We start from the raw sequence: 59,230 nt of genomic DNA, 5'->3' as shown, positions 1-59,230 counted from the left end.
TCTTTAGCGTGCGCCCAAACCTGAGCACACGGGCCTACGACATTTCCGCCTCCATCGGAAATGCAGCCACCACATCCGGGATTCAATTCCGCGACCTGCGGGTTAGCAGCTGAGTACCTTAGCCACTAGACCACCGTGGCGGGGCAGCATCCTGTTATTTAGCCTCACGACAAGAATCTTCAATCTACAGCCAAGTATGGCGACACCTAAAGCAATATATCATTCACTTTATAAACTTTGGGCGTGGTAAAAGAGAGAAACAAGAATAGATGGTAGAGAGAGCATGAGCACAGGTCAATGAAAGTGCAGATGCACCCGTAGTGTGGCTTCACAGGTTACTTATTAAAGGGGTAGCTTCAGCTTAATACCTTGATCAATTATGACACTTCACTTTTAGAACGGCAGAATGAACAGTATTGCCTTCATGGCTTATGAGCTATGGTGCCGGCTCTAAAGCCGTGTTCTGCTGTAGCAGGGCAATCGTCAAGTTGACTAAGACAAACCGCTGAGTGTGTCAATATTTCTCAAATCGGAAACAGTGGACTGAATCGTGACAGCTCGAAGTGAAAGCCAGTTTTGTCATTTCCAAAAAGGGTTAAATGGTTTCTGCTGCGTTATGTCGTGAAGAACAATGAATTATTTACGACTATGTAAGATGCTATATTGGAACCTAAGTACAACTTCTGGAAGGTTGTTGCATTCATCACGTCTATTGATTTAAGAATCTCTGTCGTGTTCTAACCTGCACTCACATTCGAGTAACCTAAGATCTGGTTGTTATGCAAGCAAGTACAATCGTCAAAATTATTCAGATACACATTAGAACTGGATTACAAAAAAAAACATGGCACCTCAAAAAGGACCGACTGGAAAGAAGCAACTTGGTGCTGATTCATGAATATTTAGTGGCATAAACCGAGCTGTTGTTCACTAAGAGCCAGTCACATGAACAGAAGCTCTCATGCTTCTATCGGCAGGGGAGTCTTCCATCATAAGTTCCGCATGTTTGTGCCTTGCCTCTAATGGAAGCTTTTGCTATCGGGAAGTTTTGCGAAATCGTAGAACTGATTTATGCACCACCACTTTCTATGACAGATGGGAAATTTCTCTTCAAATATCAATGTAACAGCTGCAGATATGCACCTTAGTCCAACCCACCATAAGATTCGCAGCAAAGCTCCTACCTAGTTCAATCAATAGGAGGTCGAGAAGCAAGTTTGTCACATCAGCCGACGTATTTGATAGCGCTTGCATGAGACTACCAGACAGTGCAATGAAGACGGGCATAGAAACGCATTGGTGAACACAACTGGGAAAATCCTTTTCATGAAGAATTGTAAGCAGTGATAATCTTAACTTTGAGTAATGTGAAGCATCAAATTGCAAATATTTGCACTAGTGGATTCACCTCTAGTTTTGACTTTTTAGGACCTGCTACTGACCACATTTTCACCAACAGATGTCACCGTAACTTTCTACACCACCTGCATTTGAAACTCGAATGAAGAAAGTCATGACGATCGGCATGAATTCTTTTTATATGGATACCCTTAAATCGGGGAAAACATGTTTCGCTCCTTAGAAATGTAAAATTTTGACGTACCAACACCCCAAAGCTACCGGGTAGTTACTTGCGCTGGTTGGTAAACATTATTCTTAGATTAAATTTTTTCCCTTTTGTTTGTGCGCAAAACGTTTCAAAAGGTGACGTATAGGACAAAGAGTGCTGTTTGTAGTTTTCCTTAAACGTCTGGCGCGCAAAAAGTATTTTGTCTTTGGGAATGTACTAAAGCTACCACGTCATAGTATTTGCAGTAACAACACATCGCGCTAAGCAAACGTCTGCGATGGCAGCTCGGACATGAAGCTTTTTTGTTCGTACCATACAGTCGAGGTAAATACCGTGCAAAGCTACGACAAGCTACCGATACATAAACACGCGGAGAATGAATTCAGGGGATTTGATATGAGGCTGAGCTGGAAACGCACAATAACATGATCAGCGAAGTCGGTCGCATGAATTACTCAAATAAGAAAGAAATCAACCACCATGTTCCTGTTGGCGCGTTTCGGAAGCCACTCTGGCACGTAATCCCCATTTGTATCCCTTCTGAGACGCGTTTCAGCATTGAGTGTCGCTGAAGAATTTGTAATTAATGTGACATTTCTCGCGTACTGTATTTGTTTGTTGTAAATGCAGAGCATTTTTTAGTCGTACCGTACCGCGGATCGAACGGTGGTGCCGCTGTCCACACCCGTCCACACCCCCATTGAGCATGCTGCCGTCTGATGCCAACTGTCACTGTGGCCCTATAGGCACACCCGGGTAATCCAAATATTTTCGTTAGAGTGATAAATCTGTAAAATTGGTTATCAATACATCAACTTTTTACTGTTTAAAAATTACCTCACCACAAAGCTATCTTCATTAGGTTCAATAAATAGGAAAACGATAGTATTTCTCTCTCTTCCTTAAAAACAGCGAAGCTTGCATGATATTGCGCAAGGCTTGAAAGGGTGATACTGAAGAAATTCTAAGTAGAATGTCGCTGCTTGGGCATTGTTGTAGGGCTCTAATTAAGCTTCATTATTTCTAGTTTCTTTCTGGGTAGCTTTCGGGTTTTTCCAAGAATTTAGCCAAGTGATCTAAGGTTGTTTCTAGGTTGCATCTCAGCCCAAAGTAGACACCTAGACAGTCGCAGGCATGGCCAGTATGTCCGAACTACAGAGAGAAAAACATGCACTATAAGGCCGAGCGTTCGTGTGACTCACAGAACAACGACCACGTCGTCAGTCACCTTGTCGTTCCATCGCAACCTGCTGCGATGGAACGATACTGTAGCTTATCAGCGAGTAAGGTTTCTTAACCTATCCTAACTTTTCAACATGAGGCGATGGCGTCAACATGGGAGGCAGACGCAACCGGCTGTTATTCTTTCCTGCTACCCACCGCCTACCTAGCAAACGTCAGCAACTGATATTAATCACCAACCAAGCACTGTAGCTGATCAGGGAGTGAGGTTCCGTGCCCTAACATTTCTCAACCTAACTTAACTTTTGCACATGAGGCGATGGCGCAAACAAGGGAGGCAGAGGCCACCGGCTGTTATTCTTTCCAGCTACCCACCGCCTACCTAGCGACCTAGCGAACGTTAGACACTCATATTAATCACCAACCAAGCACTGTAGCTTATCAGCGAGTGATGTTCCGTGCCTTAACGGTTCTTAACCGAACCTAACTTTTCGACATGAGGCGATGACATCAACATAGGAGGCAGACGCCACCGGCTGTTATTCTTTCCTGCTGCCCACCACCTAACTAGCAAAGGCCAGTCATGGCGGAGAGCTAATCGGTTCTCTCCGCCATGACTCTGGTGAGAGGGACGGCGCGTGAGGCTTCCGGCTTCTGCAATGTCGGCCAACGAATATGCTCGTGATGCCGAAACTCGCACCGACCACGAGCAGTACCGAGCATTCAATTGAAAACAACAGCCAATGAAACTGTTTCTACGACTTCGGCTCACCAATAAATAAGCCACCTTCAGTAGCATCTGCAGCAATGCTGCTATTGTTTAGGCGGACGGCGGCTGTAGGTAAAAATAACTTTTATGTCAACCTGCTTGTCAGTGAGCTACCAGGCAATCATCCTTTACCTTTGGAAACATTAATTGAAGTTTATTTGTGAAAATATGTTTTATTTTACGAACGAATAAGCAAAACTAACTTGCTTGTTGTTGGGGACACTCTCAGTGCCTGTATGCTCCCCGTGGGTGTCTCGAAAACACAGCTTGTCTCTGGCAGATGTAGGGGACACAAACTTCATTTGGTAATAATCAAACTGATGAAACAATCCCTTTAAAAAGACACCTATAAAGTATGGGCGCTCGCTTGAACAATGTCACTACTTATGACATCATACTGACTAAAGAGATGTCGTGTTTTGTTTTTAGATGTGCAACATATAATGCCTTCCTTGAGCGATGCTAAAGAAGTGCTTCTGTGGCTTGTGCTCTACAAGGACAGCGCGAAAGCTTGAGCGAGGACAGTAAGCTGTAACTTCAGCTGAGCGAAAGCGAAACTTTCTTTCGATGTATGCTACATCTTATGGATCGTTTTACGAAAACGTCTACTGATTATGCGAGTGATAAGCAGATTTACATGGTGCTGTTTATCAAACGTGTCGTATGATTATGTACCAGTATGTGCGAGAAATCTGGTACAGTTCTAGATCAATTCATTTGTGCAGCTGTCCTTAATAATTGAGCATCTATCTTATCAGTTATTATCGATTGAAATATATTTCACTGGATGTGTATTTATCGCAATTACAAGGAAAATTAAAACTTGGCAATTAAAAAAATAAAAATTTGCTAAATAACAGTATGATACACCTATTGTAATGAATATCTTTTTAATGCATATATATATATATATATATATATATATATATATATATATATATATATATATATATATATTGAAATACCACGGTTCAGCTGACGCCTTATTGAAGCAACAGCAAGATGGCGCCGATGATGAAGGGGGCCCAAGCGAAGTCTGATGATGGTTATCGACAAATGAGGGAGATGATGTCCAATGAATTCTTACAATATATATATATATATATATATATATATATATATATATTGTAGGGAACTATGCGAACGACGACGCCATTGGCCGGCCCACGGCGTCGACTGGAGGGGGATCTCGGCGACAGTGGCGGGCGACGTGTCCAGCGATACCACAGGCGAAACAGATGGGCCTATTATCTGGCGTCCTCCAAGCGTCTGAGCGACGGTAAAATGGAGCTGAAGATCTCGCGTAGGGATATGGCGCCGCAATTGGGGTTGAAGGCACGACATAGGGTGGCGTGGCAGGTTGAGCATACGGCATACGCTGTTGCGTAGGCCGAGCAGCGACGGCGGCGTACGTGAGAGGCGTTGTGACTGGTGGTTGCTGATGCACCGGCGGAAGGGCTTCAGCGACTTGGGTCCGAATGACGTGTTGGAGGTCCGGTGCCAAAGCTTGCGTGGGCTCATGTGTCAGTGGCAGCAGTGACAGCTGGCGCGCTACCTCTTCGCGGACGAAGTCCTTGATTGCCGAAAGCAGCGGCTGCTGGTCGGTAGGATGGGCAGCTAGGTGCAAGCTTGCGAGCGTGTCTGGCGTCGTGAGGGCTTGACGAGCAATTGCGCGCTGCCTACGCAATTCATCGAAGCTTTGACAGAGGGAAACGAGAACAGCAATGGTGGGGGGATTTCTCGCGAGCAACATCTGAAAGGCGCCGTCGTCAATGCCTTTCAATATGTGCCTGATTTTTTCTTCCTCAGGCATGGTAGAGTTGATGCGGTTGCATAGATGCAACACATCTTCAATGTAGCCCGTGTAGGTCTCGCCTGGTTGCTGCGCACGGTGACGTAAACGGTGCTCGGCTTGAAGCTTGCGTGCCGCAGGTCGTCCAAAGACGTCCGTAATAGCCGTCTTGAATGCAGACCACGTAGTAATGTCAGCTGCGTGGTTATTAAACCACAGTTGCGCGGTGTCCGCAAGGTAGAATGTGACGTAGCCAAGCTTACTTGGGTCGTCCCATTTGTTACTTGCGCCGACTTTGTCGTACCTCGCCAACCAACCTTCGACGTCCGACTCAGTGGAGCCCGTGAAGATAAAAGGGTCTCGTTGAGGATACACGGCACCGCAAGTGACATGGACGGTCGAAGGTCCCACCTGGAGAGGCGTCTCGGTGGCCATGTTCGTTTCACGTAGAGGGGGAAGCTTACGGGAGCGAATTTCCAGGTTTGTACGGGAGTCCACAAACCTTTGCGTTGTTCTGATGCCATGTCTGTGAAGTCGATTGGTGTAATGACAGCTGAAGAAGGTGACGAGGAGGCTCGGTCAGCCGGTAGCGGTGAGCGGGATAGCGCATCAGCGTCGGGGTGCTTGCGGCCGGATCGGTATACAACACGAATGTCGTATTCCTGTAGGCGAAGCGCCCAACGACCAAGGCACCCCGACGGGTCTTTGAGCGATGATAGCCAGCATAGAGCGTGGTGGTCCGTGACGACTTCGAAAGGGCGGCCATAAAGGTATGGGCGGAACTTCGTCAAAGCCCAGACAATTGCGAAGCACTCTTTCTCCGTGACGGAATAATTACACTCGGCTTTCTTGAGGGTTCGACTCGCGTAAGCGACCACGTATTTTTGGTACCCTGGTTTTCGTTGAGCCAATACAGCACCAAGACCGACACCACTGGCGTCGGTGTGGACCTCCGTAGGCGCATCAGGGTCAAAATGACGTAGTATTGGAGGTGATAATAATAACCGCCGAAGCGCGGTGAAGGATTCGTCGCACTCTTTTGACCAAGCAGAAATGGGGGGATTTGCAGCCAAAGCCTCAAGCTAATAACGTGCTGTTTTCTAGGTCATCGGACGCAGTTGCCACCGGACGCAGTTGCCACCGGACACGTGGCGTCCCCCTTTACCTTGCACCGTGACTGGCAATCACCACTTCATCTGAGGCAATCAGCACCACACCGGCGCTGCCATTGCTTACCGCTTCGACTGCTCATCGCTTCAAGCACCCTCAGTTCAGCCCCGCCGTAAAAAGGATCGCTCACGCCGACCGAGTGGGGATTTGCAGCCAAAGCCTCAAGCTAATAACGTGCTGTTTTCTAGGTCATCGGACGCAGTTGCCACCGGACGCAGTTGCCACCGGACACGTGGCGTCCCCCTTTACCTTGCACCGTGACTGGCAATCACCACTTCATCTGAGGCAATCAGCACCACACCGGCGCTGCCATTGCTTACCGCTTCGACTGCTCATCGCTTCAAGCACCCTCAGTTCAGCCCCGCCGTAAAAAGGATCGCTCACGCCGACCGAGTGGGGATTTGCAGCCAAAGCCTCAAGCTAATAACGTGCTGTTTTCTAGGTCATCGGACGCAGTTGCCACCGGACGCAGTTGCCACCGGACACGTGGCGTCCCCCTTTACCTTGCACCGTGACTGGCAATCACCACTTCATCTGAGGCAATCAGCACCACACCGGCGCTGCCATTGCTTACCGCTTCGACTGCTCATCGCTTCAAGCACCCTCAGTTCAGCCCCGCCGTAAAAAGGATCGCTCACGCCGACCGAGTGGGGATTTGCAGCCAAAGCCTCAAGCTAATAACGTGCTGTTTTCTAGGTCATCGGACGCAGTTGCCACCGGACGCAGTTGCCACCGGACACGTGGCGTCCCCCTTTACCTTGCACCGTGACTGGCAATCACCACTTCATCTGAGGCAATCAGCACCACACCGGCGCTGCCATTGCTTACCGCTTCGACTGCTCATCGCTTCAAGCACCCTCAGTTCAGCCCCGCCGTAAAAAGGATCGCTCACGCCGACCGAGTGGGGATTTGCAGCCAAAGCCTCAAGCTAATAACGTGCTGTTTTCTAGGTGAGTGTGTAGCTACTTGCTTGCCCTTGCTGAACTTCTAACTGGCTGCATATCCCCCAATTGCACACTGTCTATGTATGACTAAGTATGGGTATTGATTTGTGCACTTACCGCGCCCGCATCGGCTGTTTCACCCAGCCGAGAAAAAATACGGGATCATGTAATCTTTTGTGGCTCCGTCCGTGTTCATTAGGTCGCCGTCACTTGCTGGGTGGACGCCTAGTGCTTGTGTTTTTTTCGCTTGCTCATTTGCTCATTTGTGCGGGCGACGTTGAGCGTAATCCAGGTCCTGACAAGGTTGACCAAGTGGTGGCACTGGTAAAGGAATTCACTGCTTCAAATGAACGTTTTCAAAAGGAAGTGACGAACAAGCTAAAAGACATTCACACTACTGTAACAGACCTCAAAAGGCGGCTCTCCAAAATAGAGGAGCGTCTTGAGAGCGTTGACAACTTAAGTGAAAGAGTCAAGGCTGTCGGCTCTGTTGTGCAAGAGTCTCAGGAACAGTTGAAAACCATTGAGCAAAAACAGACCCATCAAGCCAACCTTGTTGTAGATGACCTGAACAATCGAATGAGGCGCAATAATCTCGTGTTCAAGGGTGTTCCTGAGCAAGCCGCTGAAAAATGGAGCGATACAGAAAAACTCATTCATGAATTCGTCACGGAAAACTTGGGAATTCAACCAGGTGAAATTGAGCGAGCCCATCGGGTCGGGCAACGCAAACCCGATCGCACTCGACCTGTTGTTGTCAAATTCCTAAACTTCAAGGACAAAAGCAATATTCTGAAAAATGCGTTCAAGCTGAAAGACCTGGCAACCCCGCGAGTGTGGATCGAGGAGGATTTTTCACCTCGTGTGCAGCTAATTAGAAAAACGCTTCGTGATTTCGCGCGTGCGAAGCGACAGAAAAATGAGAAGTATAAGTTGCAGTTTGACAAGCTTATAATGGGCAACGTAATTTTCACCGTCGATTCCTCGAGCAATAAAGTGGTCCCCATCCCGAGACAAGACGCTCCCGCGATTTATGAATGACGCCCCATTGAAACCGAAGTTAAAAAGCTATCTATTATTATAGCTAATTTTAGAAGTATTTTTCGAAAACAAGATCACCTTTGTGCGTTTGTCGAATCCTGCTCGGCAGACATCATAGTGGGAACTGAAACATGGCTGACAAGTGACGTGTGTAACCATGAATTGTCTTTTACTAAAAACTTTATCCTGTTTCGAAAGGACAGAACGGAAACACGAGGAGGTGGTGTTATGATTGCAGTAAAAAAAGAACTTCAAGCGCGTCTGCTTGATACGGGTTCCTGTATTGAAATTTTGTGGGTATTGGTCCAGCTTTCATGTGTAACTTGTGCCGTTGGGGTTTGTTACCGTCCGCCTGACTCAAAAGAAACCTTCGTTAATTGCCTAAACGAATCATTGAGCCTCGTATATGACAGATTTCCTGGCTCTCCTGTGATTCTCGCGGGCGACTTTAACTATCCTGGAATAAACTGGCGGACGGGCACAGCCGATAGCGGCGCAAGGATAGCTGAATGTAAGGACTTTCTTGACGTGATTTCGTCTTACGGTTTAAGCCAAATAGTTTCTATGCCAACACGGGGGGATGCTATCTTGGATCTTGTGCTTACCACCGAACCGTCAAACATGTCTGTTAATGTGTTAGACTGCATCAGTGACCATAATGTCATCCATTGTGAATTCGAGTTAACGCGTAAAGAAAGCGTGAATGAAAAGAAAACAATTTATGATTACGCACGTGCAGATGTTGAAATGATCTATAGCGAACTCTCGTCCTTTTGCGTAGAATTTTTCAACGGCATGCAGCATCGCGACAGCAATGAGAACTGGATGATCGTCTGTCACAAGCTAATCGAACTCAAAGAAAAATACATTCCAAAAATACACATATCTGTGTCTACAGGGAGCGCTTGGTTTACCTCCCACGTGAAGCGATGCATTAACAAGAAGAAGCGCTTTTATTCAAGAGCTAAAACCTTGCAATCTGACGATGCCTGGAAGGCTTATCGCGAACAGTCGCAGTTATGCAAAACCGAAATTGAGGCAGCAAAAGACAAATTTTTCAACCATGACATCTCCAACATGTTAACTGTCAACACAAAAAAATTCTGGAAAGTAATAAACCCCAAGCCGTCGTCTTCATGTTTCATATCGATAATGCAAGGCAACGAGTTCCTCCCGCCCTCTGAAGTCGCTACTGCGTTCAATTCCTTCTTTTGTTCTGTTTTTTCTCGTGAGCTTCCTATTACCGACAATATTCACCTCGGCTCCGTTACCTCCATCATGGAGGACATCGTGATCACTGAAAAGGGAATCGAAGCTGCTATTGATCGTCTTTCTAGCAGCTCTGCTCCTGGTCCAGATGGTATTTGTCCTAAACTGCTAAAGTTAACTAAACCTGTTATTTCTCCCATTTTTGCATGCCTTTTCCAGCAATCGATTCAGTCAGGATGCGTTCCTGACGGATGGAAAGTTTCTAAAATAGTGCCAATTTTTAAATCCGGAGACCCGTCATCTGTCACCAACTACAGACCAATCTCGCTGACCAGTATACCATGTAAATTATTAGAGCATATCATATCATCGGCAATCATGAAGTACCTAACAAAGCACAACCATCTTTTCAGCAACCAGCACGGCTTTCAACAGGGTCGCTCCTGCGAGACGCAGTTATTCGAGCTGGTCTCTGACATTTACGAAGCTGTTAATGACTCATCGCAAATAGATGCCATATTTATCGACTTCGCCAAGGCGTTCGATAAGGTTGCTCATAACCGTTTATTACAAAAACTTCGCTATTTTAATATACATAGTCAGGTTGTGAATTGGATAAGGAATTTCTTAACCGACAGGTACCAATTTGTAACTGCCAATAAATTTTCTTCCTCACGATCACTGGTCAAGTCAGGGGTGCCTCAGGGCTCTGTATTGGGGCCTATTTTATTCCTGTTGTATGTAAATGACATCAGCAATAGCATTTCATCTACAGTTCGATTATTCGCAGATGACTGCGTAATTTATAGACGAATAACTACCACCTCTGATAGTGACGCTTTGCAATCTGACCTTGCGAAAATAGCAGATTGGTGTGAACAGTGGCAAATGGAGATAAATACTTCGAAAACTAAGGCTGTAGCCTTCACTAGAGTGTCTAATCCTAAGCTTACTCATTATTTGATAAATGACTCAGTCATCGCGCGTGCGCATACAATAAAATACTTGGGAGTTCATTTATCTTCTAACATTTCATGGAGTGACCACATCGAAGCAATCTGTAGCAGTGCATGCAAAACTCTTGGTTTTATCAGGCGTAACCTTTATTTGGCAAACAAGTCTACTAAATTATTGGCCTATGCGACGTTGGTTCGCGCAAAACTAGAATATGCATCTTTTATTTGGAACCCGCACCAGTCTTATCTCATCAACAAACTCGAAGCAATTCAAAATAAAGCAACCCGCTTCATTACCAAAGATTATTCACGAACATCAAGCATAACTAACCTAAAAAAATCTCTGAATCTAAGCACCCTAGAGAATAGAAGAATCATAGCACTTCTATCTCATTTCCACAAACTTTATCACTCATCATCATCGTTCTGCGTACGCCACATCACGGCCGCCCATCGTATCTTTCCGCGCCTGGATCACCCCTTTAAAGTACAACCCGTTTTTGCTCGAACAAACTTCTTAAGTAAATCCCCCCTCTTTCTCGCAATATATCACTGGAACAAGCTACCTGCCGACGTCGTTTCTTCCCAAAATCATGAAGATTTCATGAATAAACTTAAAAGTTATTTTAATGAAAGTTAATATTGTTCCTGTGCATATCTGTTTTGTTGTAATTGTTGTCGTTGTTCTTGTACGCGGTATTTCAATGAACGTGAATTATCCTTTCTTTGCATCCTTTTGTTGTTTTGAACACTGCGAAAATTTTCCTTAGAGTTTTGTTGTCCTTTTTTTTTTTTTTTTTGTAGTACTTTCTTTATTTTTCCACGTAGCATCTCTGTACTGTTAAGTAATAATATCTCTACATATGTATGTGCATATTTATATCAATCGTTTGTATTTGTTATTCAAATTATACACTGTAATTGTAACAGCTTTATTGTGCTACAACTCCCCTATGTAATGCCTACCCAGGCCTTTAGGGTACTTGAATAAAAAAAAAAAAAATGCCTTTGGAAGTTGTCAACGGGTTGGTAAGAGGCGCGATGATGGAAGAGAAGTTACGCACAAATCGACGAAAGTATGAGCACAGGCCGATAAAACTTCGAAGCGTCTTGATGGAATTGGGCTTCGGATAGTCGGCCACGGCGCGGAGTTTCGCCGGATCCGGGAGAACACCCTCTTTGCAGACGACGTGACCCAGTATGGTGAGCTGACGTGCGGCAAAATGGCACTTCTTGATGTTAAGTTAAAGGGCAGCAGAGGTGAGACACGTGAGAATAGCACGAAGACGAACAAGGTGAGTGCAAAAGTCGCGAGAAAAAACGACGATATCGTCTAGGTAGCAAAGGCACGTGTTCCACTTGTAGCCGCGAAGGATGGTGTCCATCATCCGTTCGAAGGTAGCTGGGGCGTTGCAGAGTCCAAACGGCATGACGTTAAACTCATACACCCCATCAGGTGTTACAAATGCAGTCTTCGATCGGTCAGGATCAGCCATTGGAACTTGCCAATATCCTGAGCGTAAATCTAAGGAGGAGAAATATTCTGCCCCTTGCAAGCAATCGAGAGCGTCGTCGATGCGTGGCAACGGGTACACATCCTTCCGAGTTATCTTATTGAGCCGGCGGTAGTCGACACAGAATCGGATAGACCCATCCTTTTTGCGCACAAGTACAACAGGGGACGACCAAGGGCTCTGCGATGGCTGGATGACACCACGCTTGAGCATATCGTCGACTTGTTCGTTGATAATACGGCGCTCTTCCGCTGAAACTCGATATGGTCGTTGGCGTAGGGGAGCATGAGTACCGGTGTCAATGTGGTGCGTGATGTTCGCTGTGCGACCCAAAGATGGTTGAGCGCAATCGAAGACAGAACGGAACTCTCGAAGAAGGGACAAGAGTTCGCTTCTTTGTGTCGGCGATAGCTCAGCGGCAACAGAGGGCTGGAATGAGTCTGGCGCGGGCACTGTGGCCACAGGTGGCGTCATAGCATTGAGCTGGAGGTGAGGTGCGTGTTCGGCGAACTCTAGAGGGCGCAAGAGGTCAACGTCTTGTATGTTACCCAAACATTCTCCGCGAAGTAAGGTAACTGGCGACGATAGCGAGTTCGCGACGAGCATGGCGGTAGCACTGGATTCCACGGTGAGTATGGCAAAGGGCAGGTGTAGGCTACGGCGGCGGGTAAATACGTCAGACGGAGTGAACAAAACAGTTCCGGCAGGAGCGGCCGTACAGGTGAGGGCTACAAGGGCGGATGTTCTCGGTGCTATTTCCGTGTCTGCAACAACGACAAGTTTGTAAGGTTCAGGAAGAGAATCCACAAAACAAGAGGTTGGCAGCGGTGTAAGGGCAACTTCTGCACGTGAGCAATCTATGATGGCCCGATGACGCGAAAGAAAGTCCCATCCAAGAATGACTTCGTGGGAGCAGGATGCCAGCACAAAAAATTCAATGGCATAAAGTTCCCCTTGGATAATGACACGTGTTAGTGCACACAGCTGTAGGTTCTATGCACTGCGAGTTGGCCGTGTGGAGCATCAGGCTCGAAAGAGGCGTCGTCACCTTTTTCAACTTGCGGCATAAGGGCTCACAGATTATGGAAACGGCGGCCCCTGTGTCGATAAGCACTTGTGCGGCGGTCCCCTCAACATTGACGTCAATAACGTTTTGCGGCGAGAAAGATGGAGGCCTTAAGCAGTTCTAATTGTATGCAGCTGTTGCCTCCGAAGCTGCAGCGATCAGTTTCCCTCTTCCGTAGCAGGTTGGCGACGCATAGGTGACTGGGAGCGTCGTCGTGGCGATGGTGACCGATGGTTTGCGTAGGGTCGGTACACTTCAGCCTCTGCCTTGTCCAGCGCGTCCGTTTGACCGCGTCGGTATCGACTTATACGGACCACTTCCCACGTCGTCTTCTGGAAAAAGGTGGATAATTGTCGGTGTGGACCACCTCACGCGTTACGCGGAGACAGCAGCACTACCCGCAGCAACCGCGAGGGAAGTTGCGTTTTTCATCTTGCGCAACTTTGTTCTTCGCCATGGTGCTCCTCGCGAACTTTTGAGCGACCGGGGGCGTGTTTTCTTGTCTGACGCCATTCAAGCGTTGCTCGCTCAGTGCAACATGGTTCATCGCCTGACGACAGCATATCACCCGCAGACGAATGGCCTCACAGAACGATTTAATCGCACTCTCGGTGATATGTTGACGATGTACACAGCTTCAGACCAGACTAATTGGGACACTGTCCTTCCATTCGTCACGTATGCGTATAACACCGCTACGCACGCGACAACAGGATTCTCCCCTTTCTTTTTGTTGTACGGACGCGAACCATCGTGCACGCTGGACACTATCCTCCCATACACGCCCGACTCCTCTGAGTACACTGCAATTTCTGATGTTGCCAGGTACGCAGAAGATTGCAGACGATTGGCCCGTTCTCTGACAACCGAGGACCAAGACCACCAGAAGCTACGGCTTGACACCGGCCGACATCTCTCTACTTTCACGACTGGGGCTCTCGTTTGGCTCTGGGTTCCACCGAGCACTCCTGGCCTTTCGTCGAAATTACTGGCACGATACCACGGGCCCTACCGCATTCTCGCCCGTACGTCACCCGTCAATTATGAGATTGAGCCATTGACACAGTCTCATGACTTACGCCGTCGTGGCTGAGAAATTGTGCATGTGAGTCGCCTGAAGCCGTATTACGACCCCGCTATAGTGACTGCGCCTTAAGTCGCCAGGTTGGCTACGCTATTCACCGGGGGCCAATGTAGGGAACTATGCGAACGACGACGAAGCAGCATGAAACGGCAAGCCACAGCGTTGGTGCACGCGCGACCCGAGCTTGCGTTTGTTTTGTATTTTCGGCCTGTTGGCGTTCCTCGCTCTTCTGGCGTTCCTATATATATATATATATATATATATATATATATATATATATATATATATATATATATATATATATATATATATATATATATATATATATATATATATATATAAATATATATATATAAATATATATATATATAAATATATATATATATAAATATATATATATATATATATATATATATATATATATATATATATATATATATATATATATATATGTGTGTGTGTGTGTGTGTGTGTTAGAAACAAACACTTCTTGTCTGCCTTATAACCATAACACACATATAGTGACTGGTGTGGCTCAATCGCCATGCTGTAGTCGTAACAAAGCTGGATCGTGTGTGATTCTATAGCCAGCTTCACCTTGCTGTCATCACTTTCGAACTACATTCGCAACACTTCCCTGTTTTTTTATATTTTAAGACCGACAAATTTGAAGTTCCTAATTTGGTTTAAACTCCTTGAGGCCGAAACAATTCCAGCAGTGTCCACACTATTATACATCAGTTGCTCCATGATAGACGCTTCTACGGCAGCTGATCGTCATTTCACATGAAGAAAAAAACATTTCTTCTTGTTTCGGAAGTTTTCAGAATAATGTGGTAATAATAATGTTGCAAGTGCCGTTACCCATGACCGCGGCATTGTTGGAAGTTCTTTTGTGACCAGTCGCTCGAACCGACATGCCCATTTCACAAGTGGTAAAGGCCCACGCAAGCATTGAAGTTCTTTTCCCCCTAAGAAAGAGTCTGGCAATCTGCTCATTCGCTAACACAATCGCAAACAAGGAAGGAAGGAAGGAAAGAAAATAGGAGCAAAAGAATGGCAGGGAAGTCAACTGGCCTATAGGCAAGGAGCTATGCTTGTCAATACGTGTGTTTCGCATGTATCTTTCTGCTTCTGCTTGTAATGCCGCGTGTGTTTATTTTATCGCAATTCACACAAACGTGGAAGGACTGTTAGCAGCTCTCGGCGTAGGCCACATTGTCGGTCTTGCTAGCTTTACGAACGCCTTCGTCACTGCCGCGCTCATCTGCCTTTGTCAGTGTCACGACCCCTTGGCAAAATCTGCCACCTTACAAACGCTTTTATTTTGGTCGCGTTGCGTCATATCTCAACTGCAACACTGTAAATAGCATTTTAATTATTCGGCATTGCGGCCATGTTCGACCACCCCATCATGTTTCTCGTGTCAAAGCAACAACATTTCCCAACATGACGTATGTGCAAAAACGCACGCTTTAATGACGTTTCATTTTTGCTGTAGCTCGTGTACACAAATGAATAGCTCCCAATCACTGCGGGAATGCTTGGGGCCTGTGTACTTATATTTAGATAAAGGTCAAAGAACCCCAGGGGGTCGACTTTTCTGGAGCACTTCACTAAGACTTCCCTTGTCATTATATTTTTGTTTGCAGACCGGCCAGACCCGACTCGCCGACGCAGGTGTCGTGGTAACCAGAGAAGTGAACTTCGTATATTAGCTCAAAAAATTCATTTTTTTGCTCTTATTCTGGAAAGAATACGCCCACACGGGTACGACGTACATAGCTGCAATACAGTTCGGAATGCTCTCGCCGAACACAGAGCGAACATGCACAGTCGCATAAACATTGACCCGAGGCGGGTCATCAAAACGGAAGGCAACCGCACAATGCCTGGAATCATGCTACGTAGAAACGACAACTGGAAACATTGACAGCTCGATAGAGGTTCGGCCTACTGTGTATTTACACGGTCTCGAGAACTGTTGGAGCCGACAACGGTTTGAAATAATAGCGAGAAAGATGGTGGATATGAAGACAAACGATAGAAAGCACTATACGCAGCCAGCCTTACGGTCACTCTCTAAAAAAAAGACCAAATGCGTCTCGAAACGTAGGGCCAGTTTAAAATCAAAAACAAACCTAAACGTGGCCGGAAACTCTGTTTCTTCCGACATTTGCATTGTTCTTATGTTGGCAGCCGTACTGCACTTGTATATAGCATAGCCCCAATTCACTCATTTGCACTGTGTTCAGACATCGTTGTCCCTCCAAAGCTGGACCAACAAGGCAGCTGCCGCACATGAATCACGTTTATAGGTATTCCGGCCATCAGGAAGATATTACGTACAAAGAGTTGACGTTTACTCATTTTTAACTACTTTTGTAAACGTCTGTGTTATCGTTGACAATGTAATGCAGAATGAAGGAAACCTTGCGAGTATCTCAAATAATTAAAACGTTAAAAGAGTCATGCGCGAAAATCTGAACGTTGATTATAGTGCAATGAACTGCTCGTCTGGGAGTGCTGTAATAATGTTCGGGAAGCTATGTAGGTGTACTTGATGTACAGTCGTTTTTATACGACAACCAACTTGAACAATCACCTCGAGCTGCGCAGCCGACGGCAGATTGTTGCCGCATAAAATAATTTTGTAGATAATCCTAGCCCCCTGTAAGTGCTACAAAGCTATGCCTCACGAGGAGATTTCACCCGAACCACACTATAACGGAAATGTGCTCAAACCAATGAAACAGCGCCCGCCATAATTAGTCAAAGGGCTCATAGCAGCACTCGCGGTTGTCTTCGTATAAAGGCACATCATTACGCGCTTATGTCGTTCGTAGTGAGTGTGCTAAACCTGTCGGCTATGGCGTGGAGCAGCTGTCGATGAACTCAATCCCGTCGAGGTAGTTAAAATTAGCTTTTATTGGCTCTGCATGAGGCCATTAATACCACGATGATACTATGAGGACCCCATTTTTTTTCCTCCTGCTTGCTGGTGCTTCTTCTTTCTCATCTGGTGGTCCGCCAGTGCTCGCGATAGAATCAACAAAACCATCACACTCACACGGCAGCTTAGGCAAACTTTCGTTAAGGAAAGCCGTCAGCCAGGTGAGCAGCAGCATCCTGTTTCTAGAGCGTTCTTCAAACACTTTGTGCATGAAGCCTCTTCGAACTTGCTATGCACCTACTACGTGACCTTAACGTTAATAGGTGCAATAGCGTGTGTGCCTTTTGTAGTCCGTGACCGGCTTAAAACCACGAAGTCATTACGATAATCATATTTTCTAACGCCCACTGGCAACGGGTGCTTGTACCACGCATTATGACTGGAATATTTTATTTTGCAGTGTAAAAAATGTATACAGGGCGCATGTTTTTGTAAAGCGTGAAAGCTATTTCACGGCATTTCCAAGCGAGAAGGTTCTTTTCACGGTCTTCACAAGCATATACGTGGTTGTGTGATAGAAAATCCTCGTGGCACGCAAATGAGCCGTGTTCAATCCCCACTCTGACCCAAACAAACTTGGCTCTGTCCGCACTCTGACCCAGCATGTCTTTATCATTCATTTTATTGGCGAAATAACATCGAACTACGAAATAACAATTAGGTATTCTGAAACCATATCAACTACGCAACATTAATGCGGTACCCTTACCACTCTGTGACGAATTTACAAAGTTCTCCATGTGGGAAGAGGCAGGCGGCATTTTTTAACTAGCAGACACTGCCTGCGCCGGCCTTGCGAGGCGAGATAGAGTGAAGGGAGCGACAGTTTCGCGGCTGTCTTCCTGGGTCGGCACGAAGCGTGATTATACACATTAATAGTGTGGACGGCGCCTCCGCTGACACTGAAGCGCGATCTGGTGCCACTAAGAAGTGCTCCACCTTTAAAAAAAGCTTCGTTATTATTTTTTGTCATTATGGTAGATTTGGCCAATATACTAATAGAAGGGTCTGTGTATAGAAGAGCCGATGGTTGTCACAAAGGAGCTCTATCACCTCTTTTGTTGTGACCTTGTTCAGCAATATTTGGCCAAACAGTTCATGAATTCTCCTCAGTGAACTTGCCTTTTTTTTCTTTTTTTCAAGTACGAAGCTACAGGCAAGGAAAGACTGCTTATATTTAATGTGCTCTTTTTGTTTTGTTCGCAAACATTCAATTCAACTGCTTTACAGTTATTTTTTTCAGGGTCATTTGCTCTCTAACCGATCTAAAATAGTGGGTTAGCGCTACTCCCGACAGCACCATCATTAAAATCGGGGCAGATGAGGAAGTTGATGAAACCAATAGGTTGACTAATTAACCAGTTTCATTATCCTAACATGCTCACATAGTTATATACGTATAAAATCAAATCTATTCTATTAATAAATTCGTTTATGTAAATATTTGTATGCATTACATTAAGCATAAAACTTTCCTAGGCTATCGGTAATCTTTCTGTTATACCTCAATTATTCCAAATCTGAACGGTGATCTTCAAAACCACTCGATTCTTGGCCAATCTCCCATAGTGGGTATGCGCCACTAACAATAGGTGAACAACAACAACAACAACAAGTTGTCATGCAATACCTAGGTCTTCGACGAATGTGTCACATTTGTATTGCCGCGTCAGAGTAGACCCGTGAGCGCTGTTCCGGATTCCACGCGAACCATCCGCGCGTTATCAAGTCGCCACCTTCTGGACTTGCTCTGAAGTGGTCGCATAAAATACTGTTCAGATACGATGACCTCTTTTGAGCCCAAGCCAGTGCATACGTGGTCGAATATGAGCATGCCGTTTTGGCAAAGTGCAGATTCGCATGACAGTTTTCGGACCACCGGTGAAATCGGAGCCTTCGTCGACTACCTGCCACATTTCCCAATTCAAGATGAGGTAGTGCACGCTTGTCAAGTTAACTTGAAGCCGGTAATCACAGGTTACTTAATTCTATTTTAGTGCGTACTTCAACATTTCTATAAAACATAAAAGACGTTTTAGGCTGCGTGTTGCTACATTCAGTGTGAGTAAAAAAAGCACTATCTTAAAGGAGTGACCTGCACATAACTTTAGTGTAGAGCAGAGAAATTAGAAAAGAAAAGAAAGGCAGGTTCTATAGTGTAGAGAGTTTTACCGATGCTGCCACCCTCATACGCTTTGTTTTCATTAGAGCGTTGTTCGCAAACACCCACCGAGCACCCATCATTGTATCAAAAAAAAAAAGCAGGGTGGATAGTTTTGGTCGTCTACTTAAATTTTTTGGCCAACTTGCGGACAGTGTCTGAACCAAGTGCGCTAATCATAGTGGCACCGCAATGCGTGACATTTGATACACGTCTTCTGAATCCCCGTATATTCCTATGCTGAGTCGTACTCAGCAAATTCAATGACCGAAAATGCTTTGCTCCCGAGTGTCACTTTGTTATGAACAACTACAGCCTCTTACTCGGAATATGGCAGGCAATGTCTTCGTGACAACTAAGATAATTTCCGCTTGATGACATCAGACTTGCATCAGACATCAGACTTGCATCATACATGCAATACGACTTCCTAATGACGTACACCTTTCTTTTTCGCACACAGTCGGCATGGAAAGCGCTTCTTCTTGGCTACGCGTTGGTCATCGCAGCCGCTCGCGTCACAACACTGACGCTCAGCAGGTGACCGGTCATGCTGACAGCTCTGCTTCTTACAGCCTCAAGTCCGCATCTGCACAGCTTGAGTTCACAGAATCTCCTCACGGCCATCTCCGTCGCGATCTTGGAAGTCACTTGCCTGGTAAGACATACGGCAAGATGCTGAATGATTTCTACCGCTATGAAAGCGCAACACTTGCCAGCAAAGCGCTGAAAAACGTTTTTTTTTTTTTTTTGCTCAACGCCTTCAGCCACGAACGTCTATTGCCTAAAAAATCGCACATGTGCTAAATCATATAGCATGTTCGCTGTGCAGTGCCGTCCACTGTTGGGGTGAAAAAGTCTCAGCGCGGCCGCGCTTCACAGAGCACCAATGCAGCCACCCTGGTCGCGCATCGTAGCACCTGCGCAGCTTAGATTCAATGTGCGGCTACGTCAGATCCAATGGCGCTCGGCAGAGCACTGCTATTCTGAACCGTCTTCACCCTAAATGTGGACGCCACTGTAGTACATGCTTAAAACGTGACGCGTAGTCAACTATTGTGCGTAGTTACAGGCCTTCAGGCAAATGAGGAATCTGTAACAACGGTAACAAAAGTTTCTGTGCCATTCCAGCGAATACTTTTTTTTTATTTTTTTCAGTTCCATTACGTACTTTCCATCCAGATGTTCACCACCCCCTCTTATAGTCCTTTCGCACTCTTCCCACGAGGCTAGCCTTCGGGCGTCGTTTTCGTTCATGGGGAAAAGTACCATTTAGGTGTTCCGTAACAACGAATGTCAGAAGACATCTTTATTTTTGTGTCATTCGTGCGGCGTTAGCGTGTTCGAATCATCCGTGTAGTAGCATCTGCGGTCACTCATAACGACTTTGTCGACTATCACTCTGGCTCTCCGTGACAGACTCGGCGTGTTCATATGTCTCTTTTCCGTTCGTGTCCCTAGGCGGGCTTTCATAAGAGACGCATCGCAGCGATGCTGCTGCATGCGCTGACTTTAAGCCGTTCCGTACAGGCACTGTCAGGCGGCAGTGGTATCACTCACGTGTCTATCGCATCCTCCGGTGAACGGACTAAGAACTCACGCGTGGCGCTAGTAGTCGTACCCTTTACGTGGCGTCGCACCACGCCCACTCCCTAAACTAAGATGGGCGCTTTCAGAAACGAGTGTTTCCACAATACTTCAAAACAAAAAAGTAGTGGAAGCGCTGGCCATTCATTAAAGAGTAATGGAAATAGTGGTTTATTTGGGAAAACGATTGTGAAATCGCAATACCAAGCTTGTTTCACTTGACATTGATATGATGGCCTCTTTTTGTCTCTTGAACTACAAAAAAATAAGCAGAAACAACTTTTGCTTAGTCTTTAGGAAAACATATTATTGCATGTGTGTTTATTGTTAATTATTTCACCATGCAAAGCGTTATGATTGCGATGGTCCTCATTGAAATGATGTTTCCAAGTCAGAAAGACTCCCTGAAGATTTCTTTCAACTATTTTTCCCGAAACAAACCGGACTTCAAAACTCACTGCCATCACGAGTACATACTTCTCGATGTTCATGTTCATTTTGTAGGCAAGACTCCTATCTGTGAGGCCCTCGGGTCCTGTAGCGGCGGCGGCCAGCGCTCTGCTCCGCCTTATAACAGCCTTGGGACCGCTAGTCTTCAAGCATACAGTCTACGTAAATTTAATGTGGCTGCTACCCAACTTTTGTCTACTGGCACCAGCTGCTTTTCTGCTCATCCTCGTCTACTTCACAGACACTTCACAAATCAGTTAAGGCTTCAAAAACAGGTGATAAGTTGTCATAAATGAGAACACGATGTTCACTAGCGCAATAATATTTGTTCCATAAAATACCAGCAATATGTCTGATTCACATTAGGCCTGGCGAATAGTAATGTTACTACTAATATTATTATTGTTGATTAGGAGGACACATTACTATAGATATTCTTTATCTGAAATAAACAGTGGTTTACTAGTGCATTCCTTATTCATACGCAACGCCACCGTAATTATCCGAAAAATGTCAACAAACGTCACAGGGGAACGCCGAAAAGCAACGGTGTTTTCATGACACCTTGTGGGTTTCAACCATATGAATACAAGGCTCCTGTTCACGACCTTTTCAGAGCTCTTTCGGTGAAAAATCGCTTAACCTCACTGTGATGCGTACGGCTCATCCACCTAAGGTGAAGAAACTTTAAAGTCAAACAAAGCCGCACTGGTCAAGTTAGTCTCAACAAAATGTTTCTCTGTTGCCGCGAAACTGCCGTCTATAATATTCTTGTAACGTGTCATGTGTACTGGTTATACTATATAACATATGTATAGTATCATGGCTCAAGAGTAGCAGCTGTACTTCCACATGGCGTCACCGTAATTACATTTTTCAGAACTACAACCAACCTGTTATCAAGCTTGTTCGACATCGCTGTATATAGAAGACGAACTAGCATTGCAGAATGCCAGCTTATTCGCGATAGACACATGTGTGCGTCAGACGAGCAAAGCTGACTGCCTGCGCGTTTCTATATCCCAAATTATAACTCAACTAGTCATAGTTTCCCGACATTCTGGTGCTCTTTTAGCAACGTCTACTTTTTAAAGGGCTCCTGAGCTAACGCGGGCTCAACTAAGTTTGAGTTCGTTGTTAATTTATTCAACTTCACTTGTATCTCACAGTAGTCGCTAATGCAAGCTACCCTTGTACGGCCCGTATTTAACAGCTGCAGGCATCTCTTGCTGTGTATAGGGCAAAAAAAAAGAGTCAATAACGGCAGAGGGAAGTCACAAACGGCAGTGTTAAGGTAATAGACAATCGAATGGGCTAATTTTATCCAAACATTCTGGTTATCTTCTTGATGGTTACGCACAGAACGTCTACGATGATGAAACACTAGAAATTCTCCCAAACGGGTACCTTGCTCCATTGCTTGGCTGTGTAGTGTTTCTTTTTCTTAGTTTTCTGTTTGTTCAATCTACGCTTGCGTCTTTGATGCGGAAAATTTTTGGTAAAATGCTGCGCAAGGGAAGCTCTTTTGTGAATGTGCAGAGTGGTTTAGCACTTATATTCCTTCTTTGATATGCATATACCTAGTTTGCAGAGATATCTCAAAGCTATAAAGCAGAGGTACATTGATAGCAATTCATTAGTCATATATTTCAGGAGTCGTTAATCAAGTGCATAACAGAACTGCAGCGAAGGGAAGAACCGTTTCGGCGACACCGTTCAACGGACCGCCTGCCTATTTACAACACCACTCAGTCGAAAGATTTCAACTTACGCAGTATTGGACAATACGCCCAAGGCACCTCCGCAAGAGCTCCGCATGAAGCGTGGCCCAACTGCGAAAAAGAAGCTGCTCTTCGAAGAAGTCAACTTGCGAAGGTCAACGCGCTTTCGACGTCACGTGCAGAGATTTGACCTTTCGGCACAGACAAAAGCAACCTGATTCTCTACGCCCCCGCAAAAAGCAGTTTTCAGTGTGTTTTTTTTATTATGTTCTTATTTGGTGGTATATTATTCGCATCTTGTAATCATTATCGTACGCGTACAACACAAATTACCTTGAAAAACGAAAACATATCATTGTCCAATGCAGCGCGCTTGGTGCATGCTTATATGTACAAGGGATGACTGAATAATGCGTACAGGTGTCTTTGAAGAGCGCATGTGGGCGTGAATGGCGTGATTCCGGACAACTATACCCCGGAAAGTGTCAGTTGTGCAATTGTCTTCAATGTCCAACGTACCGACTGGATTATTTGTGAACTACCGTATTCTTGGAAGCAAGGAATGATCAGTTTGGTTTGTGAATGAAGTTCAATGACTGATATGTTGTGAGTATAAAAGCTAAATATTTACATTTCTCGGGGTCTTAGATCCTATGTGTTATAACCGCGACCTAGAATACAGTGTTTATAGTAATGCGACGAAGTGAATGATAGACTACGTATTTTGCGGCTGAAACGCACTGCACCAGCATACTCTCCTGGAAAAGAGTGGACTGTCTTGGCCGGGTAACTAACACACAACGTTGTCGTTGCATATCAGCTGATGTGGCTTATATCTTCGGACACCGGCTCTCTTCATTTCGTGCCTTGAAGTGGTGGTCGCGTAATCCCAAATGTTTGAAATACATTGGCGCGTGGCGTATTATAACGCGTTCTATCACATTTATGGACGAAAAAGTTCGTCACGCAAGTGCAACGAGAGTCAACTTTCGATCGAGCAAGTTTTTACGTCTCAGAACTGCGATATCAATATGAGAGACGCTACAGTTGAGTGCTCCAAAAAGTTGGACTATCTGGTCTTTTTTTATAGCACAGTGATGTCTAACTGCACGCATACCGCCTTTTTTCAAAATGCGACTGCCACAGTCACGTTTCGATCTAGAAAGAACCGGGTCAGCAGTCAAGCATGACAGCCACTATAGACTGCCACTGCGCGGGTGCTGGTGATGGTAATGACAATGAAGTACAATGAATAGCTCCGTTATGTCCAACCAAACCTTGATGTGACTAGCTATTTAACTTGAACTTTAACATGCAATGCATACCTAACTTATCGACATGGGGTCGCAAATGAAGGTTTTGTGGTAGTGGCATACCACCCAATTTTTTTTCCGTATGTTGATAGAAGGTGTTATGAGAAGTTAAATTGAACATTTTGCCAAGTTTGAAGTAGGTTTAACTTACAACGCCAGGTTTATCTTGCAATAAGTACTTACAGTAAGTAAAAATTTAAGGCATAATTGTGAATTCGTGATACCTGCGTCACACAGGCGCACAAAAACAAATCATCATGTCCTCCTAAAACGATCCAGGTGTGAATGTGAAGCAGTGGGCGCTACGCTTACACGGGCTGTGACGTCGACGCTGGTGCTCATCGCGGCGTTGCGCAGGAGAGAAACCTTGGAGCCGCAAGGCATGCAATGCTGGACCATTGTTCTCTAATAGCACGTCCCAATGGGCTCTTATGGACAATTACAGACAGAAACCCACAATTAGCGTTCCTCCAATTTAATCGGCGTACAGTTAGACATTGAGCGCCTAGTATCGCATCATCACTGAGCGGGTGCGGGTAATAAAACTCGTAGCCCTGTGATTCTTTTTGTTCACAGTGTAAAAACTGACTGCGCCTAGCGTTTTGCAGTAAGGGGAGCTTGACGTGTTGAATCGGTGACGCGCTCAGTCCGACAGGTGCACGATTGACATGAATCGTACGCTGCTCACTTTACCCTATAATGAATATGATTAACATATCTTGCATCAGTAACAAAAAGTTGCTGCATATACAGGATTCGATTCCTTTTGTGGGTGTTTTCTTTTTGTGTCTGGGCAAACGCGTCATGTGGCACTGAAACACGAGTGACGGAACCGGGAAAGAGTATTTTTGAGCCGAAATATATCTTTTAGCTTACAAGCATCAGAAGGTTCGGCAGCTACGCGTTATCTGGCGATAAGGGCGAAGCGACTGGTCTAACCTTAACCGTCAACGTGTGCCCGTCGAACATAGCGCGTGGTGGATCGAACAATGAAATGAACCCTTGCAGCAAAACGCCGCATGTTATCAGGCTGCTGCAGGAGCGTTAGTTATGGCTACAAGTGTTAAAAGGCGCGCACGAGCACGACGATATTTCGTCACCAGACACTCGACGTCAGACAGTGCGGCGATGACGTTTTGCCTACTTTTATCTCATTGGAGGCGCCACTCACACGTCCCGACCTATTTTGACCACGGGCGTACCTACAGATTTGACTGCTCGTTAAAGGACCAGACAGTAATCTTTTCCGGAGCCCCCTCTTTGGCATCCTTTATGACCAAATCATTGTTTTGGGATGTAAAAAATGCAACGATTACTAGTAAAGTTACGCGCAGCATGCACGTGTACTCTATAGTTGTAAAACAAGACGTGTTTTAACAATCATCTAATCACCCAACACTGAAAACGTGGTCGCTATAAAGTACAAAGCACTTCACTTGTACTTTGAGTAAGTTTTCTGGGCACGAATTAGCTTTCCACATGAGTGACTGCTGCTTTCTTCCTAGTCACCTCGACATCACAATAGCTGTGAGGCGTTTCTGAGTTTTCTTGATGCAGAAAAATTTATCGCATTTATACACAATGCGTGAAACAAATGTCGCTGTCAGCATTGTGTCTGCTGTACGCCCATGACTCAAGGTGAAACTACACACGACAAAACTACACCATGACAAGGTAAACTACACATAGTAGTATTTGCGCCATCGTGCGAAGGTTTTTTTTTTTATTGAAGCTCGTGTGGTTAGGTTGCAAACCGCTAGCTGGCCAGCGATCCGAGAAGCACGTGCCAGTAATTACAGAAGTGAAAAGCAAGAACAGCGGTCCTCTAAACCTTTGCAGAGCTGTCCTGTCATGCAGCACAACAAAACTCGATCAGTTTTTTTTTTTTTTCATTTTTGAAACTAGGTTTATGTATTTGGACCAAGACGAAAAAAACGTTATGAGGTAATAACGAACATTTCATTAACACGTAATGAGTGCTCAAGTGAAAAAAAAATTCAAGCAAGCCATTTTGCGCACAGGCGTTTACTGCTGTGCTATGTGGGTCTATAACACAAAGAGTGTGATTGTACCGAAGTATCTTGAGACACAGTTGGCAAGGAACGCACATAATTCAATTGTTGCAGGTACGGTAGTATCTTGTATCTCCGGAGCCCTCCAATATGGAGTCTCTCATAATCGTATGGTGGTTTTGGGACATTAAACCCCACAAATCAATCAATCAAGAAAAGGGGGAACAAGGACTACCCACACCCAAAAGCAGTAAGAAAGGCTTATCTTAAGTGGGCCTGTAAAGATATGTCAGTGTAAGCTCTGCGTGATTTGTTAGTGACTCTTGGCTGATGAACGGCAGTGTTATTCCTAATGATAAAGGCCTCTGTAACTGCTCAGCTTGTTTTCTCTATCTTGATACATTGAGTTCAACATTTCCCTACCTATGCTTGCAGCCGCATTTTTGCAGTGTATTGCCACAAACAAGTAGGAATTCTTTTTCAAAGTCATCTTAAAGACGACTAGGCCACCGTGTTGACAAAATGCTAAAACAAACGTGTAAGCGAGAGTTAGAGATAACTATAAAGGGCAAAAGCATAGGGCTCCGGTATTTAGGCGAACAGTCAAGCCGTAGGATTAACATAAATATTCGCCACTTGCAGATACCACTGGCAGGGGTTCTAAAGCACATTGCGGACAGGAAATCTTGCTAAGCTACATTCAGTGAAAGAAGTACCTGCTCCTTATTTCCTCTTCGCTTTCATGGAGAATTTTTTTTTACAGCGAACGCTATTATGAGATCGAAACTCTGGTCACGCGTGGTGCCGTTGTTGTCCGCCGCCGCCGGTGTTCGTAACCACTATCGAGAAATTAAAAGCAAACCTAGTACCGAGGACACAGTGGGGCTCTAACGCGGGTCCGCTGCGTACCAGCCCAGTATTCTACCAATGAGCTACGCGGGTGCTTGGGACTTGTTGGCAAACTTGCCTTAGGTAGGCTTGATTCCGGGAAAGGAATCGCGTTGGTATGAGTATAGGTGTTTTCGAACAGCAAAAGAACAACGAGGCATCACAAAATGCGAATAGCGTAGCGAGTGGGTCGTCTGATGCTCCGCCCCATTAATAAAGCTTGTTTTCTATTAGCTATGAACTGAGGCACATATCCACTTCAGGCACAATTCCTCATCGTCATCGGCCACTGCATGAACAATTGGTACAAAATACCTTGCAAAAGTTTAGCGGATACAACGTTTATCGGAAGGAAAAGGGAAAAAATTAGCATAGTTGATGTTTTTCTACTACCCAAAATTTATTATTATTACTAATACCGTTGTGGGTACCCAGCAAGTGTGCTTGCAGCAATGATCCAATGAGTGTTCACAAAAAGGCTCTGAAAGACCACTTTTCTAGCTTTCGCTATGATTGTGCTGCGCCTTCCGCGCAGGCCTGGAATTTTTTTTTTTTCAATCGGCTCACGCTACATTCATGAGCAATAAATTCAACATCAAAGGTATATAAGCATTTCTTCTCCAACATGAAAGTGCCCTTACTTTTCTCACACCAATAAATCAATGTAACGCTCTGTCACAGTCAGGGCCAGTCGTATTTTGGCTGCTGGATTTAGCCGATTGTCGTCTCTATTTTTCAGGCACACTAGTGTCGAAAGTACTTCGTGACAAGCATATGCTCTCGCCGATGGCAGCAGCATATCCACTACCTTATTTTAGGTACCTGTGTCGTCAAACAGCGCAAATTCACGCGGCAGTTTGATAAGGCCTTCGAGATCCTAATATATTCGCTTAACCACCTGGTCTGTTTTGGGCTCTGGCTCGCCAGAAGCTGCACGTGAGATCGTTGCATAGTTCGCGCGTTTTAGTTATGCTCTTGGCTATCTTTATTGACAATATGGCGAGATGATAATAGCGGACGTTTTTCAAGTTAATCGCACGTTGGTTTTGAAACCTCAGTGATTTGTTTGATTTGTTGGCTGCAGAAATGTGAAAGCTCGTCAGTGGCTCGCGAAACTCCATTCTGCGGAACACACTTTGAAAAACCAGTCTTTAGAAATACGTGTGCCAGGGCCTTTGCATACCCTAAACTCCTGTTGGCGTTTGAAAGATATTGTGAATGACATTCAGTGTAAACGTTGTGCTGGATTTCGCCGAAGAATTTTCAAATATTCAAGCTTTTCATTCGAGTTCGTTCTATCTAACCAACGGTGAAAAGAAACTTTTTTTCATAATGTGTATTTTCTTTTGTTACGCAAAAACGTTTCCTTCAACAACATTGCTGTTCACTTTCATTTTGACACTTTGTCACTGTCCGGTCTATAGTGGGTATGGGCTACTCCCCAAACCAGTATGATTGTCCTCGTGAAAGACGAGGACAGGGCCAGGCATTACGTAACTACGTCTTCGGCAAAACGTCACGTTGGAATTGAGGCATCGCAGTATACCTGAGCACTGCTGTTCGACGTAGTTTAACGCTGAAGGCAATTTTATTTAGGCTTCTGCTCCACAAGAAGCTCCCGCCCTTCATCGAGTGGCCACTTTCTTCAATTGCCCAGGATCGGCCGCGTTATCGACGTCGAAGATGATGACCACCTCAGACCTCAAGCCAATCTGCTCGTTCTCAAACGTAAGCACACCAACCTGGGAAAGCGTAAACTTTGGAGAAATTCTCTCGAACTTCGGTGCAATGGGAGCCTTCGGCGACCACCTTCAACATTTTCAACTCCAAGATGAGATACTGCACGCACGTCGAGCTAACTCAAAGCAGGTAAACTAATGCTGCTTCATTTTATGTCGAGCGCGTAGTCTCACGTTTGGATAAAACATAGAATACGTTTCAAGCTTTGTGCTGCTGTGGTCAGTGTGAAATGCCACACCTCATTTTTAAGAGAGCGACATGTTTATAGCAAAGGGCGAGAAAGTTTCACCACTGCGGCAATGCCCATATGCGAGGTCTTCTACAGAGCACTGCTCGCAAAGGTCCAACGAGCACCTATCATTATATCACAAAAAAGGACTTAAAATGAATTTTGTACAAAATTTAAGTAGTGTGCACACATTTCGGCAGTGTCTCAGCGAAGTGGGCGGTGTAATCGCTTCTAATAAAGACAGTGTAATCGCTTCTATGTGAACGCGTGCTCGGAGTCACTGTGTTTTGCCGTCCTGATTTACAATCACAAAATTTGATGGCTGAAATGATTTGACTGTTTGGCATCCCTTTGTTTGGTACAACCTCAGCGTATCACGCGGAGTATGACAGTTTCTCCGTAGACATATCTGACTGCCAACATCGCACCGAATTTCGTCCCTGCACCGAATTTCGTCCCAGTGCATTCACCATACTCTTTTTTTTTTCACAGGCAGTATGGAAAGCACTGCTCCTGGGCTACGCAGTGGTGATAATTGCTGCTCGTTTCACAGCACGCACTCTCCACAGGCGTCATGTAATTCCGGCAGCTCTGCTTCTTGCAATCATGATTCCTCTCACGAATCCGTACCTGCAGAGCTTGAGCTCCCTGACTCTCTTCATGGCCATCGCAGTTGCAATCTTGGAAGTGACTTGCGTGGTAAGACGTACCGCAAGATTCTGAACGACTGTTCGTCTCGATGGAAGCGTTAAAGTTACTGCAAGCGAATTATCGCACGACCACTATGCAGCTCAACTCTTTTAATTACGAAAATGTATTGCCTACAATATGTCACATGCGATTAAGCATTGGAGCATCATTGTGCAGGTCGTACTTAGTGGTTACAGGGCAGCATATAAACGAGAAAAGCAGTGACAACCCAACATCACGTTTCTTTCGCCTTGTATCAGGAGTAACTGAATCAGTGATCGATGTGGAAGAAAAAAACAATGTGATACCGCGATGTCAGGCATGGCTCATACAGTTACGATAAGGTGGTCCATGTTCTTTTTTTTTTTTGCTATAAAGAAAGGTGTATGAGTGGCAGCTCTGTACGTAGTAATGATGAGTTCGCCGTACTGCATGTGTGTATATAGTGAAGTATTTCACCTGACAGCGCATCACAAATTCAAATGTGCTGTTTGGTATGATGTCCTGAAGTCGGAAACTTCTTTAACGTCGGTTTCAAGCCATGACGCTGAAACAAAGCATATGCAACACTGACTATATCACAGGTCAATATTTGTCTGTCCTGCTTTGTCTTCCAGGTGAGACTGCTATCTTTGAAGCCATTCGGTCCCGTAGCAGCGGCGATTGGTGCCCTTCTACGCCTTATGACAGCCTTAGCACCACTGTTTTTCAAACACTCGGTCTTGGTGAATTCGGGATCGCAGCTGACAAGCCTTTGTCTTCTAGCACCAGCTGCCTTTTTGCTTCTCTTTGTTTATGTCATGGACACGTCAGAGTTCAGGTGAGGCTCAAATTGATGAGGCTGTTTCACCCGACTAAAGATCACATACAAATCATTTGAATTCAATGCCGTGATCCCGCATTGTTTTCAGAAGCATAAGTTTGTGGCTGTTCTAATATTGAAAGTATTTTGTTCTACACACGAGTGGTAATTTAATACAATCAAAATGCCTCCTGGTAGTTGAAATTCAATTTCTCCGATGGACCTCCTAATTTTGTATTCCTGAATAAAAAACATTTAACTTTCTCATTTTTTTACAGCTTTACAAAGAATTTGTTTCAACATGCTTCATAGCTGGCACTATGGCATGAAGGGGAAAAACTTGTAGGGTATTTGTAATATATGCTAATCGCGAGTTCTAACCACAGCAATGGTCTTCAAGGTTAAAAATAATATGTCCAATACGGCGGCGTTAACACTGTGGTTGCGCACATCAAGAAGCCTTCTCACCTACCCCCTCTACTCCCACCCCCACTTTCTCATTGCAGTTTTCTTCATGCTAAAAGTCCATGAAAAATTTTGCGATTTCCCGGCGTTGTGTAAAAGCTGTCTTGGTCCCCCAACACTAGGCGGTTTCAGAGTCCCTGCTTTAGATTACTCTAGCGCCCCTAAAGAAAAGGCCTGCATACTTGGTCTATGACGTCACAGGCCTTACGCGATTGAGGGGGACGCCATCACCTGACCCCATGGCTCAACTTGCGTGTCTATACAGTGGCAGCAGTGGAAACACGCGATAAGTTGGCGCAGCTCACGTGACAGGGACGCCATTTGAGCAGACAGCGTCATTGGCACATGCGGCTAAGTTCAGTGGCTGTTTCACCTGAAGCTACGTCACCAAGCCCCGTTGCTCTTCAATCTATAACGGAATATATTGCCAGAAAGACGAGATACTTTAAGAAGGAATAACGTGGTCGCTTTTTTGCTTTTTTGTTTTATTTTTTTATTTTGCTAAATGCTGCCGTTTGTTGTATGTGTACTCTGCGGTATTCGTGAAAATATTCATGCGTGCGACATCTTTGATAAGTTGTCTACTCGCCTAAATCAGTACCTCACACCGATTTCTCGTGTCCTAGTATTTGTTTCTCACTTTTACTTTTTGTATCAAAACTGTCGTCTGTGATATGTCAAAACGTTTCTATAAATGCCCATAAATAGGGCATTTTTATTAAGGTACGGTAGCGGTGGCCCATTCATATTCCTCCAAGACATGTCAATATTATTTGCGCACTCCATGTCGCAAAACAGCGATGTGTTCTAGATTCGAACACCCCCTGGCAACGCTCAGTATATCTTACGTCATATCATGTACGTGCCGAATCATTCATAGAATTTCATTAAAATTGCAGCGAAGGAAAAAACTGTTCCAACGCAACAGTTGACGACGTTACATGTCCTTCCACGGTGACCTTCACTCCAAGTTCCACAGTCAAAGCCGACGTAAAGCAAACTCCAGAAGCACCTTTTGGAGAGCGCCGCAGGAACCGTTGCTTAAATGTGACGAGGATGCTGCAGCGAGAAGAGAGATTTTTGCGACGGTCAACGCGCCTTCGACGCACCGTTGATAGGTTCCACCCGTCGGCACATATCAAACTAGCGTGATTCTGAATCTTGTGGGACTGTGAAAAGAGGCTCTTCTCTTCGTGAATGATATTTGTTTTTCATACATTATTGATGTAACGAAACTGTGCAATTACTTGCTGCCTAAATTCATCGTCATTGGAAAAAGTTCGCTGTTCTATTAGCTATGCACGTGATTAGCCAAACCAGCGTGACTCCTTACGTGTTGCGAAAAACTGTTTCTGGCGTTGTCATGTGGCAAAACAATGTCAACAAGCAAATTAAAACATTTTTTTTCCTAAGAGACGTCATGTCATTAGAGCTTATTACAAAAGCATGCACTTTCACAAAGGCAGTGCTCATGTACCTCTGTACACGTTAATCAGTCGTTACTTATCTGTCCAGACCATGTTTCAAGAACGCTCCACAGGGCAGCTCTGCATTTATGCAAGCCACAACACTATTGGGCTGTAAGACATTTCAGGATTGCAAGACAGCATATGCGATACTCTCTGCTTGTCCGCAAAAAAGTCGTTCTTCGTGTGTTTCTATGATGTTACCTTCGGAATGTCTCATAGAAATGTCATAAATTCCTGCAATGCCTTGCAGCCGGCATTGGTCGTCTGTGACAAGGGCGTTGTCCTGTTGAGTATGTGTGCTTGGAACATGATTATTCAAACCAGCGTGATTCCTTTAGCGTCTGCGAAATGCAGCTTTTGGTGTAGTTTGACAATATTCAGTTTTGATGTCACATGGTTGCGACATTGAAGAAGGGAGCAGGTGGCGTCATCAAGATGAAACTGCGTTTTCGATCGAGGCCAAGAGATGTAGAAAGAATACATTATAACAAAAACAAAGATTTGGAGAGTGAGAAAAAAACAATCAAATAATCACTACTATAATAGCTATACTTTGATTTCGGCAGCCGACCAGACAGATGAGTGTGCCAAAGCCGATTAATTTGCGATGTATGTCTTATGTTTATTGGCATTTCAAAAATTACTTCCAGACTCTTCATTTTGTTTTGATTATTTGTTAAGGTGGGCCTTATGTTGAAATTCGCTTTGTGTCTGGAATGAAATTTCACATGGCATCAAATACATCTCTGTGGCGGTTTCCCAATACAGAGACACCAAAAATGAGAACACTTTCTGTGGTTAAACCTAAACATAGCTTTGCAAACGGAATAGCTAGAAGTCTTTTCTTAATTACTACGTAGTTATGACATGAGATAAAACATAGTTCATTAGTTTCCGATTTTTCGCAGAACGGACAAAGAGGGGAGAGTGTAAGATCAGCTCTGTGTACATAAAAATTTAATGGGGAACATGGCACTGGCATCTGGAGATAATAACTTCAAGTTTTTTCGATGGACTCCACAAAGATTTCCTTGAAAATTTGAGATGACTGAATGGCAAAAGCTATCTTCGCTTTCTTCCGATTCAATGCACTGAATGTTTCCTACTTTCCTCCGTGATATTTCTGCGCCCAACTTGGTTTTCTTACTGCCTCGAGGATTGAAGACAAAGCTAGCTTTCTGCCCCTCAGCTGATTACGCACTACCCTCATGATCAGCCCATTTCCACCAAGCGAAGATGTCATATGATGCCGTCAAGTTATATTACTTTCCGATACGTCACAAACATTTATCAAACGCGACGTCATATGAAGACGCTTTCACGTAATGGTGATTTCTTGCATCAATCGGGTTTCTACCGCCGACGCGAGAAGACACCCATGATCAATTTTCCCTTTTGCTGAGGCGTTTAAAGCTATCGCCTAATGCACCATACGACTGTAACTCCGTGAAATTGAAGTTTTCGCTGGTGCTTGGGGGAGCAAGCTTGCAATAAGTAGGCAGAACCATTGGCCTCCTAATAAATCTTCGTACTGCACTCTAATATGTGGTCGTCATTTACAAGTCGAGTATTTTGTAGATTATAAGCAGCGTTGGCTGAAACTTACCCGTCACGTTTGGCAACATAGCAGTTGAAGTCACTAAACTGGAGTGCGCTGCATCCGAACAGACAACAAGTGAGTCTCTCAGTAGCAACGCTGCCTCACGATCACTGCCGTGTGCAAGGCTAACATTACGCCCCGAAGCTGAATGGTAGCACATGGGCACCACACAGCCATTTGGCCTCTGCTCTGCTCGCTAACTAATTCAGATGCCGGAGAGAAGCAGAAAAAGAGGCAGCTGAGCAACTGCATAATAAGGGTACAACAATCCGTCCACGAATACACAGACAAGCTCTAGCAACGGACCACAGACCAAATTTTTCATGCCAGTCACCTTGGCTCAAGTTGAGAGTCGGCATTAGACTTCAGACATTAACAGCGCCTGTTGAAAACAGAGGCACAATCGCAGAAATTGCACCGCATATGGAGCTTTTCTTGTTTATTTCGCGATGATTTCATTTTTAAGCTTACAAATGGTGAAATCACCTGCAATAGTTCCTAATTTTCTGACACTTGCTTTTTTTTCGGTGGCAACACATGTCAGGCTTTGGGAAGGGAAAGAATGATGACCTATATTGACCTGGAAAGAATGATGACCTGGAAGCACCCTGTTGCCAATGAGAAATTATCAACTTGTCTAGCTTACCAAACAGCCGTATTTTCCATTTCGTTAGGTTCGCGCTGTAATCCATCTTATATTAACAATGACTGACCTGGCCACATGCCTTACTAGTACTACTGAAAATTGCGTTATCCCAGAATGCAAATATAAGTGAACGTGCCCTCCCTCAAAACGTTTTCATCACCTCTTTTGATGATCATGTTTATGACATGAGTGTTAGGTGAGAAAGGGTTCTTTGGCGTTCATTGAGAGAAGATCTTACCTTTTGGTGCCCGTGTCACACCTCGTAATAAGGGGATTCTTGTTATTATTGTTTCTTGACTCCGTAGCCTGCTCGCCAGAACCCATGTTTATTACAACTTTAAATTCAACACTATGAACGCTAGGACATACATAAGAGACGGTCTGAAATGCAATGCAAAGAAACCAGCCATTCACATCAGTGATCCAGACGCTCACACTTGCCTCCTATTATCGATGAAAACTTAGAATATTCTGAAGTAAGAGCATCAAGAAAACATGTTCCCGCTAAGCAGAATGATTCAATGAGGCGACCGACTATGGATATATATACTACTTATAAATCAACAAAACTCTCTTTTCATTGCTTTTTATTATTGTTGCGTAACATGACCCTTGAAAGAATTCAGGACAAGTGAAAGAAATGTCGTTTTATGTGAACATTCTTCAAGAACATACGTAGTACAAAAACTTCAAAAAATAAGATTTAGGAATAACCCATTGCATCAACATGTAGCGGCGAGAGAAGAGAGACGTGAGACGGCGTCGTAGGCAGCCGACGGGGCCGTGCTGATCTCGCCACTTTATTCCACGCCTGAAGAGCAGCCGCGGTGGCTGTCCACGTCCGACGCGCCAGGTGCGTGAGCTCGTTCTAATCCTCGCGCAGCTCGAGCTAGCAACAGCTGCGCGAGAGGCGTGGCGCGGTGATCCAGAAATGATGATGGTGATGATGGCACTACAGGGCTCCCCCCCTAGCGCTTTGCGCGATTTGAAGGCATATGAAAAAAGAAAGAGAGCGACAAATGCTATATACATGAACGACAATCCATAAAGTGTTCATTTGGAAAGTCCAGGTTGTCAACGTTGATTGGCCATCGGTAAGCAGCGGGTCTCTGGCGGGCGACACTGGGAGAAGTGCAAGGGACGAAGGAGGAAGTGCCGGGTTACTGTGGTAGCCGACAAGCGGGTCTCACGGTGACCTGGTCGGACAGGCCGAGAGTGGACCGTGTGTCGCGAGGTCATGACAGGATGGTGGGTGACAATGTTGGCGCTGGGTGCAGAGGACACTATACTGCCGCCTGTCGAGATTAGAGGTCCCGACAGGGCCCCATGATGGTGGTGGTGGTGGTGGTGATGGTGGTCATGCGCCAGTATCTGCGGCTGGGTGAACGTCGGTATCTGCACCAGGGATTGGTGCACCCAGTGTGGGCTGGGCCAGCATGGTCTGCGTGGGCAGCATGGCCTGCAGCTGTTGCAGCGTCAGTGGCTGTCCCGGGACTATGGCAAACGAGGGGGGCGACATTATGCGTGGCGGTGCCAGAAAGATGTTGGGCCTTGGCCCCAGGTTCTGTGGGATGACAAGGGTCGGGGTGCCAGGTGGTCCTGGATGTCCCCCATGGGGCCTGGGTCCCGTCTGAGGTCCCAGGGTCAGGCCCGTGGCATGGGGTGGCCGCAGGGCCAGCTGGACCCCCTGTATCTGTCCCAGAGAGCTCTGCGTCTGCCCCAATGCGCCTTGTATCAGAATCGGACTGTGGCCCAGGCCCGGAATGTACTGGTTCAGCAGGAAAGTGCCCTGCGCAGGTCCAGCCGGAAACATGCCCGGCTGCGCTGCCGCGGGGTTCCTGGTGAGCAGCGGACTCCCCGTGTTGAGCCCCATCGCGGCTCCGCGCTGCACCGTGGTCGCAGGCTGCGGCGCCGGTACAGGCGCGGGCTGCGGTGTGGCCTTGTGCTGGGCCGCCCGGGGAGACTGGGACCGGGTGGTCGCCGCTGCCGAAGGCGTGGTCATGTTCGCGCTGCCGCTCGACAGCTTGGGCAGGATCTGTGGCTGTTTCGGCTGGATGAGCCGGGGGGCACCAGAGGTGCGAGGACTGGGGTTGGCCGAAACCACCTGTGCGACGCCGGGTCTCGAGCAGGTGCCTGCTGCGGCGCCACGGGCAGAGGGGCGACGGTGGCAGTTGCTTTGGTGGTTGCCAGTGTCGACGCCGACGATGAGGGCAGGCTTTGGCTCCGCGAAGGCACGGCGCTAGGGCCCGTCGTAGACCACGAAACAGAGACAGGGACAGGGGCGGGGAGCGGGGAAGCCGAGTGTGGTCGGCTGCTGGCCGGGTAGGTGCGAGTGGAATGTGGCGAGGCACCCGGCAGGCCATTGCTGGCACCAGTGGCAGGTGGCGGAGCGGCAGGGGGCACCGTCGAGGAGCTGACCAGCAGCTGCGGCGAGGAGGAGGCCGAGACGTCTCAGCTGGTGGTCGCGGAAACGGCGAGGGCCACGGTGTCGCGTGCCGTCGCTTTCGTGGAAAACGTGCAGGTAGCAAGCGTGCCAGAAGGACCATCGGCCGAGGACTTCGAAAAAACGCACTTCGTGGTGGATAGGTTGTCGGCAGCAGGAACGACTTCAAGAACCTCGTCGGATCTGTGACCGGGTGCGAGACCAGGTGCGAGACTCACTGCGCTAGTGGCCGGACGAGATGTTGTAGGAGACGTAGTCGGGAAAGTTAGGTCCCGGTCAGTGAAGACTTTCGGGTCGGAGGGTATTGCACGCTGCGACGCAGACGAAACCTGTAAGTCGCGGGTGAACGGCAGCGGGTGGTAGGTGAGGCCATAGCTGGCAAGCACCGCAGAGCAGAGGTCATCGTAAGGCTGCTGGCTGGAGGTTGAAGTGCCAGAGAGATGACGCAACTCTACCGGAAGGGCGTCTTGAAGAATGGCGTGCATCAGCGGCTGGTCCGTGACGCCATTCAGCGCAAGAACGGCATCGAGCTGCATGAACCATACCTTGGGGTAGGTCGATTGGAACGGCGGCACTGGCGGGCAGAGTTGCAGGAACATGGCCGCGGGCCGCTCAGCGAAGGGCGTGTTCTCCGGGTCACCAATGTAGCGGCGAGAGAAGAGAGACGTGAGACGGCGTCGTAGGCAGCCGACGGGGCCGTGCTGATCTCGCCACTTTATTCCACGCCTGAAGAGCAGCCGCGGTGGCTGTCCACGTCCGACGCGCCAGGTGCGTGAGCTCGTTCTAATCCTCGCGCAGCTCGAGCTAGCATCAGCTGCGCGAGAGGCGCGGCGCGGTGATCCAGAAATGATAATGGTGATGATGGCACTACAAACACATCAGTACGCTTTGTTCACATTATACAACTGCGCAATGTACAACCTCTATCACGTATGATAATTGCGTGGTTACTGTTTTCTGAGCTTTGATTTAATATGTATTAGCACCAACTAGCACGATGTTAGTATTTTTTTTACTACATTTCTTTCACTGCAAGTGTTCCCGCTTTCACAAGAAAGTGCTCTTCTTTTGCAGCTAACCTAACGCATAAAAACTAACTTAGTCCATGAAGCAATCTTTGTTCAACAACGACCCGCGTTCCGAGGATAGCTGGCGAACCTGTGCGCCTGTAGAGAGATTAAAATCTTTCTAAACGGAAACATTCCTAAAGGTGTTTTATGTGGAAGAGAGAGAAAGAACTTTTATTCATACATACTGAAAGGATCATCCTCTTTGGGTGGAGTCCTTATTTCAGGGCCTCATTAGCTCGCGCCACACCGTGTGCTCGCTAGTTCAACCGACGCTGCTCCTGCAGCTCTGAGCTGGTCAGCGCAGTTTCTCAAGAAGAATGCCAGGGTGGTGGAATAGTGCGGTAGCTGGTGGTTCTGGGCAATCCTAGAGATTACAACTAAACATCATCATCAGCAGCAAAGCTATTAGGTAGAAAGCCAACATGCGGCTATCGATACCTACGGAAAGATTCCTACACTAAACATTCCGGTGAGAGAAGGTGGCAGAGGGGTATACGAACCACGCAGAATGTTATGAGTGTGCCCCTTCGCGTTGTTATGCTTTGTATTAACCGCAAAACTGTTTAGCAAATATTTCTTTCTTCACCCGTGCGAAACAGTTATTGTCATCAAGAAGCTAGGTAAATCCCCCTACTAACCGCTCATCATCATGATCATCATCATCATCATCATCATCATCATCAGCCTGACTACGTAAACTGCAGGACAAAGGCCTCTCCCATGTTCCACCAGTTAACCAGTCCTGTGCTTGCTGCTGCCAATTTATACCCACAAACTTCTTGATTTCATCTGCCCACCTAACCTTCTGTCTCCCCCTAACCCGCTTGCCTTCTCTGGGAATCTAGTTAGTTACCCTTAATGACCAGCGGTTATCCTGTCTACGCGCTACATGCCCGGCCCACGTCCATTTCCTCTTTTTGAATTCAACTATGATATCCTTAACCCCCTTTGTTCCCTAATCCACTCTACTCTCTTCTTGTCTTTCAAGGTTACACCTACCATTGTTCTTTCCATTGCTCGCTGCGTCGTCCTCAATTTAAGCTGAACCCTCTTTGTAAGTCTCCAGGTTTCGGCTAACCCGCTATACTCCGCTAAAAATGAAGGTACCAACGATTACCAAAACTAACGGTTATGTTTCATGGAAATGTGTGCGGCCCATGCGTAAACTATCGTCACCATAAACAGCTATCTGCCACACAAACTACTTAAATCCCGCTCAGCACAAGTTGTACTACAAATGAGGAAGGCAACAATAAGCCTGACAAACGACTGTCAAACGAGGGTGGCGTTAGGGTGGCCTCAGTACGTACGAAAAAATACGGGACAGGCAATTGCGCCTGCGAGACTCCGAAATGATGGAGGACCAACGTAGAAGATGCCGTGCCCTGTTGTGTCTATGATTTTGGGTGGCTCATAACTAAACCCTCCCTGCACTGAAAAACAACCTCGAATCAACCTAGCATTCCATGACTAAAGGCTAGAAATGACTTAGCAACCTAGAATCAACCTTCATTATCTACGTAAGGCCAGGAACAACCTCGAAGCAACCGGTTGAGTCTTCAGAGCCATCCGGCTTTTCGGTCACAAGGCCTCCACTGCTTAGTGCAAGTTCCCACAATTTTTTTTAATTGCAATAGTTGGATAAGGTGGAGTTTGAAATTTCGATAGCATTTGAACCCTCTGACTGACTGGCTCGTCATCACATGCTCGGTAGAGCAACCCTCATCTCTCCTTGTTTTAATAAAAATCAAAAGGCGTAGCACAGCCATCATCAATGCCAGCTCGCTCCTAAAAAAAGAAGTTATCAGTGGACGGGAAAGATAAATAGCGTGGCAGTACTATCTATGCTTAGATCTGTCTATGATATGCTATTATTCTCATAATAAGAAGTGAGAAAGGAAGGAGCGGGGTTACCATTAGAGAATGGTGAAGGTGAAAAGGTAAAACTTAGCGTGGTGTTTTATAGTATAGTATAGTAAAAGAAGAGAGAAGGAAGAGCGGTGATTGTAAGGCAACGTTGAGGATGCAAGACTCTTTTTTTTATTCGCTGAGACTGAGCTCCACAGCCCAGGCCAGCGAGGTGATGATCAGTATGTAAATATGATTAGATAGAATGCATGAACAGTGCTCCAATAATTGCCCGTCTGAGCACTATTTATGCGCTTCATCTACTGATTAGTACATACTAATCATCGCCACGCTGGCCTTGGTTTTAGGCTCAGCCTCAGCGAATAGAAGTCTTGCGTTCTCAACGTTTCCTTACAAGTGGTGGAGAGTGCTTTCCGGTCCTCTAAGTTCCCAGCACGCTGCGAGATCTGACCTGCTACCGCTACAAAGCATCCCTGAAGCTACGTTCGGATCGCCGTCTTCACAACTTGCCCTCGGCCATGTCACGCCACGAGCAGAGCACCTCGGCAGAGCACTTCCGTAACTATAGATGTAGCGCACGTTGCTCGAATCATGATGAGGCCGTCAAACTAGGGCTTATGACGTGGTCACTTGGGATTATTGCGTCATCAAGAAAAGAACGAGCAATGCCTCACTGTCTTTCAATAGCAATTGTCAGTTTCTTGTCATTTAGGGCACTCAAAGTTTGGCTCACTTGTTTTGAGGTGCTTCGACTACCAATGGGCGTCCACATTTGACCATACTCAAAGCATTGCAGAGTTCCTTGAAATACAGTGATATGTTACACGCTTTGTTTAGAGCCTAAGTTAGTATAACAGACAACGTAACACTGACATTTGTTGGGCACCAGCCACCTATGAATGTGTAGTCAATGAACATTCAGGTGTAAACATTGTAAAGCTCTTATTGCCACGTGGTTATCACATCTAGCATGCTTTCAAATTCCATATTTTGACCGCCCCATAAGCATCCCCCTGATTGTACTAATGTGACTCTGCCTCATGAGAACCGAGGTGAGTGCCAAGCGAAGTACGGTATTGTTTGTTCATCGACTGACAGGTGTCTTAAATTACACAAACTGTACAATATACATCCTGATAGATAGGGGTAAGATGTTCTAGTGCGGAAGAACCAGGAACACATACAACACAGCATACAACATATGACAGAGTCAGCCGAGGCCACTTACAGTTGACTTGCGATTGAGCTGAAACGTACAACTTGCTCAACTGCCTCTGTGAAGACAGCAAATTATCCCGGTCAATAGCCACCAAGCGGCTGTGGCTAGCCAGGCCCTAGAAGCCTTGCCAGCAGTAGTTTCACCTACTGCTTTGTTTGACTAAAGTTAATTGTCTCTGTTTCTATCATAGCTCATGTTAGCATACAAGAAAGGCAACTATTATTGAATTTGCGCTATGCAAAACATGGTGGTTCTGCGTTTTAGTTTTGAGAGTTTCACATTTTTTTCTATTTCTTCGGAGAGGTGTTTCGTATAATCAATGTTTTTTTTTAAGTTGCCTGAAAACACAACAAGCACGTCAGCATGTTACGACTGTTTATAAGACTGAAAATCAAAATTACGATCAACAACTTTTTTTTCATGCGTGGTTCAGCAGGGTGGATTCAGCTGTTCTTTTTAAACGGTCAGTTGTCTCACTTAAGTATTTTATACTTGGCTCTTGCAAGGTCCATCTTACACAGACAAACCTACAATAGCTTCAGCACAATGAACATTGTACTAAGAACAATGCATTCGTTGTGCCTGTCTTCATAATATGTTCGAAAGGCTTATCACTGCATGCCTCGGCAATTTCAAAACACTCTATATAATAACGCATATAGTAGAACAGACATTTCAATGCAAACAGCTTCAAATGCAAGTGCTTCTATAACATAGGTTACTTCCGCTTTTTTGGGTGCAATATGAAGCTTTTAACAGTAATGAGTGTAGTTTACTGTATTTCCTTCGCCAAAGCTAAGACAAGTTGGGTACCGCAAGAATATAAGGAGCATTTGAACCTTAAGACGGTAAGCATATTTGAATATTATTGTGTTACATCTGACAGTTCATGGCTTTAGTCATTAAAGAAATAATTTTTTGAATACCATAAAATATTTCTTTTTCTATATTTCAGCTCATACACCCTCTGCAATTAGATTGGAAGTGAAATATTTGTTAAATAAATTTCATCAACACATTTTGCGAAAGACGAACAAAATGTATATTACATTGCATATCATGCATAGCGAATAGTTTCCACAATTCTGGCGGACACGGCGGGGCTTGATAATGATGAAAACTTTAGTATGATGATGAACGGTGCAATACTTTGGTATGATGACTAACACACTACCAGACGATACGGAGAGCAGCGATTGACGACATCTCATCACGCACTCTGACAGTGGAGCCATGCGCATAGATTCTATAGCCATGTCCTCAAAATAAAGCCATCTTTCTTGGACAGAAAGGGTCGAAGTTTCAGTGACAGTTTGACCACCCATAGTGGGTGAAATGCACGCTGGGAGGCAGCCACTCTAAATGCTTGTGTGCTGCTCCAAATCTTGCAACGTTGTCACACAACAATGCAATTACAGTAGCCAACTTCCCAATGCAGACGTAAGTAATTGCGGAAATGTGCGTTCGATTGTCTTAAGACCAAGCTGGGCTCTAGAGAAACACTTGGTGACACCACAGGGAAATCGTTATAACAAGCCACATACAAAGCCTGCGTGAACTAGTTTTGTAATGAACAATAGAGACATTCGTCGAAAGCAATAACAAACAAACAATACCAGATCTTTGTAAATCAATCCTAGCGTGATGATGAAAAGTTTCTTTCCATTTGAGCTAACGTTAGGTGTGTAACTTGATATATCAAGCACTGCTATTTCTGACTTACAGTTTCTCACGACAACAGGAGGCATATATACTGTATTGGCCACGTCTGAAACACGCCGACGATTGTGCAAGGTTGACTATGACATCAACGTCACAGACACCCAAGTGTATTTCAACAGAAGCTACACTCCCGGACAAGAAGGGTGGGCATAGTCGAAGTCTGTCTTCATATCTCGCCTGCAATTTCGCTCCTTGGAAAAGATGCGCTTAACCAGCATCACTTCAGCAATGCTCATTGAATGCTTTATTATATAACGAGATAAAGTAAAAAACACAATAGTTACCAAAAGAGCACTTCTGAGAGATTGCTAGTATGATAGCCTATCAATTCAAGGGTTATATCTTGCAGAGCTGGTGGTAATGTATAATAAAGACAGACACTATTTGCATGGCGGTGATATATTAATACAACGCACCGACATAGATGACTCATTTGCTTAGGTATGTCTAGGTCAACCTCTGAAAAAAAAAAAGCTATATCCGTGATACGGGGAATGGCAACCAGTCTGGCAATCTTATTGCTACTGAAAATTGAAAAATTAAGAGGGATGTCGCTCTGCGTTAAATGAATGAAATGTAAATAATATTTTGATTCGCTCCCACGCACAGGAACATTACTGACCACTATTTTCTCTACAAGCAGACCGAGTGCAGAGAGTCTTGTTGGAACATTTTTTGGTGACCTAGAGGAACCAACAATTATGCTGCTGAAGACAACGGGTGAGGCGCGAAGTTTCTTTTCTTTGTTGTGCTTTCTCACTTTCAAAAGAAGAAAAATGGTTTATAAGACAGAAAGGTACCTTTAAAGAGGTTATACCTTATAAAGCGTTTCCAAGTATATAGAACTTTGCTTCCAATGCTTTACGGCACCTTTGTAGAATGTTCTTTAGAAATTCTGGAACATATGGAAACTCAAACAAGGTTCTTCAAGAATGATCACCGTCCAAGCACGTAACAAGGCCGTTTGGCTTATTGTCGTTACTCGTGGTGTCTAGCACTCAAAGAAATTCATTGTACTTCGGTGCATTGGTGTCGCCAGTTGAACCGTATAGATGCTGGTGCCTCAGAACAGTTTTCAGTGACCGCTTTCCAGTAACCTAATAGTGGCAATAAGCATTTTATACTGAGTATATTAATGCTTATTGCCACAACACTTCCCTTATTGAGTCTGAATGGCTGCCAGTGCTACGTGTGATCACTTTGGCAGTGACGAAATCATTTCCCACGTCTTTCCGTCCTTTGTCCTCATTACAGCTTCCACTGACAACAGCTATTGGGAATGTTAGCGTGGCTCGTTGACCGGCGGCTTTTGTAACAGTCAATTTTAGATGGCCGCAACATTCGACCTTCCAACCAGAAAGCGACGAAGGTGCTGCTGAATTTCGTACGGTCAACGGGACTCGCAAAATGACTGCGACAATCTCGTTCTTGCGTGTGTGTACGTTGTATTTCTTTAAAGACGATAGTGTTTCTTGGGGACCTTCGACGCAAAAATTTTGGTCTGTCTGTCTGTCTGTCTGTCTGTCTGTCTGTCTGTCTGTCTGTCTGTCTTGTTGTCTGTCTGTACATTTATATGTTTGGCCGCTCTTAACAGCACAGGATACTTGAAACTGCCGACCCCATCCGCAGCACCCACCTATGTTGCTCAAGATTTAGCGTTCATACTTGTGTAATTGTCAATTAAAAAGCAATAATTGCGCATGTCTGGGGCGCCATAACAACACGTATATATTCAGCATGTGCAGCTTTTACTAGTAAAGGTACATAAGTAATTTTAGTGACCGCAGCGCTTATCACGCTGCGCTGACCATGCAACGCTTGAACGAAAACGCGAGTGTTTCCAACGCTTTGCTGAGACGAGACGGTGGTGGCACCTACCGGTCGCCTTGCGTTCTACACCTTATCACTTCTGAGACGGGCGCGCACACCCATCTCAGAGCCACGCGCTTCGTTTTCTAAGAAAACTGCCAGATGGCGCTCAGGTCTCACGTGCGACGTGACTTGATGCGCTCGTTCGCCTCTGCTGCACGCTCGAGGCACTCCAGCGCAGTGCCTCCAGAATACCTTTTGCCGATTTTCTAGCGCAGAACATCCAATTTCCGATGGAGGCGGAAATGTTGTAGGCCCGTGTGCTCAGATTTGGGTGCACGTTAAGAAACCCCAGGTGGTCAAAATTTCCGGAGCCCTCCACTACGACGTGTCTCATAATCATATGGTGGTTTTGGGACGTTAAAGCCCACATATCTATCTATCTTGCGCAGAACATCAAATAAATGTTTTGTTAACTCTCTTTCGACGACATTTGCAGACTAACATGCAGATACGGGGCCAGTTTTTTTTTGCCATAGCTCTTTTTTTCTTGTTTTTCTCCTTATCATTCTCTCGCATTTCCCTTTTCACACTGCATGGTAACGAATTGGTACCTTTTTCTGGTTAACACCACTGTCTTTAACTCAACCCAATTCTCTCTCTATTGAAGCCACGTCAAAGTTTAGAGGTGAAGATCAACCAAACTTGCAGGCTTATCAAACAGCAAACAGTAAGACAGGGATAAAGGAGGTGAATCAACTCAGGCTCGCGCACTATTTTTTATTAGTGCATATACATTATATATGAAAGCTCAACTACAAGTTTTTTTTTAGATATGAAGGCATTCTTTGCAATGGCAAAGTTAACTTACCATGTGTTAGGAGTACGACCTCCATCCTCTCTCTGCTCTCCCCTCCTTAGCTCTGACCTCCTTCGTTGTTCCGGCCCAAGGGGCTAAATTTTGTGGTGGCAGCCCGCTAGACGAGGTGATTGCAAGACCCCTGTCTTAGAGGAAAATGTGCGATGCGCAACTCACAGCACACTTTGTCGCAATAACTGGCAGCACAGCGGGCAAATTCTTCTCATCAAATTGAGGCTTACCGAAACGCAGAAGAACAGAAAACAAACAACCACCACTCCCCCCCCCCCCCAAAAAAAAACAATTGGCAGCTGTTCAACTACACTCCCATTCTTAGAAACCTGCCGATTATACCCAATGAGGAATGCTAGAGAAGCCGTCCAAGTACGGCAAAGGTCACTTTTTCCAAAATCCCCGCATCTTCACGAAGTGAATGCTGAAGAGGGAGCTATCTAGGTCCTCAGATGCGTAAAAAATACGTTGAAGTCGCCGACTGGTACAATGGTTTGTGCTTATATGTCTCTTACAACCTTGCCGAGCAGGATCCTGAATCTTCGCAGACATGCGATCCTAGTTTTCATTGTCATTTGCTTAAAAGAACGTAATTTTCTCCTTAATACACAGTGATATTATTGTCCGAAGAAACGTGCACGTTAAACTTGCATGTTTACATAAACAGGCCTGCAAATGTGAGATTATGTCAATTTGCTGTCAATGGGCTTTTTTTTAATTAGATGGTGCTGACAGAGGTGCAGAGCAGTTGGTGCACCAAGATGATGAGCACAAGTGTGGAATATTGTTTGCTGTGCGGAAGCAAATATTCGCCAACCGTGAGTAGGCCCAAAGTTATGCAACAATGTGAACGTTTTTGGCGTTTTTCGTTCAAGATGCGTCGTTTCTAAGATTATTTCTTTGTGAAGCTGTATGTGAATCTTTGTGACGTTATGTTCATATTTTATTTACTAGATAATCTTCCAGGTGTAGGTTATTTACGTTAGGTGTATAATATGTCATGCAATTATAAATGAAAGGGGATATAACTTCATAGGCCAACATTGATTTGCGTCCTTATGAGTCAGTCGGCTTTTAACATTTCATTCAATCATCTGGGTTACGAGCCAAACCCTATACACATGATATGCTGCCTCCCTATTGAAAAATTATTATGTTTTATTATGTGGTGAGGAATTTTCTTCTTACATTGTGTGAGGGTTCTCGTTTTACTTTATACAGACATAACTTCATAACTTCATAAGCCAACATTGATTTACGTCCTTATGAGTCAGTCATCTTTTAACTTTTAATTCAATCATCTGGGTTACGAGCCAAACCCTATACACATGATATGCTGCTTCCCTATTGAAAAATGATTATGTTTTATTATGTGGTGAGGAATTTTTTTCTTACATTGTGTGATGGTTCTCGATTTACTTTATACAGACATCGGCACTACCAAGAAAGAAGGAAAGTTTAAAAAAACAGAGCAGACAATAGATGTAATGAGAGCACTCTCTCTCTCTCCTAAAATAAAATCTTGCCTCGGTGCCACATGACATGTGCTGTACCTGTCGAACTGCAATGCAGTCGCATTTTTTGTTTCTCAAACGAGACGATTGTACACTTGCCATTGATTCGCTTTTTTTAATTTTTTAATCACTTCCCTGAATAGAACAACGAAAATATGCATTTTGAGTGGGTGTCCTGGGTTAAAAGCTGCAATAAAACAGATTGACGGGTGCCTAATAGACTACTTACACGGCGACAAGTGACAGCTGAAAAGATATATACATACATACTATACAGCCTTCACAATAGCAGGCTTTCGAAAGTATTGCATACGCGTTTCGCTAAGGAAACTAGCGCTGAAAAGTCTCTGCCTCAGTGCGAGAGTGGGTACGGTCCTCTGATTTTGACAAGTAGGCTTCGGATTCAATTTCGGTCGCCCTGGACGCATTTTCAATATAGGCGAAACGGTGCAGAGAAACTGTAAGATGTCAATTCACGTTGGAAACTACCAAACATAAGATTTTCGGAACCCCTAAAACTTTCAGCTTAATAACTATATCGTAGTTCTGACCAGTAAGCGAATATATTACTTTGCCGAATAACTTATACCTCCATGTGCGCATAGGTAAACGACATTGAAATGAATAGAAGACATGTGTTTGGTATAGTGTTTGTGCAACTATATGGACCATCAATTGTCTAGGAAAAATAGGCGTCGCACGTTTATTTCTTTTACTTTCAATTTGTTTCAGAGTGGTACGACAGCTGCGAACTACGGGTAAATTCTGCTCACTCTCCCCCAATCATGGCTCAGGAGTGCATAGAGAGCTTTATAAGAATCTGCGATCCAGAACACATTGTGGCCCAGACTGTATGGCCAACATTCTGCGTATACATTGTTTCTAGCCCAACAGGAGTCAAAAGCGCAGTGAGAAGCAAATATATTCGGCAGTTGTACAAAACTGCTAAAACATAGAACTTGCCTGGTGAACCACCCCTTGGCTACCCAAAGGATTTCTCATTAGAGTACTACAGGGTATACCCCGTTCTTCCTTAGCACGGTTCCTTTCACCTGGGGCTTCTCAGGCCTTGCCCTTTCTTAGTTGCCATGCAGGTATGGGTTATGTCAACACCGACGTATCTTTGCCGCCACGCCATGAGACCTGTCCATTTTTGTGAATAAAACGACAGTGTACTTGTGTTTCTGTAGCAGTGAACACACGCACTTGAAGTGGTACAGCGCATAACGGGAAAGAATAAATGGCCCGTAAAAAGACGTCATTTTCGCCTTCCGGAAAGAGTGCTCGCAACATGGGTTCCACCTATGACTAAAATACGTTCACTTGATGAAGCATCACTGTAAACCTTTTTACACCCACAAACGTGTTTCGATCAGCGAAACACCTTTCAGGCCCCCTCATTTCTGAACATGTTTGAAGTTCGAAGCATTTCTTTGCGTGCTTCAGACTCTCTGAGAATTTTTCTATCTATCTATCTATCTATCTATCTATCTATCTATCTATCTATCTATCTATCTCTCTGTATGTCTACCTATCCGCCTACATCTGGTGCTCTCGTCATCTCCTTAACTTGAGGTAGACAAAATAAGTGAGCGAGGGGTCACAGACCTTGATTATTATGACTGAGTGGAAAATACAGTGGCGGCACTTACCCGTACACCACGGCCAGCGGTATGCGGGTATATGCGCCGCACTTGTTTTTGCGTTAACATCTACCGACGAACCACGAGAGTAGGCACTTGTAATTTCAACTGAGTGCGTTATTAACAACCGACGCCGGCAGCGTTGAATGGACGAATGCCAATAAGATATCTTATGGTACAAGCAGGATTCGAGCGCAAGCATTCTGCGTTGCAATCGAGTATTCAACGACAAGAAAAGGCAAGATTTCGAAACGGCTTCAGAAAAAGACCCTATGCGGGCGTAATGTTGGTGACACGTCAATTTGTGCTGCAGTGGTGGCTACTTGTGGCCTTCAGTGGTACAGGCTTCATGTCGGGTTATTGCCAATTGTAGTTAAGTGCTATCAATTCAAGTTAGTCTACGTATCCAGGGCTGCCGTCCTCGCAAGCACAAACGCTGCATTTCATGTTAGGGCTCCTGGTGTTGGTAATACCCATGTTTCTCATGGCACCGTTACCTAACCGTAAACAACTTCTTATATAAGACATATCTGGCTGTTCACCATACAGCTGATGAAATCTCTAACTATCGTGTGAAAGTGGCGACTTTTATGTGTGTCAGGACCATATACGATGAAGCCGAGTGGCAAAGAGGGGCAGGGCCAATGGCATCTAATTACCTTAACGCCTGCTCACGGACATATGAGTGATCACGGACATAAGAGAGATCACGGACATAAGAGTGAACGCCAGAAAGAATATACTGGCTGTGGACGTTTTGCACGCAAGTGCGTTGGGCGTTCTGCGCAGTGTAACTGACTTGGACGGCAACCAGTACGCTCTCATGTTCCCTTGGGATGTGATGTAGTAACCGGGGCGTGATCTACGACATTGATGTCGCTATTTCCAATAATGACTTACAATTTCTTGTCAAGTCAACAACTGATACTCCAATCGATGACGTCACCTGGCTAGGCAAGTCTCGCTGTGTGAAGAATGCGTTTAGGAGCACATCACTCCCCTCTCATGTGAAGGTGGGGTACTTCAGACATGCTGTGCGGTCTTTCATTCCAAAGCCTCTCCAGTGCCGTAAATGCATGAAACTTGGACATGTGAGCAGCGTCTGCGAGAATTCGGTGGTATGCCACCGCTGCGCCAAGCCCCGTGAAGCAGATAAGTGCTTCGCAACTGTCAAGAAATGCTCTAATTGCAATGGATCCCATGAAGCCACATCGAAGGACTGCCCGCGGACTCAGAAGGAAATTGCCATCTTGAAGGAGATGGTGCACGATCACTCATCTCATCGAGAAGCCGCAGCTAAAGTCAGAAGGCGTCGTTCACGTCGACGTCGGTCTTCAAGGACGCCCGCTACCTCCTCGACACGTTTGCCAGATCCCTCATCAGTACCACCTCCTTTGCCTCCCAGACCACAAGCCGTGGAAAAGGCTGTAAAGGACAAAGCCAGTGAGCATACCCTAACTGAGACAGAGTGGCCTGCACTTCAAAGGGAAGCAGCATCAAGCGAACCGAAGAAGGTTCATGACGGCCAATCCGCGATCCCGGTTCGAGATCTTTCCAACCAAGACAGGCAAGTGACTGCAATCGTGCAATCAATAATTGCCACGATTCGCACGCTACTGAGCAGCATACAATCTCCGTCTGCTAAGAGTGCACTGCAAATACTGCATGCATTGAATCCAGTTCTTGCTAACGTCGTATAAGCACAATGGCTCAACATATTCTCATCTTCAGCACTAAAGTTAAAAGTGCGTCGATTTTTCAGTGGAATTCCAGAGGCATGAAGTCCCATATCTCGGACTTTCGCCAACTTGTTCGGGCCAATCAATTCCCTATACTTGTCATATGTGAACCAAACGTATCAACGCCTTATAGATTGTCCGGTTATGAAGCTTTTTGTTCAGCCGCTTGCGAAGAACGAAGCAAAGTAATTGTTTACATTCGCACAAACTTGACTTATCTTTCGCACCCAATAAGTTCAAATGACGACAATCAGTACGTGTGTCTTCGTGTAAAGAAGAATGCGATTTCGTTCACGCTTATTGGTGGATATATATCTCCGTCATCGCGATTTGACTGCGACAGATTAAAAGACATCCTAATGACGACCGATGGGCCTTGGATCATCACCGGTGACTACAACGCCCATCACATGCTTTGGGCGAGCACTACGATGAATGCCAGGTGCCGTAACATTGTTACATTCGCTTCCGATTACGACCTTTCCATCATGAACGATGGTACCCCCACATATCTGCGGGGTCTCACGTATGGCAGTTGCCTTGACCTGACATTGGTGTCACGGTGCTTCTCTCACAAAGTTAGATGGTTTTGCGATATTGATACTCAGGGGAGTGATCACATACCCACCTACGTCACGATCGATGGTATCATAAAAAATTTCTCTTCCGGGGTTGTAATTGGCACTGACTGGTCGATGTTTACATCGCGTGTTGAGGACGCTTGTCAAGAAGGCCTCGCCTGCAGCCTTGAAAATACCATAGCGGAAGCTATGCCAGTGTCCAAATGTAAATTACCATTTTCGTCTAAAATAACACAGTTTGACATCGAACTGGAAATATTACGAGCAATACGAAGGCGTGCTGAACGACGATACAGACGCACAAGATCAAATTACGATCTGAGGGAAGCAAGGCGGCTCCAGAAAAAGATTCAACGACGCATTTACAAGCTGGAGAGCGAACGCTGGAAAGCATTCTGCGAATCTATAGACCCTCATAAGCCGCTGTCATGAACAATTCGTGGTCTTCGCTCCTCTCCGCAACAACGGCACCCTTTTAAAGCTTTGGCACTACATCATGGAAAAACAGAACTCGAGGTGGCTGAAGAACTTTGCACGAGAGTTGCCGGGAATATTATGAACGAGAGCATCGACGCCGTGATCGTTCCTGAGACGCGATTACCAGAAATGGACATTCCATTCACCACGGAAGAACTGGAAGGTGCGTTAGTCGCCTCTAAGCGCATGTCATCGCCAGGTCCTGATGGTATTACTTATAATGCGTTGGGACACCTTGGTCAAAAAGCCAGAAAAGAACTTTTAACATGCTTCAACAACTCCTGGCTCAGCGGCAGTGTTCCCCGAGAATGGAAAATAAGTCGATTATTACCACTTTTGAAATCGGGAAAATCACCATTGGACTTGACAGCGTATCATCCTATTGCCCTCGCAAGCTGCCTCAGAAAAGTGATGGAAAAAATAGTTCTATTTCGTCTCGAGTGGTACTTGGAACGATACACCAAATACCCTTCTTGCATGGCAGGCTTTCGTCGGGGCCGCTCCTCCATCGACTGTGTCCTTGACTTATCGACATTTGTGAAACAAGAAAAAAGTCGCAAGCGCATATCAGTGGCGCTCTTTCTTGACGTGAAGGGTGCATATGATAATGTAGCTCACGATGCCATCCTCAATTCTCTCGCAGCAATGGGCATTGGTGGACGAATGTTTCAATGGATAAAAGATTATATAACGGGCAGGGGTTTCTTTGTGCAAACAAATGAGGGTACAACTGCTGAACATTACACCTACTGCGGAGTACCTCAGGGAGGTGTTTTAAGCCCCACATTGTTCAATGTTGCCCTCATTGGTCTGGTGAAGGTTCTGCCAAAGTCGGTGTGCCTATCCGTATACGCCGATATTTGCCTCTGGAGTGCTGCAGTTACTCGCCCTCAGGTGCGTGCACGAATACAGCGGGCAGCTCCCCTCACAACAGCCTACCTTCAGAAACAAGGCCTAAATATATCAACTGTGAAGTGCACGTTGATGGCGCTACCACGCAAACCAATGACGCCATACCCTGTTTACATCAATGGACAGAGTGTCAAATATGCACGGACGCATCGTTTCCTGGGCATAATAATCGACAGAAGTCTTTCATGGAGCCCACATTGTGCGTACTTGAAGGAGAGACTGCTATCTATTGTGCATTGTTAAGGGTAGGAAAAAGAAAGGTCGCTGGAGGATACGAGAAACAAACAGGTTTATGGCATTATTTACACATATTTACAGAAAAGAAGGGATAGTGGTTTCCCAACCCACGAGCGTGGTGGTTGAACGTTACATAGTTCAGAGCGACGTCCAGCACTCTGCGGCGTCGTTTTATGCCCTGTCGGGCTCCTCCTCTCCGAGTGGAACACCAATCACACACACACAACAGGTGAGGGGGACAAGCATGCGCGGTCCACGTGAACGTCCAATATTGAGTCGCGAACACAGCACTGCAAGGTGGCGCCAGCAGGGCTCTTCCTCGTCGTGTGTGTGCCACTAGTCGAGAGTTCCCACGATCCTGACAGCGTACATCAAAGGGTCTGCCGCACAGCTCGCCTAATTGGCGGGGTGATTTGCGCTGGCCACCGCGGTCTCTTCCAGGAAGATGCTGTCTTTGTTGTCCTCCCTCGTCGTGGCGTAGTGGCGACACGACGTCTCATCCTCCGGCTAGCCGGGACAATGCCTGGCGGGCACAGGCAGCCGGCCGGTCGTCTACTTGATTGGGGATTAAAAGGAGCGCCACTCTCCTGTCAGCTCTGGCGCCGGTCACGCCAGCTTCCCCGTCGCCCGATGAGTCGCTGAGGGCATCAGTCACCGCTTCTGCTCGAAGAGACGACAAAAGGGTCCGTCACCGCTTCTGCTCGAAGAGACGACAAAAGGGTCCGCATTTGAAAGACGGGAACTCGCCTTTGCTTGCTGTATGGTCTGGATAATTGCTCAAATCTTCGACAGCGTCTGTCAGACTGGGCGCCGAAGGGATTGAGAGCCTTCCCAGTGGACCTGCTTACGCACAATGGCGTCTGCCCAGACGAATTTCCAGGCCTAACTTAACAGCATATAATGAAATATATGTGCGGGAAAGCATGGGGAACTTCTGTGGCCTCCATGCTACAGCTGTACAGCGCCCTATTTCTCGGTCTATTGCGCTACAGCTTGCCGGTACTGACTAACACTTGCAAATGCAATACTCTTTCATTGAAGAGTTTGCAGGGTCAGGCACTGCGTATCTGGCTAGGACTGCCCCGATGCGCTTCTACTTATGCCACAATTATGCTTGCCAAAGACCATCCTGTCAGGACATATAGAGTTGTGGATTGCCTCAGAGCGCACATTCGACATGCTAGCCGTGTCCCCGACCACTACTTGGCCCTTCTACCCTCCGGAAGACCACGTGCTACGTTTTCAGACGTCATAGCCAAGCACCTAAACAGCATTCCATCAGGATATACGCTAGCTGCGAAAATGGCATGTCCTTTGTGGTGCCTCGACCAGCCGCAAGTACGTCTAGAAATTCCGGGAATCAAAAAGAAAAGCAATCATTCCAGAGTAGCATGAAAGCAAGCAAAACTGCTAATATTACATGAGTTGTGCTTAGACCGAACGCAGATATACACTGATGGGTCCGTCTCGTCCAGCAGCTCATCAGGTGCCCTTGTAATTCCGGCTGCAGCAACGACAATCAAGTTTAAGTTGTCGCATATGACTACATCTACGGCATCAGAGCTTGCTGCTATAAGGACTACTTTACAATATCTCGTTCAAGAACGTCCAGGAAAATTGGTCATATTCGGTTATTCGAAGGCAGCACTTCAGAGTTTGCAGTCTGCCATGCGTAGGAGGAGTCATGACCAATTGGTACAAGAAATAAGACATTGCCATCATGAAGCTCTAGCATGAGGGCATGATATTATATATCAAGGGCTGCCTGGACATATCGGTATTACCGGAAATTCATTAGCCGATGATACAGCCCGCTCAGCCCATGAAGGAACCCGTGTAGTCCCGATTCCTCTATCAAGGAATGATGCAGCAAGACAACTTTACCTGCTGGCTCGAGATCTCACACGCACGTTCTGGTCGTCTACCAGCTTCCAAAGGTGTCAATTTTATGAACTGCATCCTTCGCTCAAGCTAAAGCTACCATCACAACTTTCCCGCTCCGATGCAACAATGTTATGCCGCCTTTGGTTGGGTGTTGCATTTACAAAGGTGTACTCCTTTCGCATTGGTATGGCAGACACTCCTACAGGCGACTACTGCGGAGCTGAAGAGAACATCGAACACGTCCTGTGCTGCTGCGCTTGCTACGACACACAGCGATGCCAGCTCCGGATGGTTTTGAATCAACTTGACCCCGGACCTTTTTGTGTGAAGAAGATACTACGACCTTGGGCATCTGCCTCAGTTGCGCAGAAAGCAAAAAAAGCACTGCTACTTTACCTAAAGTCAACAAACCTGAGCGACCACCTGTAGATTGTGTGTGCTCCCCGAGGGTGCTCGTGATTGTGTGTACCTTCTCATCTCTCTGCAACCTCTTTTCTCCCCTTTATCTCTTCCCCAGTGCAGGGTAGCAAACCGGATGTGCGTCTGGTTAACCTCCCTGCCTTTCCTTGCATCTTTATCTCTCTCTCTCTCTTTCTCTCACGCCTGCTAACTGTGCCTTCCTCGGCCTGTGACGTCACTCCGTTGTGACAGGCGTGTTTCACTGCACAGTCGTGTCTGCGGTTTCTCTCGTCGCTCGACAGACATGGATTGGCAAGCCCGGCGAACGTTTTCGTGACCTGCTGGTGTACTTGTTGGCGACTCGAGAAGACCGTCTTTTTCTGTGTTTGTGAACTGCAGCGCGACTATGTGATGTGTTTTGTGCACTGGATATTCGCAATCTGTACGGCTGCAAATTGGAGCGGTTGGGCGATGCAGCGTGGTGAATAGTCGCGGCGAAAGGATCGAAGTTCCGAGTTGTTTTCGTTTCCTAAGGATAACCAAAGAAGAAAATGGGAGTGTGTCGTTCGTCAAGCTGTCGTCGACACTAGTTTTCTTTGTGACCTGGAGGTGCGTGTGTCCGTACTGTATATTTCTAATTGGCTCCAATGGCCCCATATCCGCTATGTTTCGTTCTTGCTCTAACATAATGGCGTCATATGTGCTGACATTTTGGCGCCAGCCCTGGTAATAGAATAATAAACGCACGTGGCAATACATTTTCACAATTGTAGATCGGCCACACGTTCGATAGCGTACAATCTTCGACTTTTTTGTGGAAGAAATAACTCACACGTGAATCTGTAATTGTTTGAAGCACAATACATTACTCGAACTAGCGCCCTTTTTGACCCAAAAGGCAGAATAAAGCTGCGAAGCGTGTAAAACCGCCAACGCTTTCTTTTACTGGGAGGCTTTGGTGGCAAAGGTTCACAGCTTCCCGCACGAGCGCTCGCTAGGGCAAAACGAGTCACGTCATGGCGGCAGTGAGCAGGCCTGATAGTCTAGTCTAGGTGGCGTTGGCAGGGCAATGCTACCTAGAAAAACAATTCAACCCTGCTCCCTACTGTGCTCATAGCCTCTGACGTCACTCAGTTTCGGCCCTCGTTTAGTGTCGAGCAGATGAGCGAATGTGTGCTGCCGCAATTTAAGATAACATGATTGCTAAGCCTGAAAAAGCCTGTTCTTCGGTGCTGACGTTTCTTCTGGTGACACCATGAAGACGACCCTGTTTTTTTTTTTTTCGCGTCTGTGAAGTGCTGAAGGCTCATGTGATGTGCTTCGCTCACTGAATGTTCACGTAGTGTACTGTACACCTGCAAGCTTTCGTAATGGAGCAGTCCTGCGTGCCCAACTAGCACCGATATTGACAATATGCCGAAGGTTTTAGTGCTAGAAGACTACCGAAAAGCAAGATGAGAGCTTGCCGTTCGTTGATACGGGAAGGTATGTTTGTGTCTATGCTACTTAATTTTAGATTGTTTTAAAAGCAGCACGTTTAACACGTTCGTTTCCGTTTGTAAAATCAGGTCGTTTGTGCTTTCTACATGTCAACGGAAGCCTATACCTAAGACACTTTTAGCTGAGCGTCGCTGGCGCTCAACCCCGTGGAAAAGGGCACAGAAATCCCGTGAGTGCATTGCGAGTTCGGAAAGATTTCCCGCGCATAACTGCTCGTTGTTTAAAACATCCTAACCATTGCAGAGAATGCTGTCTTACAAAAAATCTTCACTGAAACAAGCCACTTTCAAGTTTATTCATTACGTTTAGTAATCCAGAATTTAATCTTTTCTAGTGACGTCATACAATAAAAAGTTTGCACTAGGTGGTGGATGTTCGTATAGAGACAGTATGTCACTCGCGCGTTAAGCTCTTGAAAGCGATGCTTAAGAGGGCCCAGTTTTGTTTTCGTGGTGTCGATGCTTTTAGAAATATTTATGGTCGTGCTCATGGAATCATGAAATTCGCTTTAAATTCGGATAGCCTCCCATGCCAAAAGAGGTGGCATACGTGTGCGTCGCGAACAATAGGCCATGTTTGCGTTGCCAGTCCTAGCTCCTTCGCCGAGACGATCCGCTTTTAAAGACGATAGCCTTTCTTGGGATACTTCAACGCAGAAATATTGGTCTGTCTGTCTGTCCGTCTTCGTTTCTGTCATTCTACTTTTGTCACCCAATCCAGTAGAATGGCGAAAGTTTAGCCCTTTCCTAAGCGACCAGCACTTTTTATCTGAGTTTGGCGTTCTTACGTGGACACATTGTCAATACAAAAAACTAGTATGCATATTTTGGCACCTCATTAAGTGATCATCAGGTAGCGTGTTACTTTATTTCGAAAATGCATAAATACGTAGTTATAAAAAGGATAGCATCACATTTCCAGTACCACGTAATAAACACTATGACCGAAAAAAACTGGTGGTTTCTACGCTTCACTAAAACTACATAGTGCTGCCAACTACCAGTGACTTTGCGTCCTAGAAAAGCGTACTTTCTTCAAATTACTTCCAGATGGCAACCATAGTCCACGAAGCACCTATTCGCCGATTTTCTCGCGCAAAACGTCAAATAATCGTTTTTTTTTAACTCCGTCGAAGCACGCAGACACGCCGCCAATTTCTTCTACCGGTCTTCGTCCATTTTTCCTAAGATGTCTTACTGCGATCGATCCTAAGGTGTGGCAGGCGGACGTAAGTAGCGTACAATTGTGCGTTGAACAAAATACGTGAAGCCACCTGTAGTGTGAACACGAATGCTCCGGAAGGCTCAATAAAGCCTCCAAGATTCCTGTGTGTGATCACTGGGATTATGACGTGCTACTAATGGTCAACCTGCGGTGCGGCGCCAATGCGCACACTTCGGTTTCCGCGCACGTGCGTGATTTCGGTTGCCTCCACGAAATCGTAGGTATCATACGTTCGTGTCAAACGTCAAGGGGTGACAATCAGCGAGCTGCAATCATACTCTATTTCATTGCAGGCCAGTAGGCCTAGTGTGGGACCACGAAAAAAAATATTCCTCTTCCCCTGAAATTCGTAGGATAAGTGATCGTGTCACCGAGATTTCTCACTGATTCTCCATCGATCGTGGTTCTGTCAGGAATGGGCCATTTTAGAGCACAGATTTTAAATATCCGTTCCTGTTGCTTAACGGATAGTTATGTAAAAGAGCCTCGCAAACGTATGACAAAAAGTGCCCCAAATCAACATCGCGAAAGGCCTCACTTCTTTTCGATTTCGGGATGGGAGATGGGGGAGGCAAAGGGAAGGGACTGAGGTTACACAGATTCCTGTGTTTATAGAGTCCCATATTTAGTATATTGTCTCAATATTTGCCAAGGTTATTGTTCTGCAAGAACATATTCAGCCAATGAACTTACCTTGTAGCGAGATGTTACCTGTCGCTACCAAGTTATCATGTAAGCAATTGTGCAAGGCTACTTTCGCATATCATTACTGGCATCCCATGGCTTTGGCAAGCAATTATGTTCTTTTCATATATGAAAAAAACATTATTGCTATAGCGATACTAATAGCTTGGGCCTTTTATTGGTTCAAATATGTTTTCAAGGTATATCTGTCTCCTTGGCAGCTGTCGTGTAAGTCATTTTATTACTATATTATCTTTATTGTAAAGGTATATTGTAGCTTATGGCATTGCAATATTCTAATAACCTGTGTGAATGTTTCTCGTATCCTTCCAAAAGCACTGAAAGAGAGACGGATCCTCAGGTTTTTATTACGCTTCGCTGTTTAATGGGACGAAGAATGTGAGCTAAAA

At 45.6% G+C, this 59,230-nt stretch overlaps 2 protein-coding genes across 4 annotated transcripts; both read left to right on the top strand.

The window, feature by feature from the left end:
* Positions 1-28,842: 28,842 nt before the first annotated feature.
* On the top strand, positions 28,843-32,720 carry LOC142768498 (uncharacterized). Its single transcript, XM_075870489.1, has 4 exons — positions 28,843-29,251; positions 29,844-30,050; positions 30,659-30,861; positions 32,208-32,720. The coding sequence occupies exons 1-4, from the start codon at positions 29,066-29,068 to the stop codon at positions 32,458-32,460; spliced, it is 849 nt and encodes a 282-aa protein (XP_075726604.1). The 5' UTR covers positions 28,843-29,065; the 3' UTR covers positions 32,461-32,720.
* Positions 32,721-42,264: 9,544 nt separating this feature from the next.
* LOC119165805 (uncharacterized) lies at positions 42,265-48,721 on the top strand. Of its 3 annotated transcripts, none has more exons than XM_075871705.1 (5): positions 42,265-42,472; positions 43,350-43,489; positions 43,956-44,066; positions 46,749-46,844; positions 48,273-48,721. In XM_075871705.1, the coding sequence occupies exons 2-5, from the start codon at positions 43,426-43,428 to the stop codon at positions 48,494-48,496; spliced, it is 495 nt and encodes a 164-aa protein (XP_075727820.1). In that variant the 5' UTR covers positions 42,265-42,472; positions 43,350-43,425; the 3' UTR covers positions 48,497-48,721. The 3 variants fall into 3 exon arrangements, with proteins under 3 accessions (XP_075727820.1, XP_075727819.1, XP_075727818.1); XM_075871704.1 differs by lacking the exon at positions 48,273-48,721 and adding an exon at positions 47,455-47,622 and having other exon boundaries at positions 43,990-44,066; XM_075871703.1 differs by having other exon boundaries at positions 42,266-42,472; positions 43,990-44,066.
* Positions 48,722-59,230: the final 10,509 nt, after the last annotated feature.

Source organism: Rhipicephalus microplus, chromosome 8 (assembly GCF_043290135.1).
Source record: "Rhipicephalus microplus isolate Deutch F79 chromosome 8, USDA_Rmic, whole genome shotgun sequence".
Classification (NCBI taxonomy): Eukaryota; Metazoa; Arthropoda; class Arachnida; order Ixodida; family Ixodidae; genus Rhipicephalus; species Rhipicephalus microplus.
The sequence above is the reverse complement of the archived record's forward strand: the minus strand, read 5'-3'. Positions and strand labels throughout refer to the sequence as shown.

What these genes read in the sequence shown, in the direction of transcription:
- LOC142768498 (XM_075870489.1), top strand. Translation starts at nt 29,066, where the DNA reads ATGATGACCACCTCAGACCTCAAGCCAATCTGCTCGTTCTCAAACGTA. An exon ending in TCTTGGAAGTGACTTGCGTG is followed by an intron (nt 30,051 to 30,658) that starts GTAAGACGTACC and finishes TTTGTCTTCCAG; the next exon opens with GTGAGACTGCTATCTTTGAA. An exon ending in ATGGACACGTCAGAGTTCAG is followed by an intron (nt 30,862 to 32,207) that starts GTGAGGCTCAAA and finishes TTAAAATTGCAG; the next exon opens with CGAAGGAAAAAACTGTTCCA.
- LOC119165805 (XM_075871703.1), top strand. Translation starts at nt 42,368, where the DNA reads ATGAAGCTTTTAACAGTAATGAGTGTAGTTTACTGTATTTCCTTCGCC. An exon ending in AGCATTTGAACCTTAAGACG is followed by an intron (nt 42,473 to 43,349) that starts GTAAGCATATTT and finishes TCTGACTTACAG; the next exon opens with TTTCTCACGACAACAGGAGG. An exon ending in TACACTCCCGGACAAGAAGG is followed by an intron (nt 43,490 to 43,989) that starts GTGGGCATAGTC and finishes CTCTACAAGCAG; the next exon opens with ACCGAGTGCAGAGAGTCTTG.